Genomic DNA, 72,089 nt, shown 5'->3' on the forward strand with positions numbered 1-72,089 from the left:
ATAATTCTTTCATTTTGAATACAAAATATATGATATACGATATGTATTTTTTATATGTAAAAAAATTTTATAAAAATTACAATATTAATAAAATTCATTAAAAAATAAATTACTAAAGTAAAAAAGTTACAATTTGATCTAATAGTTGTAAAAATAGTTCTGATATCTTTGATAAAAATTTTAGTTATTCTTTTACATTTATAAATTTCAATAATATATATGAAAAAAGTTAAAGTTTATAAGTTAGAAAAAACGTATTCAAAGTTTAATGAACTTCCTTTTATACATAAAAATACATCTAAACTCAAGCAATAGTTAAAGATTTTAAAAAAACTATTAATAAATTGTGTTTGACTCAATTTGGCATTAAAAAAAATGTTGTACTAGATAAGGCATGACAAACAAAGATTATGGACTATGTGTCGTGGTAAATCATACTCTTAGCATTTGTGATCTTATCGTCACAACGCATTAAATAATAATATTGAGTTAGTACGGTCCATTAACACAGATTAATATTTAAATGAATTGTATCAATCGACATAACCTGTTTGACACATCTACACTTACGACAAAAAGGAAAATAAGTGAAAATGGCAAAGAATAGAAAGCAACTGAAAAAAAAAAAAAAAGGAATAAGAAAATAAAATAACAAAAGAATTTTTGAGAGAAAAAATAAAACTTTGTTTTTTGGACTTTTCCTAACTTTTTATTCTTTATTTAAAAAAAAAAACACTTCAAATAAAACAATATAAGTTAGCATGAGTTAATAAAAATATTATTAAATATTAACACTTTGTTATTGAATTTGTTTTGTAATTAAGCAAAAATATTTTGAATTCTTTTACGAAAAACAAGGAAAAGAAAAAAAAAAGACTATACATATTAAAAATAAAAAAGGTAATGAAAATATGAATTTATTATATTACTCTACTTGTTATCTCATGTTTCATTTTCACTTCTTTATGTTTTTTCTTATAGATATTTTTTCAAAAATATAATTTAAAAATATCAATTAAAAATGTTTTATAATAAATTTGGATATTTCAAAATTTAAAAAAAATTTACATATGTTTTGACATAATTCAGTTTTTTTTTTTCTAAAAATATTTATGGACATTTTTCTTTGTTGTTTTTCCTTTTTTTTTAGTTCTTAATTTTTAAATGTTAACTTGAGTAAAATATTTTATACCTTTTGTAAAAAATGGAGAAAGGAAAAAGAAGAAACAAGAAATTAATAAAAATTTACGAAAAATTTTCATCATTATATCCTTTTTTCTTTTATTTGGGTTTTTTTAAAATTTTTCTTAAATGCTTTCTTTAGAAAAGTTATAATTTAATTACTATTTGAACAAAAATCATATAATATAAAAATTTATCAATTTTTTAAATAAAAGAGCAACGTATGTTAATGCATGCATGAGAAAAACTATATTTGTTTAAAAAATAAATTATATCCGTAAAATTTTAAATCTATTCAATGAAATTATATTAAAGTTTACGGGACATGGGAATTTGGCTTCATGCAATTGACTTTTATTTATCTCACCTCTTTTTTTTTTTTGGTTTGTATTTACAATCTTTTAAAACAAGCTTTAAACTTATTATGTTTTAAAAATTATTTTTTATTTAAAATCTTGATATTATGAATTTATTATATTCATTTTTTAGACTTAACACGGTAGATGATCTGATTTACATGAGGAGAAGGCAAATCCAAATCCATTAGTACCCATTGGAGATAATCCCAATTAATCTGATCATAGGCTTTCTCCAGATCAATCTTGATGATAAACCCTCTGTTTTCTCTTTTTCATGCTGAACTGCTCCTTGAAAGATCACAATATTATCAGTACCATACCTTCCAAGAATAAAACTGCTCTGTGTGGCATAAATCATATCCTTAACAAATGACCGCAACCTATTTGCAGTAATCTTCGGGAGTAACTTAACCGGACATTGCAGATTTTGATAGATCATAACTGTGCTACTTTCTTTGTTTGCTCAGCTTTCGAAATGAGGACTGCAAAAACTTTGCTCAACTCCTTATCAAAACTGCCAGTTAAGAAAACCTCCATACAAAATGACGAATTGAATTCTTTACTATCTCCCAATTTGATTGATAGAAACCTGCTCGATAAACATTCAACCCCAGTGATTTGTAAGATGCCATTGCTGATGAAGCTCCAAAACTTTTCTCCTCTTGTGGAACAAGCATCAACACGTTTGAATTTCATCAAAACATGATAAAGCATATGGCACAATACATCAATATCATCATAAGCAAAACCGGCGTCATAGACATTTTGAAAAAAAAAAAAAAAAACTCAAGCACCAATCCTTTCATTTCTTTCTGATTATCAGTGCAGCAACCAGGGGCAGAGCTCTTAAGTGCCTGACGGGGGCTTCAGCCCCCAGCGGAAAAAAATTAAAAGGTTATGTGTGTCTTAAATTTAACTTAAAGAGTTTTTATTGGTCCAGTTTATTTAGTGTAGAGACTAGCATTGTTTCTATCAGTTACCACTGTGAGAGAGCATATCCAGCAATAAACATCTTGAAGGCTCGTTTGTGTAATCTAATGTAAGTTCAAGGGTGAATGATAGCTTAATTGTGTACATTGAATAAGAGTGTTCTAATGACAGTATGTAAGATCAAGGGTGACCCGCGCTAAGAGGGACACAAATGCAGTTGCTCATATTTTGGCAAAAAATGCGCTGACCTCGACAACTTCAACGGACTGGGTTGAGGTAATGATAACTTAGAAGGAATTAATCCTTCTTATTTTCAAAAAAAAAAACTCCACTTAAAAAACTTATAATCCTACACATAATAATATTATGATGACAAAAACTGACTGATTTTTTAAAATTTTAAATATAATGTAAAAATTATATATGATGGGAATACTCAAAGTTTTAATTTTAGTAATTTTTATTTACAATTCATTTTTATTTTTATATATTCAATAGATATAAGTCCCGAAAGTAACAACTAAAATAATAAATTTATCTAGCGAAACAAAGAAAATAATAAATTTAAGTTATAGGGAGTACCCAATTTATTATCATTATTCATTGCTAACGGGAGAAATTGGAAAACAAGGAAAAAGAATGGAGCTTCCGAGATTGACATTTGTTTCCAATATACGACTACATATAATTTCAAAACTCCATAGAAATTCAAAATTATTAGTAATAATTTACTGAAAAAAATTAAGAAAAACAAAGGCCTTAAAAGGCAAATAAGAGTACAACTGCCTTCCTTTTGGAAGTTCCCAAACTGTGTTGCTTGTGCATTTGCAGATTGCAGCTGCTTCATCTTTCTTCTCCTACCCTTCTAAACAATCACGAGGGCAAAATGCAGTTTTGAATTCACCCTAAATGACCATAATTGAATGACATCATTTACCTTCAAGTTATTTTCTTTTACCACCGAATTCCACTCTTTTAACAAGGCATAGATTGAGCAAGTTTTCCCCGATGGCTTCTTCATATCCCATCTCTTAAAAGTCATGTCCCTCGTTTGTAAAGATGGATCAATCACCAATGCTTCTATACCTTTTGAGTCCTTATTATTACTGCTTTCTTTCAGCACATCTTTCTCTTCATCTGTAAGAAACTCGGCCTTGATTTGGTTCATGGGTATCGACAGACGATTATGGTGCCTGCTCCTATCAGTTTTGAACAATGATTTTTGTATGATTAGCTTCTCATCAGCTCCTCCCATGTCTTTGATCATCTTCTTTAACCTTTCAGGCAAACCAGGCTGTGGTGGCTCATCACCAGGGCAAAAAATACCCATGCAGTTTTGCTTTTGCTTCCTCCTTTTCTGGTTCTTTACTCCACTGCTTGTTTCAGCCGACTCAAAGCAACGTTTAAGATTAACCCTTTGTTCCTCTATTGGCTTGTTTCGTTGAAAACTTTGTTTCTTTGGCGAAACGGAATCAGCGTGTTTTGATGAGATTTCTGTTGGGAAAAACAACAATACCTATGCGCAGCAACCACACACAAAATAACAAGCTCAAATCAAGAATAAGAACACAAATATATTTGGTTCAGCCCAACTCAAAATGGCCTACTCCAACTTAATCCACTATCAAATAAATCTTTACAATTGTGAGACTTTTAGAATGAGAAAAGTCTCCTAAAACTCCTTACTCAAAACTTAACCCAAAACCCAATTACACCCTTTAATAGCCTACTCACTTAGCTATTCTCTTGGTGTCTAACTCTCTGGGGTTACTAAACTAAAACCAAAACATCTTATTTATAGGGGTGAAACCCTTTATACCTTTACTAAACTCCCGATGTGGGATACAAGACAAATTCAAACTTACTTAACTTTCGATGTGGGATTCTGAGATTCAAGGCAAATCCCAACAAATCCTCCCTTGACTTGAATCTCCAAACACTTTAACAGTATCTGCAAAGCTAACATGTTTACCTTTATTCTTTTCTTTCATCACAGGCATTCCAGCAACTGAGCTTCCATCAAACATGTACAAGTGATTGACCATATTCCCTTGTAGAATCACACTACCATTCTTGTACACTTTCAACCAATCATTACTACCATAAAATGTGTACCCCCGAGAAGCTAACTCACCCAAAGCAATCAAATTGTAGTGACAATTTGGTACATACCTTACATGACGAAGCATCCTAATGACACCATTGTGAGATCTAAGGCGAACACTCCCAATGCCTTGAATCTGCACCTTTTCTTTGTTAGCAACCACAATATCCCCATACTTTTCATTCTCATTCAACTCCACAAAGCAGCTCTTATCATTGCAAACATGAACTGTAGCAGCTGAATCTAAAACCCAACCTTTATCACTTTTCAAAGTCTGGGTCTCATCCACACAAGTTGTCAAAACAACATCATCATCATCATCAGACACAACAGCAGCAGTATCACTCTTTTCTTCATCTGATTTCTTCTCATCATTCGCCCTTTTGAAAGCAGCCATATCCCTTCTCAGCTTCCTGCAGCGCACTTGGACATGTCCCTTCTCACCACAATAATAACATTCTACATCACTGTAATCTCTGTCTCTTGACTTGGATCTCCATCTTGATCCATCAATCCTCTTTTGAGTCCTCCCTCGATCAAAACCCTCTACAGCTAGTGTACTCCCCCCAGGTGATGAGTTCTGAGCTCCCATAAACCTTTCATTCTCACGCAACAGGGCAGTCACATCATCCAACTTCAAAGTAGACCTGCCTACCAACACAGTCTGAACTAAAGGCCTATAAGACTTGGGCAAAGATGACAGCAAAATTAAAGCCTTCTCTTCATCTTTTAACTCATCAACAAAAATCGCTAACAATTGAGAAACCAATTTATTAAATTCATTCAGGTGATTATGAAGACTCATACCTTCTTCCATCTTCAGAGAATACAGATCCATCTTCAAACATAATCTATTAGTCAACGACTTCGAAGCATAAATACCTTCAAGCTTATCCCACAAACTCTTCGGAGTACTCTCAGTCAACACACTGTACTTTACTTCTGGAGCTAACGCCAATCTAATAGTACTAACAGCCTTCTTCTGAATCCTATTCCAATTAGCATCAGACATTCCTTCAGGCTTACTACTCTCTAATGCCTGATCCAACCCTTGTTGTACTAACAGATCTTGAATCGTACTTTGCCATAACATAAAATTACTCTTTCCATCAAATAACGGAATCTCAAACTTAGGCATAGACATACCAGACATACCTTCTTCAAACATCTTCAAACACTGCTTCACGATCTCTTGGACCCACGAACCTCGAACCTTGAACCTCGCTCTGATACCACTTGTTGGGGAACACCACAGCTCTGATACCACTTGTTGGGAAAAACAACAATACCTATGCGCAGCAACCACACACAAAATAACAAGCTCAAATCAAGAATAAGAACACAAATATATTTGGTTCAGCCCAACTCAAAATGGCCTACTCCAACTTAATCCACTATCAAATAAATCTTTACAATTGTGAGACTTTTAGAATGAGAAAAGTCTCCTAAAACTCCTTACTCAAAACTTAACCCAAAACCCAATTACACCCTTTAATAGCCTACTCACTTAGCTATTCTCTTGGTGTCTAACTCTCTGGGGTTACTAAACTAAAACCAAAACATCTTATTTATAGGGGTGAAACCCTTTATACCTTTACTAAACTCCCGATGTGGGATACAAGACAAATTCAAACTTACTTAACTTTCGATGTGGGATTCTGAGATTCAAGGCAAATCCCAACAATTTCCTCAGTTTCCGATTCCTTAATGGAAATCTCAGTTCCAAATATTCTCACAGAAGTTCTACAGTTTTTGCTCTCATCCGCGACAAACCCTTGTTTCTCAAAGCTATCAGCGGTTAGGGTTTTGTGTTGGATAAATGTAAAAGGCTTGTCGTCAACACTCTTTTCTTTCGTAAGGGAAGGTTTCTGCGGATAGAGTACATACCTAGGAAAAGCGACAAGTTTATTCTCCTCGATTGTTTGGTGATTGAATTCTGAGGGCTTCTCGGAGAAATCAGGTGAGTTGTTGACGGTATTGTCAATCTTAAAACCTTCTCCGCGACTCATATTTTCCTTCATCAACCTCTCTTTCTCGTACTCTTCCCTAGCAGCCACTGCAACATCTACCAAGCAGTTGAAGGCAGTCCAATCTTTATCTTTTTCCCCATCCTTCCAATCCTTTAAACTCATATTCTTCTTCTTCGCTTCCATTTTTTTTGCAGGTTTTGTTTTGTTGAATAAAATCTTTAAGATTTTTTTAGCAACGTACAGTTTTATGTAAATAATGAAGGAACTGACATATAGAAGGTGGGAATACCTATTTCCTTTGAGTTTAATTACCTTTCTTTCCTTATATGTTAGGATTCAGAGTTTAATTTGGACTTGGAGATTGAGTTTTAATTAGCTTTTTTTTTTTAATAGGTTAAAATAAGAAAAGAGAAAATAACAGTTTTCACCTAATGTACCAGTTCAACAATATATGCTTTATATATATATATATATATATATATATATATATATAATACAACAATATATACTTTCGTTTTAGGTTAACCTAAAGAAAGACAAATTTGGAAGAAAAAAAATTTAGACAAAAATTTTCTTTTATCTTAGGTTTTTTCTATATATATATATATATATATAATACAACAATATATACTTTCGTTTTAGGTTAACCTAAAGAAAGACAAATTTGGAAGAAAAAAAATTTAGACAAAAATTTTCTTTTATCTTAGGTTTTTTCCTTTCTCTTTTCCAATTATATTTTAATTTTAAAGATAAGTACTCCTGTTTTATAATTTTAAACTTGCTAAAGGTAATGTCCTTTTCGAAAAGGTATAAATTTATGGATACATTTTAAGAAGCTGTGGATTAAATTTATTACTCATCTCTGAACAAGTATAATTGTATTACCAATACTTTTTAGTTTGATTAAAAATTTTAAAATTTTAAGATATTCCATAAAATATTTTTTAATTTCCTTAATAAATATTACTTTATGGTAACTTTTAATTAGCAATTCCATGAGGGGTGTTTATTCGATCTATTCGTTTAATTTTGAATTAAGTTACTTTAAGATCAAATTAACCAAATTATATTATTTCATTTTTGTTAACCAAATAGAGTATATTAATTTAAAAAATTAATCGACCGAATTAAGTTCAATCAATTCAATTAATTTTTTTAATTAACTAAATAATAAATATATTTAAGTTAAATTATATTTTAAAATTTTAATTTTTTATATTCGAAACAAATTAAATAAAATTATCCAACAAAATATTCAAATCAAATTATTAAGTTAAAAATTCTAATAATTTCTAAATTAAAATAATTTATTTCATGTATTTTTAATTTTATATTTGAATTATATTATATTTTAATTAAAATTTTTGTTAATTTTATTAATTTTATTTTTGAACTTAACTAATTAAAAACCAAATTTTCTTTACAATCATTTTCAATAATTAATCAAAATTAATTCAATAATGAACCAAGTAATTGAATTAAAACAATTCAATTGATTAATTGATTAATTTGATTCAAATCAAATTTTGAACACCTCTTACTCTACAAATAAGATCAAGCTAAGTTAAAGTGAATTGACACCTTTAAATTCAAACCTAAGCTCAACCGTCCATTTATATTAGTTAGGATTATTATTGTAAAATTTTGTACTTTTAAATAAATAAAAATTTACTTAAAATATATTATTTATTAATACAAAAAATTTTAAGTATAGATCTGAACCTACACCATCATATCAAGTACTTAAGATGAGTTGAGCCAAGCCTTGACTTGTGAACGCTTTTATTTCTTATAATTTTTTAACAAAATTAAAAGGTTTAGTGAGAAAATTGTATTTATAATTGATCTATCATTTTAAGAAAACTATTAAATTTAAATGTGTAGCCATTGTTGCATAGATTAATTAAGCAAAATCATAATGAATTTATAATAATAGCACTAAAAAACCTATTAAAGAAACATAGACTAAACCTATTATGTGTTTTTCTTTTTCTTTTTCTTTTTCAAAAATAAATTAGTAAAAAGTAAAAAAAAAAAGAAGAAAAAAAAAACTCACACTCACAAGAAAAATAACAAACATATCAATCAAATTAAGCTTAATTTATCACCAATTATTGAAACATAAACCATTAATCTTTGGGCAACTGAAGTCACCATTCTTTTTCAACACCACTGCCCTCATACCAAGTAGTTTTAAGAAAATTGCATCCATGATTCAGGGTTATTTGTGGTGAAAGGCAAATAAAAGATAAAGATGATTTTCAAAGTTAACGAAAATCTTGCTTCTGTGCAGCTGGCAGAAGAAGTTGCAGACTTCGCCATGGTTTATCATGACAGAGAGTTCCAATTATAAGGCAAAGGTTGATTCATGAACGCAGATCAGCTCTGCTTGAATAGAGTTCCAAGTCCCTTGGGAGAGACTGCAAAGTGCAAACACAGATTAGATCTTTCTATTCATTAACGTAAAGAACTGCTTTATGTTAATTTTCTATCTCATTCTCTTTCTCTTTTGTTTTGTACTATATCTATTTCTGTTCATTGGTACACACATTTCCCTAGAAAGAGTTCCAACCAATGACTGAAAATTCTTCCATGGACATCAAAATTCCGCAATTCAAGTCAATTCGCTACACAGAATCCCTACAAGCAGAGGTGCCGGTTTATGCCAACCGCATAAGCTCAAAATTGTCACCGCATCCTCAAGGTCATAAATGGCACACCACTTCTGAGATATGAAAGCTATGGTGACAAGTACGCTCCCTCTTGCATCTCGAGCAAAAAGGTTATAGGACAAAGTCAGTACCCGTATCGATCATTCGATGTAGTTCTCCCATTACCAGATTGCCCTGCAAGGAACATGATAAAATTGTAGTAAAATCAGTGCATTTCCAATGAATGGAATCGACTTGCAATCTATTCAACAGTACCCACTACAGATGCTATAGTTATACCCAAATTTCAGGCTCAGTGACATTAGGCAAAAACTAAAGGAGTACCTTCAGGAGGAACCCATGAATCATATTCTGGATCCGGATTGCTATTAAGAAATGAAGGCTTCGCAGGACCAAGCACTCGTTTTGGCTTTTTATCTTTCTTCTTGGACTGATTTCTGGCCAACATTTCAGGCGTTTCATAAATTCCTCATCCTCTGCATGGTACCCTTTAGTGTGCTTCAGTAATAGTGGCAGAACATTGCGTGCGATTTCTTCAGCTCCTGTAGAAGATGACGTAGATTGAACAGATGCTTTATCATTACCTTCAGATTTCTCAACCTGTTTTTGTTTCCTTATAATCAGACCGGAGGCAATAGTTTCAATTCCAGACTGCACTTTAATCTGTGTGTCATCAACACTCCCAAGTACTTTCTTCCTATCTTTGTAATCAACAAATTAGTCAACTTTATTTGTATCTACTTCTATTACTTGCCATGACTCTTTAATCTCCTTGTTCTCAACAGCTCGAAGCCAGTGGGGGCTTTGCAACAGTATAGATAGCCGTTTTCCCCTCAGCTGTATCACTAACAGTATTGACTTCTGGTTTCTTTATTGATTCCATAGACATCTGCAACTCCCTCTTTCTGCATGGGAGAATTTGCTGGGTCTGAGATGTACTGATTTTTTTGGGTTCCTTCAGAGGATGCTTCTTGACAGCAGCAGCAGGAGGCCTAGATTTGTCGGGTGCAGGAACTTGTCCCTTTCTATCCCTTTTTTTAACAGCTTCTCCTGTTGGATCAGCAATCTTCAACAGGTAGAAGACCCGATCCAACTCAGACCGAAGGGCAGACAGTTCCTCCTCAAGTTGCACTGCCCTATCAAGCATAGAAGAAGAAAGATAGGAAATCAGCCACTTTTGCTACTTGCATTCAATAGTACGATCTTTTTTAGATTGCTAAGAAAATAAAAAGCAAATTACAAAAAAGATGACCATATTTAAAAACGAGAAAATAGCTCAAATGTAACAAAACTTCAAACAGTGGCTGCATAGAGAACTAAAGTCTTGCTTCTTATTATCTATAAAACTCGTATGCTTATTTATTAGTTGTTGGAAAATATTTTTTATTTTGTAAGCTAAGGCTTCTTTTCTTGTTTTGATTTCAAAGGAAAAAGGAAGTGGCAAAAGGTTGTAACTAAAAGAAGCCTAAGAAAAAGAAAAGAAAGAAACAAAGGAAGTACCAAAATACCAATGCTGATCATATCAATACATGTAGTCTATGATTTGGAAATGAACAACAAGTTCAACTTTTTGCATCATCAGCATTCTGCATCTTTTATTTGCAGAATTTATCGGAATTTTTTTTAATTTAAAAATGTCTCACCTCGCTGGGATAAAAGCCCAGACATGTAAGCATCAAGTGCATCTCCAGCATCAGTTTCTAATGCAGTTTCTGGTGCCATTTTATTCTTCTCATTCAACAGCAAAACCTCGCTTGCCTTCAATTTCTTTCCTAATGGCATCTCTCTTATCAAGAAGACTATCAGCAGTTTCAATAGACAGGGTTTCACCAACTTGCTGCAAAGTAGGTTTCTTCTTTGTCTGGTCTTAGAATTCACCATCAATCATAACTCATTAATGATCATTAACCATCAATCTTGCTTCATAAGATAACCGATGAATAAACCAGATGCATAACCTTATTGTTGGGCTAAAAGCCTCCAATCCAATCACACCAGCAGAAGCGAAATCAAGCAATAAATCAAACACACAAGAGACAATAATTTAACGTGGTTCGGTTCAACTGACCTACATCCACGGATGAGAAACAAGATCCACTAGTTGTAGAGAATTACAAACATACATCAAATCATCAACCTCACTCAACAATCAATACTCATAAGACACTCTCAATCTCCTCTAGTCCTATGGAGTATTCTCAACCCAAATAAACACAAACCCAAACCCTTGTGTACTCTTTCAACATAACCAAACACATGCACATATGCTCTCATACATCATACCTATGTGGACCCTCTCAATCTCCTCTAGTCCACTCACAAACAAACATACACACCCATAAGACGTAGAGCCCCAATACTCCTATGAGGTGTCTATCCCACAAAACCCTATAACTCTCTTACATCTTTTTCTCATACCTAACCCTGTAGAGACTTCACCTATTTATAACCATACAAACTTGCCTATTAAGAATCCCACTCCTCTTAGAATTCTTCTCCTGTAAGTCAAACTTGCCTATTAAGAATCCCTTTCCTTTTAAAATTCTTCTCTTACAAGTCAAACTTACCTATTAAGAATCCTCTTTCTCTTAGAATTCTTCTTTTGCAAGTCTTCTTGTCCATCAAGCAATATCTGACAAATCTCAAACAAATCTCTAACAAATCTCTTATGGGATTTGAGTTAATATTCCCAACAATCTTCACCTTGACTCAAATTCCATCAATCATCTGTCTTCATGTCAGACATGCTTAGCTCCACTTGTAATGAAAGTCTCACAATCATCTTCTCTGCTCTTGTATCTTCACGCTTCATACAAACCAATCCTAAATCTTCAAAACTTAAACTCGAACTCTTCTCTTGAATCGAGCACTTCTGGACTTGCTTCTTTCATGTCTCAAATCATGCACTTCCCAAACCTTTAGCTCTTCTCACATCTCGAACTTTCAGCTCTTTCACATCTCGAACCTTCGGCTTTTTTCACATCTTGAATCTTCAACTCTTTTCACGTTTCGAACCTTCAGCTCTGATATCATTTGTTGAGCTAAAAGCCTCCAATCCAATCACACCAGCGGAAGCGAAATCAAGCAATAAATCAAACACACAAGAGACAACAATTTAACGTGGTTCGGTCCAACTGACCTACATCCACGGATGAGAAACAAGATCCACTAGTTGTAGAGAATTACAAACATACATCAAATCATCAACCTTACTCAACAATCAATACTCATAAGACACTCTCAATCTCCTCTAGTCCTATGGAGTATTCTCAACCCAAATAAACACAAACCCAACCCCTTGTGTACTCTTTCAACATAACCAAACACATGCACATATGCTCTCATACATCATACCTATGTGGACCCTCTCAATCTCCTCTAGTCCACTCACAAACAAACATACACACCCATAAGACGTAGAGCCCCAATACTCCTATGAGGTGTCTATCCCACAAAACCCTACAACTCTTTTACATCTTTTTCTCATACCTAACCCTGTAGAGACTTCACCTATTTATAACCATACAAACTTGCCTATTAAGAATCCCACTCCTCTTAGAATTCTTCTCCTGTAAGTCAAACTTGCCTATTAAGAATCCCTTTCCTTTTAAAATTCTTCTCTTACAAGTCAAACTTACCTATTAAGAATCCTCTTTCTCTTAGAATTCTTCTTTTGCAAGTCTTCTTGTCCATCAAGCAATATCTGACAAATCTCAAACAAATCTCTAACAAATCTCTTATGAGATTTGAGTTAATATTCCCAACACTTATGATATACTTGGAGAAGAAACTTAAATAAAATGCTTATAAAACTGAGAATAGTAAATGCAATCACTGCTAATTATACAAATATACTTTAGTAACTAAAGCAAATGATATCTAAAAGTTTTCAACAATTTTGGCAGCAGAGGCAAACATAAAATCTTTATTTTTGTTTTTTTTTTTTGTTTTGCTGTATCTTCAAAGATTTCTGTATCCACCAGGAATTTCCGAAAAGAACAATTACCTTGAAAAGTCTTCATCCTCATCCTCTGTCCCTCCTTTCCGCTTACCACGGGGTATCGTTCCACTACGTGCGCCTACGCTTTCACGAATACTGTCATTCAGAGTCTCTTCCAGGTTTTCAAGCTCTTCCATTATCTACCAAAATTGTAAGAAATATTGCATCAATAATTTTCTTTAATTTCTCTTCACAATCAAAGGGAAGAAAAGGGCCAATAAGAAATCTTTGGCCCAATCTCAAAGAATCAAACCATATGCTTCAATGAAAATACATCATACTCCTATCCACATAACTTTCAATATACCTGTAGATACTCCATTTTATTCGGGGTTTAAAATTTATTTTATTTTATTTTTCAATAAAAAAAAAATGACAGAGACTTGGTTGAAGAAAGATTGTTTGATTGGATAAAAGGTTTTTTAAAAATAAAATTCAGTCTTAATCTAACTATCAGATAAACTTTATAAAGAGTTTAATCCTAATTGAAACACTGTTTGGACTTGAATTCTCATTTATAAGTTGGTTCCAATATACACCGAAAGGGGGAGGCATTTAACACATAAGCTCTTGCCGTGGCAAGTCAGTAGAGGGAGAGGTGGTTGACGAAGCGGCGTCCAAGGCAGCATGATTTGGTTAGTTTTTGTGCCTTAGTTTGATTTTGTTTGAAGAAGAAAATATATAGAAAAAGTTGGGAGCAATGCATGGGCAATCATCTTTTTTGGTTGTGATGCCAATTGGTTAAGCAAAATTTCTTCCCCCACAGAGCCTTATCTCATCGACAAACAACCCTCCACCTTATCCTTCATCTTAGGGGTGGCGTGTGGATTTTTGTAAACTCTTGCAGGAAAGACTATTACCTTGGATTTGACGTGATAACAAGTCTAAATCCAAACCGATTTTAATAGTCAACAAAGTGAGTTAGGCTACCTTTATTCCAAGGGGACCATTTGCTTTGAATTGGTGCAGCTTTGGTATGTATTTTTGTTTATTTGCTTGTATTTTAGTGTTTATCTATTTTATCATGCACAATATTAGGTAATGTTTTAATTATTTAAACATAAATATACATAAAAATACAATAAAAATTCAAAATAGGTTTTGATAAAGTAAATTTGCAAATTTAATTCAATTAGTGCAAGTAAATATTTTATTATGAAAGTCAAATAATTTGATAACAAGTAATAATTATCCAATGGTAAAATTTTTAAAAATTACAAATGATTAATTTCTAAAAATTTTTAGGTGAGAAATTTTTTCTAAGTTTGACCAAAATAAAGGAAAAATTTAGATAAAATTTTAATAATAATAATTAATATTTATTTTCAATTCTAAAAAAATTAAAAAACCATAAATAAGTTTAACAAAATTTTGGGAATGAATTAAAAATTATTCAATGATGAGATTTTTAGAAATTGCAAATGGTAAATTTTTTTAGAAATCTTTAAGTGAAAAATTTCTCTAAATTTGACCCAAATGGTGAATTAATTTATATGAAATTTTCATAAAAGAAATTGTATTATTTTCCAAATTAAAAGTAAATATAACTTAAAAAATTTTGTAAAAATATTTTACAATCATCCAAAGATGAAATCTCAAGAAGAATCACAAACGATTGAACTTCTATGAGATTTTCAAGTAAAAAATTTTTTTCTAAATTCAACCCAAATGGCAAAAGGATTTAGATGAGACTTCAAAGAATAATTGTTATGTTATTTTTCTTTTTAAAAGCGTAAATGATGAAAAAATGAAGACTAAATTTTAGGAAAGATATTTCTAAATTTGGCCCAATTAATGGTGAAAAATTTAGAAATAAAACTTGTAAGATATTTCTAAATTAGGCCCAAATAGTAAAAAATTTAGAAATTAAACTTGTAAAATAAAAAATAAATCCCAATGATAAAATTCTTAGTAATTGCTAATGTATGATTATCTAAGACATTTCTAGGTGAAAAATATTTTTAATTTATGCCTAAATGATGAAAAATTTAGATATATTTTTAATAAAATAAAATTTTAACAAAAAAGGTAAATGATTAAATTTTTCTGACGATAGATCTTTTTCAAGAAGATAAATGGGATTCTTAAATACTCTTGAGGTGAGGAAGTCTTTTTAGGATTTTTGCTAGATTGATTCTAAGAAATTATTTTTAATATTTTAAATACTAAATTTTAATAAAAGACCATTATAAAAAAATTTTTAAGATAATTTAAAATCAAATGGTACCATCCTTTGGACGGGTGTGTGGAGGTGCTATATATGTAACCGAACTTTTGAATCTTACTATGATTAGTAGACCAAAACTTATTTCTTAGGAACCTTTAGTCAAGCTTAAGATATCTTTAAAAGGATAGATTCATTAGGTAGTCAATCACACTTTAATAAAAAATTGTTGGTGACTTCTCTTATTAAGTTTAGCTATAGATTTATGAATCTATATATTATGATAATAAGGATCTATACATTATGACATTAATCTTTGTTCATCCTAGCAATTTGAGTTTTTTGGCCTTGTATGAACCCACCTTGAGTAATGTCTTTGGCTCGTATTGCATATATCTCTTTCTTCATTTGAGCAATCTATACCTAGAACCAGTAGTAAATGATACATAACACACATTGACATGGATAAGATGAGAAAGTAACACTTCTATGTCAAATCTAAAGACCTAGAAAGAAAGTTTAGACAACTAAAAACAAGGAGCCTAAAAAAGGAAAATGGCTTACCCTTTTAGTCATTTTTATTATCTTATCACGAGTTTTTTCCTACTTCTCTGTAAACTATCCTTTGTAGGTGTCCAAGTCACTTCATCAGCATCATCCTAAATATCCCAATGACACTAGTAAGTAGAAGAGGAATTAACAAAATTATTTATTAGTATTACATCAAAACAATATGAAATTAGGGATTGAACATGAAAATGTACAATATATGAGGCCATCAAGTGAAAATGATAAGCTCTACAACCCTCCTTCCCCCCTTCCCCAAAAAGAAAAAAAAAAGAATGGTATCACAGCCTATAGTTAAATTCAAATGCATTAAGAAGGCATTCGAATAAACAATCAACAATAAAAAACCCACAACGAATGAAGTCACCAAATTCATATCTTTGTGTAACTGCTTGCTGATGGAAAGTACAACAATAGTTTCCTTGCACTCATCCAAATTTTGGGAGAAAGAGTTCATGTCTTTTTTTTAAAAAAAGAATATTGTTTTAATCACATAGAAAATCAACAAAAAGAAATCCAATAGCATAGAATGATCACAAAACAACCCTAAAATTTGCATCCAAGCTAATTATAATAGTTTCTAAGTATCTCAATCTGATTACACTTATGATAACAATAATACAAAACAACAAAAAAAAAACATTAGACAAATTACATCAATCAAACAAAATAAGGACAATTTTATAAAAAAAAAAATTTTAATGACTGAAACAATAAAATAGTTCTGCTATGTCTTTCTAATTCTTCTTCCAACAAAGGAATAGAATGCAACTAAATGTTAAAGCTAAAAAGTAGGTTATGATCTAGAACATATAACTCAATAAAGTATTTCCTCATAACATACCTTTGAAAAGATGTTGAGTAATCAAAGTATGTAATAATAACTTAGTGCTTTTTCTCTTTTGAGAAAGATACAACTAGATTTGTAATTGTTAGTTTGCTGGACTATTACTCTTTCCAACCATTACTTCATATTTAATTTTTTTTTTTTTTAGAAATTTAAAAAGAAAAATGATTGATTCCACAGGAGAAAGTGTAAAGAATTCATCAATGCATATGAAGCTTAGAGGTTTAAGAAAATTTAGTAGCCCACCCAAGCCATTGCTATCTACAGTATTCTGAAAAAGAGTTAAACTTAAAATATATTCAGGTTTTTGGATGTAGACTTATGATGATATAATTTCCCAGTAGTTAAAAATCAGATATTTGTTCATGTATTTATAAATAGACTAAAACAAACATATATAGAGCATGAAGAGAAATTTTACTACATGAATGCCATTGCACTAGTGTGTACATGATTTCATAAAATGGGAACCAACATCTGATTAAATATGATTATTGACAAGAGAGTTGCAAAAACTTTTTAAAAACTAAAAACTAGAAATTCTAAGAAAGAAAATATTTATACGAACAAACAAAAGAATTTAAACTCAAAAAGTAATCATACCTAACTAAGATTAAATGAAAGAATCAATAACCAAAATAGATTACATAAAAGTCTTACCAGTGGCATCAACTCAGAAGGGCCTTGAAAATATACAAACAAGATGAACTGCAAAATTAAAAAGTACAAAAAAATAATCACAACCTAATATAATATATTTTTTCTTTCCCTCTTTTCATTTTTCTTTCGTAAGTCAAACAAAAAATAAAAGCACGTAACATAGTAAAGAAGGTGAATGCAATGAAGTACTAAAATGTTTACAAAGTGTAAAGGAAACTAAAGCCCAAGCTATTAAACATAAGACATACAGAAACTTACACGCCTCATTTGTAAACTCTCCACCCACCAACCCATCCCACCCTTCTTCCTCTATATTTGCATGTTATAAAAAATAATTGACAAATTTACAAGTCAAGAAATTATGCCTTCAATAGAAAATAGTTATATCATTTTTTCCCACCATAACATCTTATAAAACAAAGAGATTATTGCATAGAAGAGCTAAACTACATAGTCCTTTTGTAGGGACAGGGGATAGATGGATATATGCACATCAACATAGCATGCAATGTTTAATCATTTGGCTCTAAAATGGATACTGCATTTTCCCTTTGCAAAGGATACCAGTCAAATGAGTAAGAAAAATAATCCAAAGGAATATCAAATAAATGAATGGAATCGAAAGAGATGAAGAAATAAAACTACGAGCAAATCAAGACAGGCAAACAAAAGTTTACTCACTGGCCAAACTGAATGACATCACCTAAGTCCACATAAGCTCTTTTGGTCACCTAATTGATTTGAAAAAAAATCAACTCAACATAAAATCACAAGTTCAACACATTATAATCAAGCAGCACATCCATTAAATTTTTCACATAAAAATATCAAACAAGCAACTTAGAGCAATTGCCAATCAAAAATCAAATGATTATGGTAACAGAGGTTCAATCGTGTTCACCCTCTATAAGAGATATACAGATATTGGACAAATTAAGAATATGTTGTCTACTCTTTGCTTAATTGATTCATTAAAAATGAAATTATTACTATCAATAACTTCCTAACTAATTAAAGTAAAAGTAATAGGATAAGAAAAGGTTCATGCCAAAAAAGTGAAAGCCTAGCTAGTACCTTTTAACATTGTAAGCATAGCTTTAAAATGTTTGATCATAATCACGTAAGGCTAAAATACAAATTATATATAAGATATCTTGCAACTTCTCCCAATACTTGAGATAAAAATTTCAAAAGCAGCACATAAGTGAAAGAATCAAAGATAAAAATTTCTAACATGGAATAGAAAGTTGGCCTTCTATACGTATTACCATTTTAGTTGAAAAATGCAAAACAAAAGCTGAAACATTTTAACATGGTAATATGCAACTCAAAACAAAAAAATGAATACAGTTGCATGGCAAAACCTAACTCTTGTTGATAAAAGTTGCATGTGTACTGCCAAGATCATAAAGATAGGCTTCCCCACTGCTTTTAAACTGAAGCACTAGTAAAGAGAAAAAAGTAATTAAAAATAACAAAAGAAATCCCATTAGCTCATTCCAATGATTAACTTTCATCTTAATACCAGAATTCTTGACATTAATAATTATGCATAAAACCATAGATATTACTTAATTATCATTCCTTTTTCAAAAATGGGTTATGGACCAAAAGACTAAGGAGGTAAAATGGTTGGGTCAAATTTGGGATGGATCTAAATTTTTTTTTCTTTACAAGGAAATACATGGAAAATATATAAATTACAAACATATAGTTGTATTTCATCGACAAATATATCAATAAATATATAAGAGTGTTGTTAAATGTACCCCAACTTTTTTTCTTTACACTTCAATCTTTTTTTTTTCAAAATTTTTTTATAAATGAAATTACTTAATTATCTTTTCCTTTTCACACAAATTTTTATAAATTAATTTTCTAAAAGTCAATTATCTTTTCCTTTTCACACAAATTTTATAAATTAATTTTCTAAAAGTCATAAATTTTTCAGAAAATGGATTTTTGAAAAGTAATATAACTTTTCAGAAATAAATTTTTGAAAAGTCAAATTTTCAAAAAGTTTAAAACTTTTGGAAAATATATTTTCGAAAAATTATATGATTTTTCATAAATTCATTTCAAAAAAACTATAAAACTTCATAAAATTATGAGGAGTAATTAAATAATTTCACTTACAAAAAATTTAAAAAAATTAGAGTGTGAAAAAAAAAATGATGGTGCATTTAGTGCCATTCAATATATAATTTTTTTAGTTATTTGTATATACCGAAAAACATATATATATACTAATAAATATATTTATTTATTTTTACATATTTATGTATGAGATTTTCAATCTCAGGTTTGATCATTTTTATAGATCAAATAAATTAATTGAAGCTATTGACCCTTGTATTAGATATGGTTTTTCAATAAAAATAGGCCTAAAATGTGCTTCATATTGAACTATTTGTGCATGCTAGTTTCAATTGCATTTAGACCATTAATGGCACAAGTTATCCAGAGATGCTAATTGGTAAATATTGTGAAATTTCTATTCCCAACCAACCTTTTTTTTTAAATGCTAGTGTGTTAGAACCAGCATGATCAATAAAGTTTTATAGCACATATACGTATGTTGTTGTCACTTGAATTGGAACCCCAGTATTAATACATATTAAAGTTTTTTTTATAAAAAAATTATATAAGTTAAAAATAAATGAATAATATTTTTTATTATTTAATAATTTATGTAAATAAATTAGTTTGCAAAAAGATTCTCATAGTTTTGCATTTAGGGCACAAATTATATCCACAATATAAATAATTATGTAAAATAATATAATTTTATGAAACAACATTTGTAATTTAATGATTAGTACATTTTTTTTATTACGAAAAAATTTAAACTGTATTTTTTTTCTTATTTTTAAGTTGTAATTGATAGAACTATATTTATATTAAAAAAATAAACTAATCTAAGATAAAACAATTTTTAAAATTTTTATCAAAAAATTCAAACTAATTATATAAAAATATTACTTAAAGTTACATAAAAAAGTACTTAAATTTTATATTGATAAATAAAACAGTCAAAAAATAATGAAATGTTTGAAAATTTTAATTTCAGAATAAAAATTTTGAGAAAATTAAAAGGCCAATGATTACTAAACAATTAAAGGAACACTTAACATGTTAAATGATAACATTTAAAATTATTGGCTCTATTTGGTTGATTTTTTTTTTTTTGTTATTGGTTATTTTTTTTTATTTCATCTTTTATTTTTTTATTCCTAGCTTGTTTTTAGTTTATCTTATATTTTTTGCTTTTATTTTTACTTTTAATTGATAAAAATAAAAAAGTAGAATGTAAAAATGTGAGAAGAAAAGATTAGAAAAAAAAAATTGCAAGAAGGAAAAAGGGGAGCTCATGAAAGAACAAAGAATAATAAGAGGAAGCAAGAAATGAAAGGTAGTTTTTTATTCTTTTTTTCTTAGTTGCCGTTTCTGCATGAGGTTAGTTTGTAAAAGCCTAAGGTTTCAATTTTGTTTTCATTTTTGTTGTTTCTTTTCTTCCATGCATGAACTATATTAGAAGCTTAAAGCTTTATCTCCACACCTTGCTTGCTAGTCTGCCTCATCTATGTATATTTGATTTAGAGAAAAAAATAGTTTATGCACGTTCTTTCTTCCTCTTTTCCCTTTGGCATGTGATTTATGTATATGAAGCTAAAGACCTAGCTGACAAGGTTATTGGTCTAATATTGTATGGGTTTTGCATATAAAATCCTAAAGCTTCATTGTTTTATTCATTTTCTCGTGTTTCATTCCTTTTTTACATGGCATCTTTCATCATCTTTCATGTTTATGATCGATTATTTTTCGTAAGGGATTGACTGTATGTTGTTAGACCATTTATTAAAGCTAAAAGCTTTCTCCATTTGCATAGTTTTACCACATTTTTCTGGTATATGTGTGTTGTAAAGGTAGGGGTTGGAAGATCTCATCTATATATTTGCACGGTTTGGTGGAAATGGAAAAGCTTAATACCAGTCTGTTTACATTTATTGTTTTAGATTAGGGACATGTATTTTGTAGGTCCAATTGTTTTTTGTATGTTTTCAATTTTAGGTAGAATAGGAATATAATAGATATTAAAAATAACAAACTTTAGTATGATATGGTTGTTATAATAGGTTTGATTAGTAAGCTTAATACTTAAAAATATATAATAAATAATAATAAGTAATAAATATGTAAAAATAAATAAAAATATAACAAAACTAAAATTTTTAAAACCCTGTCTAGATGTTGGAAGGATTCAAAATCAAATTTTAAAAGATTATTTTTGTCTAACTGTTAGGGAATTAAATCTTAGTAAAAGAAATTTGATTTTAAAAAAGACTTTAAAACATTATAAATATAAAATTAAATCATAAAAATAAATAATAAAAAAAAATTTATGAAAAGGAGAAAAGAAAAATAAATAATAAGAATAATAAAATTTTAATGAAAAAAATATAAAAATATAAAAGTTTAGTTTTTTAAAGAAATTCTAAAATGAGCTTGCTTTGAAAATCTATAAGATATTAAAGATTTTTAAAGAGATTCATAAATTCTTAAAACCTTAAATTCTAGGTAAAAAATTAAATTCTAAAGTAAAATCCCAAAGTGAAACCCTAAACTAAAACCCTAGAATGAGACCTTAAATGAAATCCTAGGAGAAATCCGAAATCCCAAGTGAAATCCTAAACCTAAGTAAAATCTTAAACCCTAAATGAAACCCGAAAGCCTTAGTTAAAACCAAAATAAAATCTTGAAACCTTAAATCTACCCAATACTCTAAAATATCTCAAAATTTAAGGATTTGTGTGAAAACTTCCCGTGAAGTAATTTGTTCCTGAATGTCACTTAGATGATAAGATATTTAGAAAATTTTATTTCATTAAGATTGTTTATATAATTCATTAATTAAAATAATAATAAAATTAAATGAAAAATTAAAAATGAGAATTTAAATATAAAAAGTCATACACAAACTTTACCTAGAAGTTGGAAAGTTCAAGTGATCTTTTTATATTTAAGGATTCGATCTTAAATTCGTATTTTTTCGTCACTTATGACATATATTTGCTTATATCCCATTTTAGAGTAATGTTTGCACTTATTATGCATAATAATATATATATATATATATTATTGATGTTTATGGTTAATTATAGTATTTTTATTTTTATTTTTTTGCATAAAAAGTTCTTTAAAAATTAATTTTAATTAAAATAAAATTACAATAACATTTTGATAAATATAATTTTTTTATATTTTGTCTAAGTGTTGGAGAGTTATCAACAATTATTATTTGCAAAGAATGTTATTTTTACTTTTAAAGGAATTTTTTTGTGAATCTTAAATGGGAAGGATTATATTTGGATTTTGTCTAGATGTTGGAGAATTATAAGATATTTTTTTAATCTAAAAATTTTCACAATATTCATAAATAAAGATTTTTAATTGAATTTCGTTCTTAAAAAAAGAGAATTATTATTAAATCTTAAATAAAAATCATTTTTATCCAAAACTATAAATAGTGCATGGTCAATAGGTATCAATTTTTATAGACACTGTTAAGGTGCAAATCTCTTCCTACGCATAATCGACACCAAATCCAATCCTGTTTTCATAGACCAAAATTATCTTTTTAATAAACTTTAAGCCAATTTTATTATTTTATTAAAAAGATAAAATTTTAATCACATCCTAAAAAAAATATTGGTGGTAACTTTCCCTTTTTTTTCTCAATTTTAAATGTTTATGTCTAATAATCGAGTTTTCGGACTAATACATTATAACAATTAGGTGTGTTTAGTGGGCAAATAGGAATTGCTCTATGGATATTTTGATATTCTAGAAGGACATATATAATGGCTAAAGTTCAATGCACATTAAAATTGCATTTCTTCCTTGTTAGATATACACATAAAAGTTAGTTTCAGTGGTTGTAAAGTTTTTTCATTTATGTTTTCCCAAATGTAAAAATTATGACTATGTAATGTTTGTTGAAATGTTTCAATGAAATTTTAGCACATTATTCTTATAAACTTTTTATTGTTTTTAGTTTTTTTTTTTATATAGATCAATGTAAATTACCTTATAATAATACTTAAAAAAAGTTTATTCCTCATAAGAGAATCATGCTTAAGTGCCTAAAAGCTTAAAAGAATAAAGAAACCACAATCATAAAACTATTATAAAAAATAAGATAGAATTTGTAATTTCACCATATTCTAATGCAACATTAGGCTTATAGGTGAACCTTAAAATAGAAAATAATGACCATAACTACCATTTTGCTAAGAAAACAGCAAGCTCAGTAATCTTAAGCTACAGGTGACTGTTAAGACCCACAAGGTTGATTTTTCAACCCTAAGCTCTATCAAACTATCCTTATCTTATATACCATTCATAAGACATATTTCACAAGTTAAAAAACAATAACCTCAAATGATCAACAATATAGTGACAAACAGCCCCCAAACCAAACTTTGCAGCATGTAAAACCAAATCTAAACATATTTCTAAACTCTACTTAAAATCAAAAATTGATGAAGAATTTAAAGGTAGACCTTGTATAGATGACGATTTAAAAGATCAAATATTTATATTAATATTCAAATTAAGTATTGTTATAGCATTGAAAATAAAAAAATAAAAACTTAACAAATCATAGGGAAAAACATGCATGCAACCTTATCCCTCATGGAAATGGGAAAACAAAAAACATATTGAAGACAAGGTAAAAAAAATACTATTAGTTTACTAATCAATTTCAAATGGGATACTAGATCACTTAGTCAAGACAACCATGAAATGGACTTCCTTGTGCTCGTGCAAAAATAGTCAAGCATGTACTAACTACACATTCAAAATCCAAGGAACAATACATTAAGTTTTCATTATTTGCTTTAAGAAGGCAACTAAAAGTTATAAAATCCTTTAGCATACAAAATATGAGAGAGATTTAAGTAATTGACTATCTAAATTGTGAAATACTTAATATTTGAATTCATTGTGTAGAAGTCTTTAATTATTTAGTTATACACATGTGCTTTCTATAATAACCTAAAACAAAAAGAATTACAAATGCATTCCTAAAGTGAAAAGTAGCAAGAAAGACAACAAATAGTAGATGTTGCTTAAAACACTTTAACTAAAATAATGAAGTAATATTCTATGTAAATCCTACTATATACATGTAATCAGTGAGAGTAACGATAGAAAACTGGCTTTTCCATTAAATGGATACTTTTGTTTTAGTTCCGTTTAAGCAGTAAAATTAGCTTGTGAAATCATCTAAATCCTAAATTAGTAAGTCAGCGAAGCGCATTAATTTTGAAATAGCAAGATTATTATAATTGTACAAAAAAAAATTCATTACACATTCTCTTAAAAAAAGAAAAAACTTGTAACTTGATAAGACAACTAATTAATCAAAAGATTATCCTTGATTGATAATAAGTGCTCAACCATTATAAAGGTCATGCCAGCACATGCTGTAATAGGAACCCAAGCCAATGTTTGCAAGTGTACAAATGGGTTGGTAGCTTCATATAAGGGAAGCATTTTGTCCAACTTTCATCTTTGGTGATTTTTATTTATAGCCATTTTTTAGCCATGAAAAAAACTTTATATCCTTTTTTCTTGAGTTTCTTTTAGAATGGAGAGTTTTCCACTACCTTCTTGCTCCACAAGTAATGCAACAAATGCCTTTTTTACCCTCTTCATTCTAGTGACATAGTCTTTTAAGTTTGTGATCTCATTACCACTTTTGGAACCTCTTTAATATAGCACATAGAAATATTTAAAAAAATTAGAAATGTTAAAGCAACATAAATTGAATTCATTCACAATCATTAATTAGAAAACACAAATAACCAATAATAAAGTAGTAAACAAAAAGTACATTAAAATCCATTAACGGCTTTAAAGACAACTTACAACCATTTGATTTTTCTTTAATCTTGGAAAAAAAATTCTTTAAGCTATGGAAAACAAAAGTTTACAAATGCCAAGGTTTTTAAGTTATAATCAACAAAAGTTTATAACCGCCTAAGTCTTCTAAACTTTGATTACAATTCCAATATAAACATTATAGCCAATCACAAAAGAAAAACAAAATGTTTGTGGTTTTTTATACAAACCCAAAAAACAAAAATTAAAATAAAGTTCAAGATAACTTTCATAAATTTTCCATTCATTCTTGTAGTTGATTCAATACTTCTTTTACAAGTTCACAATCACATTAAAGAGTCAAAGGCAAATTACTATACTTTTGCAACTATATTTCCCCATATGTGGCAACTAGTAGTTGTTTCCTCCACCAACTTTCATAAGTTCCACCATACAACCTTGTAAAGTTAAAAATATATTATTGAGACTATTTTCTAGAAATTAATTAAAAGATTTTTCAAAAGCATTGATTAGATCATCAATTGTGTTAAGAGCTTCTTGGTGTTGAAGAGAATGAATAGCTCTAAAAAATCCAAGATCTAAAATATTCAAATTTGGACGATTTGATGGTTGGCATAGCAGTCGAATATCAAAACCATCCTTAGTAGCAGCTTTCAAAAATTCAACATTATAAGATCATTATGTGGCTTTGTATTGTCTTGTTAAATATACATAGTCTCCATTGCATCACATTAAAGACATTTAGATTGAATTGTTGGTAGAAGCTTTTCAATCAAGCAAGCTCAAGTGACATGTTTTGTCACTAACAAAGTCAATTTCCTTTTCAATGTTCTTGCAATTCGATTCTTACTATTTCTCTTAACAGGCTCCTTATATATAAAAGGCAAAATACCAATTTTTCCTGAGAATTCTACATTACCTGTTGTATCAAATCTTAAACTAGTTACCACAGCGAGAAACATAATTTTTGTGATGAATTGCTTGCTTTTGTAAGTACATAGAGGCTCATTTTCTTTAGGGAATAAATAACACTTTTCTGATTCTTGAGACATATAAAACCACTTCTCATCAACATGCACAATATTAAACACATCATTAAAAGGTGTATTATTTTCACTGTTCGTAAGATTGAGCATTGATAAGCAAAATAGTAGCCTTGTCTTCCTATTTTCATCAAATAAGAATGGCTTCAATGCACTTGAATATGACCTGACAAATCCTTTTCTAACACGCCTATGAATTATTGATTTTGGCACATTCAACACATTTGCCAATGATCAAACATTGGTATAGTATGCAAAGGAACTTCAGATACTTTAATTGAATCAATTTGAATTCTTTCATGTCTAACATTTTCCAAAAGCCTAGAAGATACATCAACTGCCAATCCATTATTTGGAAAGTATTTTGCTTGTTTCCAAATTCTACCAGTTGTCCTTGAAGAAACAAAAAACATTGAAGCAAGAGTGTTAAAGAGCCATTTTGTAGCATTCCGTTATTGTTTTCCTTTAACAATGTCTCATAAATGGTTTGGTGTTGGTGGTTGGTTTAATTTCTTTTAGATTTAGATGGAACAAAGTCTATTTATAGTAAAGAATCCATGTGTCATTAGAGATAAAGAAAAGGATTAAAATTAAAAAAAAAAATGGTGCTTTTGACAACTGGAGATAAAGTGTGAACAAGATGGCTATTATAGATTTTGAACAAGACGGCTATTACATATTGCTTTGTTTTTTTTTTTTTTGTTTTAAAACAGAGGCTTTTGGTTGTCATGAAAAATGATGATGCACCCAAAGCTTTGCAAATGATGATTTTTATTAGTTTGGTGATGCGCTCAAAGCTTTACAAAAGTTTTGTCTAAAAGTAATTGGTGCCAAATGCCAAAATTTTAAATAAGTGAAAAGGGTAAGAATGAACTTCAATTTCCTTTTTTAAAATTTGTGCAAATTCTTAATAGACAAACAATATAGGATAGAAGGAGTATTAGTATTAGTATAAATTACGTTAAGATTTTTTTAAAAGATATATAAGTTAAAAATAAATTACTAATATTTCTATTATTTAATAATGTATGTATTTCAAAACAAATAAATTAGTTTAAAGTTTGTTTGAAAAAAATCTCTTGTATTTTTGTTTTTAATGTTATTCAAATTATATCCTTAACAAAATAATAATGTAAAATAATATACTTTTAAGAAACAATATGTTTAATTTAATGATTTGTACATTTTCCATTATAAAGAAATTTGAATTGTATTTTCTAATTTTTTTAGTTGTAATTGATAGAATAACTATATTTATATCCAAAAAAAAAAAAATCAAACAAGGAGAAATGAAAACAATGTTTAATTTTTTATGGAAAAAGCCAGATTATTTATATAAAAATATTACTTAAAGTAAGGGGAGGGATCAAGTAACACCAAAAGAGTTTTATATATTTTTACATCTTTTTTTAACTATTGATTTTAATAAATCTAAAAGATGAAAGAGACAAACAAAAAAAAAAAAATAGTTTAATCTCATTCCTTAAATCTATTGAAATTAATAGTTAATAAAAAGCGTAAAAATAACAAATTTTATGCTAATATAAGTTTATCTCTCCCTTTAAAGTAAAATGTATATTTTAATACATAAAAATGTACTACTTAAATTTTATTTTGATAAATAAAATTCTAAAGAACTTAATGAAAAGTTTGAAAATTTTAATTGCAAAATAAAAAATTTTAGAAAATTAAAAGGTCAAGTAAGGATTAGAGAACAATTAAAGTAACACTTAATGAGTACAATGATAATTTGTAAAATTATTCGTTGCATTTAGGTGATTCTTTTGCTTTTTACATTTTGTTATTAGTCTCTTATTTTAAGTTATCTTTTATTTTTTATTTGTCTCTTGTCTTTACTTATTTTTATTGAGTTAATTACATTTTTATCTATATTTCAAAAAATATATATAAATTAATATCTAAATAAATAAAAAGTACACTTTACATAATGAACTTTTAAATAATGTATTATTATTTTAATTCAAATTCTAATGTTGCTAACTTAACTAGTTTATATAGTATCTAATTAATCCGTATAATTTTGTTACATGCATATTATCCGTTAAATAAAAGCATTAAATATTTTGTAAAAGCTTTCATTTGTGGATATCACATAACAAAAAATGATTAGTCGATTTTAAACAACTTTATAATTCAAGTAGATATATATTTTTAATTTATATTAGAAAAAAGTTGTTAATATGTGTGCTAAACACATAATTTAATAGTATTAGTAAAACGTTGGATGTATATATTGATATGTTTTGTGGAATTAGAGTTTGAGTTAATATAATATATAATTTAAAAGTTATGGTGCAAATTATATATTTTACTTTTTTAAATATCAATTTGTAAATATTTTCAAAGCTCAAATGCAAAAAATGTAATTAACTTTTTTTTATTTGTGTTTTTTTTACTATATTAATAAAAGTAAACAGTAAAAAGTAAAAAGGGTCCAGGACCAATTTCATCGTAAACACTTAACACCTCGGCTCAAGATAATTGAGAAGTTTAGTAAAGAGTAATTAAACCTCCTATTCGTAGTGAATTGGCCAATGAAAAATTGACATTAACACAAATTTCAATTATCAAATCCAACTACAATCAGAAGTGAAAAACCGAGTTAAACTATTACTTGTTCGCCATATTTATACATATATCTTGAAGCTAAAACAAAATTAGCCTAAAGTTTCCAAAAAAAAGGGTTTGTTAAACCTTTCCTTCGTTTATTCGATTGATTTTACTTTCATAAAAAACCATGGAAGATTTTCATGTAGTAAAAGGAGTATCAAGGAATCGTTTAACTATGGAGTGGGTCAAACTTAAGACTCTTGGCCAGGATTCCTATGGAGTTGTTCACTTGGTGAAACCCACAAACTCTGTTTCTGATGATCAAGTTTTTGCTGTGAAAACTTGCCCTTACAAAGATTCTAGTTCACTCCAAAAGGAGCTACAAATCTTTAAACAATTTGTTGGTTGTGGTAACATTGTTCAACGTTATGGGGATATGGTGAGCATTGATCAAGGGATGCTGGTTTATAACTTGTTTCTTGAACATGCACCTGGTGGTCGTCTTTTGGACTTGATGATCAAGAAATATAGGGGCATGATACCCGAAGGTGATCCAAGTGCTACGCCAGAATACTGCTTGAAGGTGTTCGGCATATTCATCAGAATGGCTTTGTTCATTGTGATCTAAAGCCAGAAAATATCCTTGTTTTTCTTTCTTATCAGAATGGTTCCATTTGCAGACGGAAGATTGCTGGCGACCTAGAGAAAGACATCATATGCCAGATCATTAGATTCTAACTTTTTCAGGTATAGCAGGTTACATGTCACCAGAATCTGTTATTTATGGACACATCAGTACTGCCTTATATATATGGTCCATAGGGTGCATTGTTCTTGAGATGATTACTGGAAAACTACCATGAGAAGATCAGAACCCAACGGATGTGGCCATCAAGATTGGATTTTTGAGATATTCGCCAAAAATACTAGAAACCAAGTCAAGCACAGGGAAAATTTTCTTGATGAAGTGTCTTCAAAGGGATCCTAGTAAAAGGTGGACTGCTGATATGCTGTTAAGCCATCCATTTCTCCTTCTAAACCCATCTCCAATAAAATCTCTTCAACATGATGAAGACGATAGTTGTCTTCCTTCCATGGAACAACGTAAGGCAATGTGCCTAGAAATTTTAGATGATTGAATTATTATTATCCAAAAATGATAGCCTGGAGGGTACCATCAAGTGTTGGAGGATGCTTGGCTGCTTCAACTGATTAGTTATTACTCTAGTACTGTTCTAGTCAATTTTTCATTCTGCTGTAATACTAATTTTTTATTCAACTAATGTTTGTGGTCACTATGCCTTGTGATGAATGAATAATTATGTTATTGATAACTTCTTTTAGTTATTTCCTAAACAGACCTAGAGTCGTAGCAACATCATATTATTTCTTGATTATTGCGACAGACATGGAATTATATGTCAAACCAACATCATTTTTGCCTCTATTGGTAAGTTCTGGCTTTTGAGCTTTTTCATGGAGTAAGCTGCATGCTAAAGAATAAAACAACTTAGTTTTCAGAAGTTTAGAGACAAAGCATTGCAGCATAGTAATTAATATAATGAGCAATGTTCACACCGCTTATTGAATAGGCAGCAGTTAATGGTCATCCCACTGTGTGTTGTCAGATTTTGCAGTGCACAGACATATAGTCATCCCAATTAGGTGTTCTGTGTGTTATGTCTCAGTAGTGTTTTCTTCTTCTTCTTCTTCTTTTTCTTCTTTTTCTCCTCTCTCGTTGATAGGATTTCAATCAGTAGTGTTGAGACTTACAAATAAAGAGAAGTCTCACTGTTAAAAAACTCGAGAAAACACCTTTGAGGAAAGTTACCCCTACCCTTTCTTGTGCAGCTCAAACAGAATGAGGCTACATATTATGAGTAGCTTCTATTTCTTAACCAAAAAAGTTTTTTGCTTATTACTAGAGGTTTTGCATTACTAAACTAATTATGTATATGGTAAATTTAAAATAGAAAGTGCAAAATTGAAAGGCCTAGGTGTTTTTCTTCCTGACGGCAAATTTTGAGGTTTGGAGGAAGAGCGAAGCTATGAGTAACACCAGCTCATGCAATTTCGCTTAGTGAACAATGAAGACCGCAGAAAGTGCAATCAGGACAACCTCCAGCAACTAACCCCAAAATTTCAAGGTTTAGGCAAGTTCATGATCCCAAAATCAACTATGGTGCATGTCAAGTTAAACACAGATCCATTGAAAGAATTGCTCTTCCAATTTTATTGACCTTGCTTACTTCATCTTGGACCTTGGTTTCTTGGTAGTAAATGGGCTTTCACAACAATTTGTTCATGCTCTTTCGGAGTGTTTCAAAATCATTAAGTCATTTTGTTCTGACTAAAAGCTGCACAGAAGATGTGTAGTTACCAGCGATACTTTAGAAGCTCACATATGGTAGCATAATATGGACCTTGAAGAACTTGAAACCAGATTTCGCAACCTGTTTTTGTTTCCTTATAATCAGACCAGAGGCAGTCGTTCCTTTTCCTGACTGCCCTTTAACCTGTGTATCATCAAAACTCCCAAGTACTTTCTTCCAATCTTTGTAATCAACAAGTTCATCAACTTTATTTGTATCCATTTCTATTACCTGCTTTGACTCTTTAATCTCCTTTTTCTCAACAGCACCAGGCTACTGGGCTTTGCAACAGTATACATAACCATCTTCCTAGTATCTATCGAACTCAGATGTTTATTTATTAATTGCTGGAAAATAATTTTGATTTTCTAAGCTACGGCTTCTTTTTCTTGTTTTGCTTTCAAAGGAAAAAGGAAGTAGCAACAGGTTGCAACTAAAAGAAGCCTAGAAAAAGAAGAGAAAGAAACGAAGGAAGTACCAGAATACCAACCAATGCTAATCATATCAAAACATGTAGTCTATGATTTGGAAACCAACAACTAGTTCAACTATTTGCATCATCAGCATTCTGCATCTTTTCTTTCCAGAACTTGTTGGAATATATATCTTTTTAAATTTAAAAATGTTTCACCTATCTGGGATGAAAGCCCAGACATGTAAGCATCAAAGGCATCTCCAGCTTCAGTTTCTAACGCAGTTTCTGATGCCATTTTATTCTTCTCACTCAACAATAACTCTTTCTTGCCTTCAATTTCTTTCCTAATGGCATCTCTCTTATGAAGAAGACCGTCAGCAGTTTCAATAGACTGGGTTTCACCAACTTTGTGCATGGTAGGTTTCTTCTTTGTCCAGTCGGAGTATTCATCATCATCATCACTGAAGAATCAAAAATCATTAATGATCATTAACTATTAATCTTGCTTCATAATACAACTGAAGAATAAACCAGATATATATCCTTATGATATGCTTGGATAAGAATGTTAAAGAAAATGCTTAGAAAATTTAGAATAGTAAATGCAATAACTGCTAATTATACAAATATATTTTAGATGAGTAACTAAAGCAAAAGAGTATCTAAAAGTTTGCACACATTTCAACAATTTTGGCAGCAGAGGCAAACATAAAATCTTTATTTCTTTTTTGTTTTGCAATATCTTCAAATATTTCTGCATCCACCAGGAATTTCCCAAAACAACAATTACCTTGAAAAGTCTTCATCTTCATCCTCTGGCCCTCCTTTCTGCTTACCAAGAGATATCGATCCACAACGTGCACCTATGCTTTTAGAATACTTTCATTTAGCGTCTCTTCTAAGTTTTCAAGCTCTTCCATTATCTACCAAAATTGTAAGAAATAGTGCATCAATAATTTTCTTTAATTTATTTTCACAATCAAAGGAAAGGAGAGGGCCAATAACAAACCTTTGGCTCAATCTCAAAGAATCAAACCATATACTCCAATGAAAATACATCTGACTCCTATCCACATAACTTTGAACATACCTGTGTTATTCTTTGTTCATTCCTAGCAATCCGAGTTTGCTAGCCTTGTGTCAACCCACCTTGAGCAATGTCTTTGGCTCGTATTGCATCTCTCTTTCTTTATATGAGCAATCTATAACCAGAATGAGTAGTAAATGACACATAACAAGCACTGACATGGATAAGATGAGAAAGTTACACCTCTAAGCCGAAGCTAAAGACCTAGAAAGAAAGTTTAGACAACCACGAACAAGGAGCCTAAATGACGAAAAGGGCTTACCTTTCCAGTCCTTTTTATTATCCTATCACAGGTTTTTCCCTGCTTCTCGGTAAGTTGTCCTTTGTAGATTTGCCAAGTCACTTCATCAGCATCATCCTAAATATCCCAATGACATCAGTAAGTAGAAAAGAAATTAACAAAATTATCTGTTAGCCTTATATCAAAACAATATGAAATTTGGGATTGTACACGGAAACGTACAACATATGAGGCCATCAAGTGAAAGTGATTAGCTCTAACCCCCCCCCCCCCAAAAAAAAAAAAAAAGAGAATGATAAGACAGCCTATAATAAAATTCATATGCATCAATAAGGCATTCAAATAAACAATCAGCACTAAAAAACCAGCAAGGAATGAAGTCACCAAATTCATTATATTGGTTCGATTGCTTGCTGATGGTATGATGTGGATCCTCAAAGAAGCACAACAATTGTGCCATTGCACTTATCCAAATTTTGGGAGATAATTTTAAGGTCTTTTTCTTTATATATATATATATATATATATGTTTTAATCACATAGAAAATCAACAAAAAAAAAAAAAAAAACTCCAAGAGCATAGAATAGATGTTGATCACAAACAGCCATGCAAAATTGCATCGAACCTAATTATATTAGTTTCGAAGTATTTCAATCTGATTCTTGGCCAAAAAAAAGTATTTCAATCTCATTACACTAATGATAAAAGTAATACAAACCTCTGCTTCTTCAATAGCATCCTCTCCCATGCCTCTCAGCTGTATCACTAACAATATTCTCTTCTGGTTTTTTGATTGATTCCATAGAGACATCTGCATTGCCCTCTTTCTGCATGGAAGAATTTGCTGGTTCTGTAGATGTACTAATTTATTTGGGTTCCTTTGGAGGCTGCTTCTTGACAGCAGCAGCAGGAGGCCTAGATTTGTCCAGTGCAGGAGCTTGTGCCTTTGTATCCCTTTTCTTAGCAGCTTCTCCTGTTGGATCAGCAATCTTCAACAGGTGCAAGACCCGATCCAACTCAGACTGAAGGGCAGACAGTTCTTTCTCAAGTTGCACTGCCCTACGAAGCACTGACGAAGAAAGATAGGAAATCAACCACTTTTGCTACTTGCTTTTGACTATTTACTATCTTTTTTAGATTGCCAAGAAAGTAAAAACAAATAGAAAAAAGGTTACCACAATTAAAGATGAAAAAATAGCTCAAATGTAATAAAACTTCAAACATAATGGCTGCATAGAGAAGTAAATTCTTCCTTCTTATTATCTATAGAACTCAGATGTTTATTTATTAATTGCCAAAAAATAGTTTTGATTTTGTAAGCTAAGGCTTCTTTTCTTGTTTTGCTTTCAAAGGAAAAAGGAAATAACAAGGCAGCGACTAAAAGAAGCCTAAGAAAAAGAAAAGAAAAAAATGAAGTACCAGAATACCAGTGCTGATCATATCAAAACATGTAGTCTATGATTTGGAAATGAACAACGAGTTCAACTTTTTGCATCATCAGCATTCTGCATCTTTTCTATGCAGAACTTGTTAGAATGTATATCTTTTTTAAATTTAAAAACTGTCTCACCTAGATGGGATTAAAGCCCAGACATGTAAGCATCAAGTGCATCTCCAACTTCAGTTTCTAATGCAGTTTCTGATGCCAATTTATTCTTCTTACTCAACAGCAACTCTTTCTTGCCTTCAATTTCTTTCCTAATGGCATCTCTCTTTTCTAATGCAGTTTCTGATGCCAATCTCTCTTATCTTCTTACTCAACAGTAAGTTTCTTCTTTGTCCGGTTGTAGAATTCATCATCATCACTGAAGAATCAAAAATCATTAATGATCATTAACTATTGATCTTGCATCACAAGACAATTGAAGAATAAACCAGACACATATCCTTATGATATACTTGGATAAGAAAGTTGAAGAAAATGCTTAGAAAATTTAGAATAGTAAATGCAATAACTGCTAATTATACAAATATATTTTAGATGAGTAACTAAAGCAAAAGAGTATCTAAAAGTTTGCACGCATTTCAACAATTTTGGCAGCAGAGGCAAACATGAAATCTTTATTTCTTTTTTGTTTTGCAGTATCTTCAAATATTTCTGTATCCATCAGGAATTTCCCAAAACAACAATTACCTTGAAAAGTCTTCATCTTCATCCTCTGGCCCTTCTTTCCACTTAACATGAGATATCAGTCCACAACGTGCACCTATGCTTTCAGAATACTGTCATTTAACATCTCTTCCAAGTTTTCAAGCTCTTCTATTGTCCACCAAAATTGTAAGAAGTAGCACATCAATAATTTTCTTTAATTTCTCTTCACAATCAAAGGGAAGAAGAGGGCCAACAAGAAACCTTTGGCTCAATCTCAAAGAATCAAACCATATACTCCAATGAAAATACATCACACTCCTATCCACATAACTTTGACCATACCTGTATTATTCTTTGTTCATTCCTAGCAATCTATGTTTGCTGGCCTTGTGTCAACTCACCTTGAGCAATGTCTTTGGCTTGTATTGTATCTATCTCTTTCTTCATATGGGCAATCTATATCCAGAACAAGTAGTAAATGATACATAACAAGCACTGGCATGGAAAAGATGAGAAAGTTACACCTCTAAGTCGAAGCTAAAAACCTAGAAAGAAAGTTTAGACAACTAAAAACAAGGAGCCTAAATGAGGAAAAGGGCTTACCTTCTCAGTTCTTTTTATTATCACGGGTTTTTTCCTGCTTCTCCGTAAGCTGTCCTTTGTAGGTTTGCCAAGTCACTTCATCAGTATCATCATAAATATCCCAATGACATCACTAAGTAGAAAAGAAATTAATAAAATTATCTGTTAGCCTTACATCAAAACAATATGAAATTAGGGATTGATCATGAAAATGTACAACATATGAGGCCATCAAGTGAAAATGATAAGCTCTACCCCCTCTAAAAACAAAAAACAGAGAATGATAAGACAGCCTATAATTAAATTCATACGCATGAATAAGGCATTCAAATAAGTAATCAGCACTAAAAAACCAGCAGGGAATGAAGTCACCAAATTCATTATATTTATTTGATTGCTTGCTAATGGAATGATATGGATCCTCAAAGAAGCACAACAATTGTGCCATTGCACTCATCCAAATTTTGGGAAATAATGTTGAGGTCTTTTTTAAAAAAAAAAAAAAAGAAAAACAAAATGTGTTTTAATGACATAGAAAATCAACACAAAAAAAAAAAAAAAAAAAACTCCAAGTGCATAGAATGGATGTTGATCACAAAACAATCATACAAAATTGCATCGAAGCTAATTATATTAGTTTCTAAGTATTCCAATCTGATTCTTAGCCAAAAAAAAGTATTTCAACCTCATTACACATATGATAAAAGTAATACAAACCTCTGCTTCTTCAATAGCATCCTCTCCAATGCCCCATGAGACACCATCAGAAAGAGATGCTTCTGCCCTTGCTCGTCTAAGTGAAGCTTCTCGATCTAACATCTCTTCCTGCATCTTATCTTCTCTAATGACATTCAAGTCTTTTTCCTACAACACAAAAACATTAGACATATTACATCAATCAAACAAAAAAAAAAAAAAAGGACAAGTGCATAAAAAAAAATGAAGTAAAATTTTAATGACTGAAACAATAAAATAGTTCTGCAGTCTTTCTAATTCTTTTTCCAGTAGAAGAATTGAATGCAACTAAATGTTAAAGTGGAAGAGAAGGTTATCATCCAGAACATAACTCAACCAAGTACTTCCTCATAACATATTCTCGAAAAGATGTCAAGTAAACAAAGTATATATAATAACTTGGTGCTTTTTTCTCCTTCAGAGAAGATACAACTGGATTTGCAAGTGTTAGTTTGCTGGACTATTACTCCTTCCAACGATTGCTTTGTATCTTTTTTAGAAATTTAAAATTAAAAATGACTGATTCCCTAGGAAAAGGTGGCAAGAATTCATCAATCCACAGGAAATTCAAACGTTTAAGAAAATATAGTAACCCACTCTAGCCACTGCTATCTACAGTATTCTAAAAAAGAATTCCACTTAAAATGTATTTAGGTTGTTGGATGCAGACACATGATGTTATAATTTCCCAGTAGTTAAAAATCAGATATTTGTTCATGTATTAACGAATAAACTAAAATGAACATATATGGAACACAAAGAGGATCTTTTACCATAAGAATGGCACTGCACAGGTATGTACATGATTTCATAAAATGGGACACTGACATCTGATTGAATATGATAATTGACAAGAGTTGTAAAAATTTTGTAGAAACTGAAAACTGGAAATTCTAAGAAAGAAAAGATTTGTGGAAACAAACAAAAGAATTTAAGTGAAAAAAGTAATTGTACTTGGCCCTAAATTGAAAAACTATGATCAAATGAAAGAATCAATGACCAAAATAGGTTGCATAAAAGTCTTATCGGTGGTATCAACTCAGAAGGCCCTTGAAAAATATACAAACGAGATGAACTGCACAATAAAAAAGTAAAAAAAAAAACCCACAACCTAATATAACATCTTTTTTCTCTCCCTCTGCTCCTTTTTCTTCCATAAGTAAAACAAAAAATAAAAATATGCAACATAGTAAAAAAGGTAATTGCAATGAAGCACTAAAAGGTTTAGAAAGTATAGAGGAAACTGAAACCCAAGCTATTAAACATAAGATTTACAGAAACTTATGCGCCTCATCAGCAAGCTCTCCACCCATCAATACCGCATGTTATAAAAATAACTGATGAATTTACAAGTGAAGAAACTATGTCTTTTATAGCAAATACTTGTATCATTTTTTCCCACTATAATATCTACTAGGCCCAATACATTACTGCTTAAAGAAGCTACGCTAAATAGTCCTTTTGTAGGGAAAGAGAACAGATGGATATATATGCACAACAGAATAGCATGCAATGCTTAATCATTTGGCTCTAAAACTGATATTACATTTTCCCTTTGCAAAGGATACCAGTCAAATAAGTAAGAAAAATAATCCAAACAAAAATCAAATAAATGAATGTCATTGAAAGAAGACGGAGAAACAAAATATGAGCAAGACAGACAAGCAAAAGTCTACTTACTAGCCAAACCAAATGACATCACCTACATGTAAGTTCACATAAGTTCTTTCGGTTACCTAATTAATTTGGAAAGAAAATCAACTTAGCATAATATCACAAGCACAAGACATTATAATCTAGCAGCACATCCATAAAATTTTCCACATAAAAATATAAAACAAGCAACTTCGAGCAATTGGCAATCAAAAATCAAATGATTATGGTAACAGAGGTTGAGTCGTGTTCACCATCTACAAGAGATATACAAATCCTGGACAAATAAAGAATATGTTATCTACTCTTTGCTTAATTGATTCATTAAAAGAGAAATTATTAGTATCAATAACTTCCTAACTGATTGAAGCAAAAGTAATAGGATAAGAAAAAATTTATGCCAGGAAGGCGAAAGCCCAGCCAATACTTTTGAACATTGTAAGCATAGCTCTAAAACATATAATCGTAATCACCTAAGGCTAGTAACCATAATGAAATTGAAATATGTTATGCCCATAGCTATAACATTGATGAGTAAACCTCTTACTTATTTGAGTAAACATCAAAAAGAGGACAAAATCTAAAAAAAAAAAAGTTTGTTTCCTGGGCATCCAAGTCATTTGCCATTTAAAACCATAAAGTTTCTTACTTAGCTAATTGAATCTACTTTAGAATCCCAACAAAATAAACTATTTTAGTCCTTATTTTATTCTACAGACTTCACCAACCAAATTTAAGCCATTTAATTCCTACCTTAATGCGCATAGAATGTTAACATAGTCAAATAAAAAAAGATTTAACCGCCCAAACATATAAGCTCCCTTCTCATACCTTTACAAACAAATTTCAAAATTATTCAACAATCCCAAAAAAAAAAAAAATTTGAACGCTTAAAAATGGTAAAAATAATTACACTTTAAACTTGTCAACGACACAGCCATCTTTAAGGACCTCAAGGAAAAAATCGTGAGAAGGTGGTCCACTCCACAGAGGGATTGTGTAAGGCACAGAAGATTGTTTTGAATTTGATGGATTTTCAATCGAATTTGGTTCTGAATTTGAATTTTGATTGTTTCTCTTCGTCTTGGGGATTTTGGGGCTTAGGGTTTTTGGGAGGAGGTGGCGGAGGACCCATCAAGGTTTTGCTTTCGTGGATTCGGATTCTTCTCTGCTAATGGGTTCGGGTTCGGGTTCGGGTTCGGACAGGGTTTAGGGTATCGGGGAGGCGGTGGACCCATCGTGGCAGTCATGGTTACGGAGAGAGAGAGGCGGAGAGACACCACAGAATTTGGGAAGAATAATCCGCCACAGCTGGCAATGTTAAGCGGATCTAAAAATGGGTTATGGACCAAAGGACGAAGGAGGGAAAATGGCCGGGTCAGGTTTTAGGTGGATCCAAAGTTTTTTTCTATGCAGGAAAATACACGGAGTACATAAATTACAAACATATAGGTATATTTCACCTACAAATATACCAATAAATATGTAAACCTTTAGATATTTGTATATGCCAATAAACATATTTTTTTATATATATTTATGTATTTGTATACCAATAAACATTTATATATTTATTTTAATATATTTATATATGAGATTTTTAATCTTAGATTTGGTCACTTTTACGGATCAAATAAATTAATTGAAGTTGATGATTAGGATATGAATGATACATCAATATTCGTAGGTTCAATCATTATCAAGTTGGGTTTGAACTTAAATAATTTAATTTATCGAAGAAGTTGAGTTTAAATATTTTAATATCCGAATCAAATAGTTCATGAATCTAATTAAATTTTTAAATTTTAATATATTATTATTATTTTAATTAAAATTTTATTATTTTACTTTTATATATCTGAGCTCAAATTCAAATACATAATCGAACTTAAAATCGAAAATGAGAATCGAAGTCATTTTTTATCAAAAAAATCTAATCAAGTAAATTCAAATAACTCAATTTTTATTTCGAATCAAATTTGAATTTAAAAATTAAAATTCGATTGAGTTTGAATTCAAATTTAAATAGAATTTAAAATAACAAATTTTAAATTAAAATAAAATTTGAATATTTTATTATACCTATTTCGATTCAATTAGACTTGTATCGTGGACACTTGTATTCAAAGCAACTTTTCAACAAAAAAAGGCCCTAAATGTGCTTCATATTTTGCTTCAGTTGCATTTAGACCACCAATGCCACAAGTTGATCACATGGACAAAGATTGTGAAATTTCTATTCCTAACTAGCCCCTTTTCCTAAATACCGGTGTGCTAGAACCAGTAAGAGCAATAAGGTCTTATAGCACATATAATTGTGTTGATGTCACTTGAATTGAGACCCAGTATTAATATAAATTAAGGTTTAAAGAAAAAATTATTTAAGTTTAAAATAAAATAATAATATTTTTTAATAATTTAATAATTTATGTAAATAGATTAGTTTATATAAAGATTCTCATATTTTGGCATTTAGTGTACAAATTATATCCACAATATAAATAATTATGTAAAATAATATAATTTTATGAAACAAGATTTTTAATTTAATGATTAGTACATTTTTTTCTATTATGATGAAATTTAAACTGTATTTTTTTATTTCTTATTTTTTAGTTGTAATTGATAGAACCATACTTATATTAAAAAAATAAAAAATATAAGGTAAAACAATGTCTAAAATTTTTATTGAAAAATTCAAACTAATTATATAACAATATTACTTAAAGTAAAATTAATGTATATTCGAATACATAGAAAAATATTTAACTTTTATATTGATAAATAAAACACTCACAAAATAAATGAAAAGTTTGAAAATTTTAATGTCAAAATAAAATTTTGAAAAAATTAACAAGCCAAAGATTAATAAACAATTAAAGTAATACTTAATAAGTTAAATGATAACTTTTTAAATTATTGGCTCTATTTGGTTGATACTTTTATTTATTTATTTATTTATTGTTATTGGTTATTTGTTTTTATTTCATCTTTTATTTTTTTTTTTTGTTATTCTTTACTTGTTTTTTATTTATTCTTTTTTTACTTTTAATTACTAAAAATAGAAAGATAAAAATAAAAAGATAAAAACCCGTATAAAACAAGACAAGGTTATGATTAAAAAAACAATTACGTAATAGTCACCATGGCATCCCTTGGCTCTTTTTGATTAAGAAAATCAATAATTAAAAAAAATTAAATCGCAAGATATAACACAAATTATCAATTACCATTATTATCAAATTCAAGTACAACTGAGTTAAGTGAAAAATCGACTAAGCCCTTATTCCCCCATCTTTATACATATATCTTTAACCTCAAACAAAATTAGCCTAAAGTTTCAAAAAAAAAAAAAAAAGAAATCAAGTCGTTAAACCCTTCATTCATTTCTTCTATTGACTTTCACAAAAAAACCATAAATGATTTTCTTGTAGTAAAAGGAGTATCAAGGAATGGTTTAACCATGGTGTGGGTCAAACTTAAGACTTCTGGCAAGGGTTCCTATGGAGTTGTTCACTTTGTGAAACCCACAAACCCCGTTTCTGATTATCAAGTTTCTGCTGTGAAAATTTGTCCTTACTAATATTCTACTTCACTTTAGAAAGAGCTACAAAGTTTTAAATAATTTGTTGGTTGTGGTAACATCGTTCAATGTTATGGTGATACATTGAGCATTGATCAAGGTCAAGGGATGTTGGTTTACAACTTGTTTCTTGAATACGCTTCTGGTGGTAGTCTTTGGGACTTGATAATCAAAAAATATGGGGGCATGATACCTGAAGGTGATGCCAAGTGCTACGTTAGAATATTGCTTGAAGGGGTTTAGGATATTCATCGAAAAGGCTTTGCTCATTGTGATCTAAAGCTAGAAAATATCCTTGTGATCTTCAATTAGTAGATGAAGATTGCTAATTTTGGCTTGACTAGGCAACCTAGAGAAAGACATCATATGCCAAATCCTTGGATGCCAACTTTTCTAGGTACAACAGTTTACATGTCAACAAAATCTTTTATTTATGGACACATCAATACTGCCTTAGATATATTGTCCATAGGGTGCATTGTTCTTGAAATGATCACTAAAAAAATACCATGGGAATATCATGACTTGATGGACTTGGGATCAAGATTTGATTTCAATATATTCGCCAGAAATACTAGAAACCATGTCAAGCACAGGGAGAGATTTCTTGATAAAGTATTTTCAATGGGATCATGGTAAAAGGTGGACTGCTAATATGCTGTTAAGCTATCCATTTCTCCTTCCAGACCCATCTCTAATAAAATGTCTTCAACATGATGAAGTTTATAGTTGTCTTCGTTCTATGGAACAACTGAAGGCAATGTGCCTAGAAATTTTAGATGATTGAATTATTATTATCCAAAAACGATAGCCTAAAGTGTACCATTAAGTATTGAAGGATGCTTGGCTGTTTCAACTAATTAGTTATTACTCTAGTACTGTTCTAATCAACTTTTCATTCTACTGTAATACTAATTTTTTGTTCAACTAATGTTTGTGGTCACTATGCCTTATGATGAATGAATAATTATGTTTCAAATATAACTTATGGTCTCTATATTTTTCAAATATAGACAAGAAATAATATGTCAAACTGACATCATTTTTGCCTCTATTGGCATGCTCTGACTTTTGGGCTTTTTCATGTAGTAAACTATACCTTACCTTCCTATGAAACAATAAGGATGTGATCTTGTCATTATTATGTCATGTTAGCATGCTAATGAATAACAGATCTTAGTTCGTTGAAGTTTGGAGATAGAGATTGTAACTTAGTAATTAATATAATGAATAGGCAAAAGCAGTTAATGGTGATTGTTCTATGTGTTACATGTGAGATTTGGTAGTGATTAGAAATAAGAATAAGTGTTTTTGTAGTGCACAAAGATATATTCATCCCAATTGGGTGTTCTATGTGTTATGTCTCAGTAGTGTTTTCTTCTTCTTCTTTTTCTCTCTCTTTGATGGGATTTCAATCTTTAGTGTTAAGACTTACAAAATAAAGAGAAGTCTCACTGTTAAAAAACTCAAGAGAAAATACCTTTAAAGAAAGTTACCGTTACCCTTTCTTTTGTGGCTAAAACAAAATGCATCTGCATTTTATGAATAGCTTTTATTTAGTAACCAAAAAAGTGTTCTGCTTATTGGTAAGTTCTATGTATTGAAGGGTTTGTATTACTAAACTAATTATGTATGTGGTAAATTTAAAATAGAAAATGCAAAATTGAAAGGCCTAGGTGTTTTTCTTCCTAATTGCACATTTTGAGGTTTAGAGGAAGAGTGAGGTTATAAGTAACACCAGTTCATGTTGTTTTGCTTAGTGAAGAGTGCAAAAGGTACAATCAGGACAACCTTCAAGAACTAACCTCAAAATTTCAAGGTTTAGGCAAGCTCATAATCCCATAATCGACTATGGTGCATGTTAAGTTAAACACAGATCCATGGAAAGAATTGCTCTTCCAATTTCATTGACCTTGCTTACTTCATCTTGGTTTTTTGGTAGTAAATGGGCTTTCACAACAATTTGTTCATGCTCTTTTGGAGTGTTCTCAAAATTATTGATAGTCATTTTGTTTTGACTAAAAATTGTAGAGCAAATATGAAGTTACCACCAAATACTTTAAAATCTCACATATCAAAGTAATATGGACCTTGAAAAACTTGAAACCAAAATGCTTTAAAATGATATTTCAAAACTTGAAACCAATAGCAACAGAAAAAGGAATACAAATTTTGGCCTAGAATTTAAGTCATTGAGTTTTCGAACTGGAATGTGATTAAACAAAGAAAATAGAAGAAGAAGTTTATAAAAATAAAAAATTAAAAAAAACAAAAGAAAAAAATTAATTAATAAAATTGGGCCTAAAAGGAAAGAAGAAAAAAAATGAAGATACAAATCAAGACTACAGAAAAAAAAAAAAATGTCGTACTTGCATAATAAAGTATTAAATGCACCAAATTTAAACTTTAGCTTCATCTATAAATTGCCATTCAAATATAGTAATGTACATCTAGTTAAAGTCCTGATACATACTAGGTGATTGATTATTGATGTTTTCAGTGCAAAAACACTATAACGTCTCAATTAAGGTAAATATTTAACTGAGAATGGAATTTTAGTCATAAATTGCCTTCACAGCAAAAACATCACACCAATTTTTATCACAACTCATATCAATGCCGATGCAATTGTCCAAAACTGCTCATACTGAAAAATAGAACACTTGTTTTATTTTGGACTAGGCAAATATATAAGACAGTTTCAGAGAAACGAAGGTGGTCATGCCTCCAGAAAGGGCTAGAAGTTCATCTTTACTGTAAAGATAGGTAGGCAGAATTATCAAGCAATGACAACCACTAGTTTGTTACAACCTGAATATACATATTTGAAATTTTACATAATGTCTACATAACATGATTCAAAATAGAGCATGAAGCTGTACGATATTGCTTTATTATTTTTTTTTTGTGGGATGGCGTATAACAGTCTATATGTCACGGGTTGAGACTTAAGCTCTGAACTCGCGTGACTTCGGGATCCGGGCATTCATCCTTCCGGCGTCCTAGATCAGCCTTCCGCCACGGTTCACACCCTTGTGAGGTATTATCCGTTCTGGCCCTCCTGACTTCACGGTTTTGTCTTACAAAAGGCGCCTCACAAGGCGGAGGTGGTGTGAACCCTTTTATACCCCAGTGACCTTCCTATTATGTTCGATGTGGGATTCAGGACTCATCCTTAGGTCCGTGACATTCTCCCTCACCCAACCTCGTGACGCCCTCGTCACGGAGGTTGGCCACCCTGCCTACCTCCCTCGAGGTGCTTGGCGTGGATCGAACGGTTTAGGGCTGGCTCTGATACCACTTGTCACGGGTCGAGACTTAAGCTCCGAACCCGCGCGGCTCCGGGACCCGGGCATTCACCCTTCCGGCGTCCCAGATCAGCCTTCCGCCACGGTTCACACCCTTGTGAGGTATTGTCCGCTCTGGCCCTCCTGGCCTCACGGTTTTGTCCTACAAAAGGCGCCTCACAAGGCGGAGGTGGTGTGAACCCTTTTATACCCCAGTGACCTTCCTATTATGTTCGATGTGGGATTCAGGACTCATCTTTAGGTCCGTGACACATACACTTCCCTAACAATCTAACTTTTCAACACTGAAAGAAAAGTTCATCTCATTAAATAGATTATGAAACCTCCTTTGAAAACCCAAAATTTTGAATGTGATATCAAATGATTCTATAAAGTAGGTCTCTTCAATGAAAACGTGACCATAAATCTCCTTCCCTACTATCAAGGGAAACATCCAGATAGATTATGCCTTGGGTCTTGTTCCAGAATTTTTCTTTAAAAGAGCATAGGCATCACTATATATAGCAACCAAGTTTGAAAATACAGCAAGGACAATCATGAAAGTGCTAAGATCTTATCCTTCTTCGTTACTATAAAGTGTCGATCCCTGAAATACCAATGGAAAATGATTTAATGTAAATTTATGATTATTATTGGATTAAAAACTAATAAGTCTACTGAAAACAATCAAGACAAAATAAGAACTTAAATCAAGTAATATCTAAACAAATGAATAGGCCAAATAAGGTGGAAGTAACAATTCTTAATAAAAATTTCCATTTTTAAACCAAAGATAAACCTAAGAGAGTTCCTTTTTTATACTCACAATCAGTTATACCAATAATGAAAATTAAAAAAGCCTAGCAGTGGTAACATCTCATCATTCTGGACAATTGACAGCAATAATAAACTTTTCAAGCTATCTAACATTAAAACCGAGTCCCATATGCAGTTTAACCTTATTTTCTTATTAACATTTCTGAGCCGATGCCAACCATGTTTAAGTTTTAATTTTTTATTCCCAAGCGTATAAACCTTGTTGTAACAAATAAATATCTAGGCTCATCAACAGTCTACTCTAATGTATGATATAAGAAAGTTGATCACCAATGTGAAGGAAAGGTTAGCTGATATCTAATCGAATTGAAAGACCAAAAACTCACCTAAGAGTAATAGTAGTAGGAAAATGAACCCAAGACAAACTGTAGCAGTTACTCCAGTGAATTGGAAAGCTTCCCAAATGCTGGGTATAAAATTTACACCCAAGAAGATAATTGTGATGAGTCCAGCAATAATAAAAGCAAACCTCATATTAGACAAAGCTAAAGGCCTTGCAGAAGGGAAGAGGAGGCCATCCATGTTGAGTCGCAATTGATAGAAGACAATAAGGAATACACACATGAGGTAAGCAGCATAGCTAACACGAACAACGTCATTAAGAAGGGAACTATTGGGAATGCCAAGGTCAGTATCAAAGTTGGCAAGCACATTATCCAATGTTGCATCATCGAATAAAAGGAATCCAAAAAGGCTTGTTATTATGTAAATGGTTAAGCATAAAATGGGTGTTGTTCGCAATACTGGTTTTATCTGTGTAAAGTCTTCCGATTTATTACCTATGCTGTGAATTGCAAATTTAAGCACATAAGAAAATTAGTCACTTTTAAAATCCTGCACCAAAATAAAATATGAAAAATACATTGTTTAAATCAAAGAATCTAATGGCTGAATCAAATTGCATACCATTATGTGGTAGATATTGTTGGGAAATACCACAGCTCTGATACCATTTGTTGGGGAACACCATAGCTCTAATACTATTTATTGGGCTAAAAGTCTCCAATCCAATCACATCAGCAGAAGTAAAATCAAACAATAAATCAAACACACATGAGACAACAATTTAACGTGGTTTGGTCCAATTAACCTACATCCACGGATAAGAAATAAAATATATTAGTTGTAAAGAATTACAAACATACATCAAATCATTAACCTTACTCAACAATCAATACTCATAAGACATTCTCAATCTCTTCTAATCCTATGGAGTATTCTCAACCCAAATAAATACAAACCCAAACCCTTATGCACCCTTTCAATATAACCAAACACATACTCATATGCTCTCATACATTATACTTATGTGGACCCTCTCAGTCTCCTCTAGTCCACTCACAAACAAACATACAAACCTATAAGACGTAGAGCCTCAATACTCTTATGGGGTGTCTATCTCACAAAATTTTATAGCTCTCTTACATCTTTTTCTCATACTTAATCCTATAAATACTTCACTTATTTATAACCATACAAACTTGCCCTTTAAGAATCCCTTTCCTCTTAGAATTCTTCTCTTGTAAATTAAATTTATGTATTAAGAATCCCTTTCCTTTTAGAATTCTTCTCTTGTAAGTTAAACTTACCTATTAAGAATCTTCTTTCTCTTAAAATTCTTATTTTGTAAGTCTTCTTGTCCATCAAGCAATATCTGACAAATCTCAAACAAATCTCTAATAAATTTCAAACAAATCTCTTATGAGATTTGAGTCATTATTTCTAACAGATATATGCAAGTGACTAAAACAGGGATTACAGTGAGGAGTTTCCAGAGTAGCACTTATTTTCAAATTCAATTTATGGTTAAAAATAGGATAAAGAAAATCTTGGTTGGTCATTTGCTCTGAATTTTTTAAAATGTAATCATTGCTCAAATAAGTTTTAATTTCACCTGGAACCAAGTCACGATCATAACAATTAATCAAATCGACACTTTTATTTTAGGGAGTGACAATCACCTTTTGTTTTAGATACAAGGGTTGGTATAATTTCACTAGAAATCATCATACACCACAGACACTAGTGCAACAAACTAATAAATCTAGTGAGATTTTTATCCAAGTTGTTTCTTTTTCATTTTCAATCATTGTACATCCTATTTTTCATCACCTATGTCCAACAACAATTGAGCAAATTATGTAACTTCAACTTTGGTTTTCTCATCTAGACTTTGTCTATGAAGCCACATTCACATTGTGTAATGGTTAAAAAACATATTACATAAAAAATACGACAAGACTAAAACAACAAATCTTCAATTCTATACTAACCTCAAATTTAATTAACCAAGACCCTTCAACAGAGCCTAGAAAAGAAAAACAATAATTAATAATAAAAATAAACTCTATTCAAACAATGGGCAAAGCAAAAGAAATTTTCCATTCAAAGCATTTTTCAATATCATAAAAAGAATGCAAATTGATTGAGCAACATAAAAGCAACCATAAATTATCCACGAAAAACTAATTTTCCATAAAAAATGACAACATGAATAAAACAAAACATTGGAAACGTAACCCAACAATTTAAAAGCTTTTTTACCAAACAAAAGAACAATATTATGAAGTGATTTCAAACTAAAATCAAGGAACACGCAAATCTCAAAAAACAAAAGATAATTCAAAAATTATTACAACACAACAAAACAAAACATCGAAAAAAAAATGTTCAAGATCTATTAAGTCATCAGTCGTAAAGAAACTTTGAAGTACAACACACCAATTGAAGAAATTGCAAAGAAGAAAAACAAATGCGTACTTTATATAGACCCAATCCTTCCCAAGAAATCAAACTATAATAAAGAATTCAAGGCTTCGGACATAAAATATTGAAATTAACAACCAGGAAATGAGACGACTTGAAAAAACTCAAGGAAAAGAAACCTTTAATCGAGAAAGAGAAAGATAAAATAAAAAGAAATAACAAAAGGAGGTCCTTAAGCTTTCGATTTAACGATTAAAAGCATTTGAAAGGACAATAAAAATTTAATTTCGAATTAAATCTCTCACTTTCTTTTATTTATATTAAAATTTTATCCCCTATTATAACAAAAAATAAAAAATAAAACAAAGAAAACTCCACGAAACAAAATCTAAGAATGAGAAAAGAAACGAATTAATCATAACTTGACAGCAACATGCAGACGTATAAAGACTTGACACCACTATTATTGTGTTTCGTGCCAGACTCTTTTTTTTTTTTTTTTTATCTCAATTAATACTAACAATCTATTAATTTGATATGAAACTGCAAAAAAGAAATAGTTTTTCTAACTGTGTAAAAAATAATAAAGCTTCCTATAAACAGAAGTCAACACTGAAAGATAGACGGTAGACCCAAAGAACTAAGCAACACAAAAGACAATCCAACCTAAAAAATTTACCCATAAAAATGCTAGATGTCAAGTCCCTTACTTTTGGGATCCTTTTAATCTAGGGATTAATAGATTAAGCAGCCATTGAATCAAAAGAAATGAAAGCAGTACCACTGCTTTAATCCAATATCTCAACCGTTGGTTCCTTAATTTCTCTCATCATTTAAAGCTGAAAATTTTGCTGGATTTGAAAGCAGAGCCAGGAGTACATCTTTCTGCATCCACATAGAACACATGTACACCACATTTCTCCACCTTGATATATTCTAGAGTGTTCCCACAACATTCATCTGTTATGTAGAATTCAAACGAGGCTTCCTCGTAATGCTTGTCTTCTTGAAGCATACTGCCATGAAACCAAATGATCATGTGATTCGACTCAAAGCATTTAGGCCCATAATTATACATCCGAGAAACCCATTCACTTTCGAAATTATGGTAATCGCCCCATTTGGTTTTTAACCGAAATTTACAGAAAATTCGAGTGTCCATGTTTTCATGATTGTTGTCGCAATCAACCACAACACATGGAGCAAAACCCAAGATTCTATCGCTCTTGCAATCTGGAGACAGCTTGATAGTTATTGAAGAATTCGTGCTTTGATACTCGAACCTTTCCGAAGTTTTAGACCAAGCAACAACTATATCCAGATAATGATGAATTGCTCCTTCGTAGCATCCCTTTGCCCGTTCCTTGGCCATGCAGTGAATTTTGAGCAGTGCGTTAGCCAGAATGTTGTCGACTGCATCTCGGTACAAGTTGAAGCAATTAGCGAATCGCATTTTGTCGAAGCGAACGTTGTCTTCACAAAATGTGTGTCGAAACTGTTGTGTGATCGATACCCTTTCTAATGAAGTGCAGCCATGTGCATCTAATTGTAGCAGAAGAGGTGGAAGCTCTATCAACGATTTAAGACACTTGCAATCCCTTAAATAAAGATAATAGAGATTATAAAGTTGTTTGATGCTCACAGGAATTTCCATTATATTTGACTCACTTACATCTAGAGTTGTCAAGGAGCCCAAATTGCAAAAGCCGCTACGGACACTCAGGTTCCTTATATCATCCACTGATATAATATAGTCATCCAACAGGGGAACTTGGTTTCTTTGAAATTGTCCAGATTTGAACAACCCGAAAGATCAAGTTTATGAAGAGACTTCAATGTACAAATGCTAGCTGAGAAGTTTTTCAGCCTTTTGCAGTTTGTCATTCTCAACTCGTGAAGATTTTTAAGCCTTTCAGCTGATGATGGCACTTCTTCTATTGGAATGTTGGCCAAATATAAGTATTTTATGTTCTCTGGAACGTTTGGAAACCTGGTGATATTTGGGCAATAAGAGAGGTAGATAGTTTCCAGGGCATCAGACTTAAGAATGGTGCTCGGAAGATTTTGAATCCTTGTTCCACTCATGTTTAAATAAGCAAGTTTATTGAGACTGCTCCAAATAGTGCTGGGAAGATGTTTAACCTGTGAGAAACTTAAATCCAAATGCACAAGTTGGTCAAGATACTTGGTGGTCTCAGGCAGTTCCTCGATGGCTGTCGTAGCTAAAACCAAGCATGTCATATGCAGTGGGAGCTCAGGGAATTTCTTGAGATTAGCAGAACAACTAGCAAATAGGTTGCAGTGAAGAGATTTCATGTGAGTCATGAACGGAAGTTGAACCAAGCGTTTGCAGTAACTTACACTCAACCTTTTGACATTTATGGCTCGAGAAAGATCAGGGATTGTGAGCAAATTCTTGCATCCATTGAGGTCAATTACTCTTAAATTCACAAGATTCTGTGCAAAGAAAGTGAAAAATAAGTTGATTATTAACATCTCCAAAGTTTGGCTACATAAAAATAGGAAAAGTTTTTGAAAATTCTAAATAATTACTATAAGTAAAGCATACCTGCATTCCATTCCAAAGTTGTTCAATGTTGCTACCAGGTAATCTTAGTTCAACAAGGTGCTCTGGCCTAAATTTGATGGCCAAAACGCCAATGGACAGCTCTTCCAATAAAGATACATTAAACGATCCGAAATACATTTAAGACCACCCCGAGGAAGCTTAAGCACTCCCTTTCGAGAATTATGGAACTTCAGAAATCTTAGATTGGAAATCCTTGAAAAGACCTTTGGAGATAACTGTACCTTACAAATTTGGGACAAATCTAAGAATATGCCTGTAGTTGCATCAGTTCCCCACAATGATCAATAGCAAAATTAGTAAAAAAAAAAAACAATACTGAGTTGTTTGATTTGAGGTTTTAGGCCATAAATTTTTTTCAGCCATGACATAGGGATAGAAAAATGGGAAAAGTTTTAATGTACTATGCTCCTCACTGTGTTATAATTTAATTCATAATAAACATCCTCAGGCTTCCACAGTCTACTACGTCTTTCAATAGGGTCCTCGCAAACGATTTTCCAACCCATCTCCTGTAGCAAATCATGCACCCACTGTCTATTGTCTTCTGTAATATTTAAGAGGGACTTGTCGATGAGGTTGTTTATTCCACAAAGAGCAGCGTGATGATAACAACCGTCAAGTATATCTACCATTGCTTCTTTATCAAATCCTTTAAAGAAGCATGCAATATCAAGAAATATATTTTTCTCATCATAATCTAATCCATCAAAACTAATCTTCAGCACACTATGGACTTTTTCGTTGGGAACTTGCTTTAGTTTATTTAGATGACTCAGCCAGTGCTCTATGTTCTTCTTATACAGTGCCTGGGCCAAGACTTTAAGGGCAAGTGGAATGCCATTCACATGTTCCACAATCTTTTTTGATAGATGCCCAAAACCATCAATAGGATGGGTTAGCTTAAATGCGTATTGAGAAAATAGTCGAAGAGAGTCATGGTAATTCAATTCCTTAACCTCATAAATTACATTAATCACATTTTCAAGGACTTGTTTATCTCTAGATGTCACGATGATCCTACTTCCGAAACCCAAGTGATCAGAACAGACGATTAAACTTTCTAGTTGGTCTAAATCACTGACATAATCAAGAAAAACAAGAACTCTTTTACGGCAAACTCTGTCCATGGTGAATTTGGATGTTCCTATTCTAGGACTGCTTATATGGAGGTTTTCTTCCTCTAATATTTTGGAAAGAAGTTGATTTCTTAGAGTGATTGCACCATATTTCTGCCACTCTTCACTAACATTTGCAAGGAAGCAGCAACTTTCGAACTGAGCAGAGACTTCATTGTAAATAGCTTCGGCAAGAACAGTTTTGCCTACCCCCCATTCGCCATATTCCTATCCTGAGAGTATGATGTTGCACACCAATGCACAACAGCGATTTAATATGCTCCAACTTGGGACCAATTCCAACTAGTCCCGTGCAAACACTTTTTGACATGCAATTCAACTTGTTTAAAATATCGTGAACAATTTCCTTGACGAATAGGTGCTCAGGCCTAGCAAATGAGCAACAATAATATTGGTAATAATTTAGAATAATGATTCACAAATTATTTAAGGCTATCATATGAAATTTACGCTTCTTTTCCATCAAGGGACCTTTATATATATATATATATATATAAACATTTAAAGTGACAAAATTTTGGTAAGTAGAAAAAATGAATAAGTTATCCTTTTAGTTATTTAACTTTTCAAAAATATTTTGTTCTAATTATTCGACTTTGAAAAATAATGTTTTACTTTTTACCGTTTGAGTTTATATTTAAAATATTATTGATTATAAATTTTAATGCCATGCTAGGGATAGTTAAATAAGGTGCAACTTAAACATTTGTTGTATTAATGAATCTAATCATAATAGCTTAAAAAACTGGCAATTTATAAAATTAAAACTGGTAATTGTTGGTAATAAATGTTTAACTTTTTTAATTTTTTTTTAAATTGCATAATTTATTATTCATAGAAAAAAAAAAAGAAACTGGCCCAAGCATTTACCACTTTTTCATATGATAGCATGATGTACTTCTTTATATAAGTAGGTATTGAAAGACAATTGCATAAGCAATTGTTTCTAGTTATGCTCGATCCTTTAATATACATTATACTATACATGCTATAATTATTTTATGTATTTAAACTTGATTCAATTACCTCTCACATTAAAATTGTTATTTGTTAACTTTTTAATGTTTTTATTTAAATTTAACAATTGTAATTTATAAAGAATTAAAATCACATTATTATTTGTCTATTTATTATATCCACAATCATTATGTATGAACTCTTAAAAATAATAAATTTGTAATAAATATTCAGTGACATTCATGTAAACTTAAAAAAAAAAGAAAACAAATTAACTTTTTAGTTTTCCCAACAAGATTATACTTTTTCAATCAAATACCAAAGGTTTATTATTTTTTTGCCAGCACTTATTTTCTCATATCTTTGTGACCTTTTTTATTTTTTTTATATGTAACAAATTTTCAAATAAATTATGTTAGTTGATCAAAATTTTAATTGGCCCCTTCAAGATCAGATGTCATGATCTATCACTGCTTCATCAATGATTAAGCATAATTTTTTACTAGCCCTTAAGATAAATAGATAAAAATTTAATTTAAAAAAAATTATTAATGAAATATTATCAATTGATTTACTAATAGTCTATAAAATCTATAAATTGACAATATATAATATATAATTTTTTAACATACATAAGTGTTATTGTTTTGACCATTCACTTTTAAAAAGATAATGGACCTATCACCATATGTATATAGCGTAATAAGACATTCAAGTTAAAATTAATAAAAATGTTATCTCTTAGATGAGAAAACAAAAAATTTCAAAAACTTAGATAATCAAAAAGAGAATTTATTCTTAAATTTTATCTAACAATGAATTACTCTCAATTCAAGTAAAAATTAATATTTTCATCTATCTAGAATCTTGATTATAAGTTTTACTTATTCTTTAAAAAGGAGTTTCTATTTTTTATTTATTAAAAAAAAACTTGAATAATCATATATTTAGCAGAAATTATATATCAAGTTTTACAATTTCCTCTTGCCTAGAATCTTATCTGGAAATAATTTTAGTTGTCTATAGTTATGTCGTCTAAATTCTCTTAAAATTTTAGATCACACCATGATTGAGAAATATCCTCTCCTATTTCTTAAACATGATTGAGAAATACATATGTATGTATGTATGTATTTGATGTAGGACAAATAATTTTACTTATTTCCGGTTAAATGCCACCCACTTAAGTTGCCTGCTTCAGTCAAGGCAAGTCTCCATCTCTAAACCTTCTCTATGCCATTCTTTTCATGTTCAAGAAAAGCTTTTTCAAAGCTCCCAGCTTGTTTCCGCACGTCGGATGGGTTAAAATGGTAGAAAATGGGAACCAGAAGCTGTCCCCTTGAATGCCTCAATTCCATTATCTGGGAGAGTTCTTCCAAGCACCACGATGAAGTAGCGTAGTTTTGGGAGAAAATTATTGCTGAAATCATTGAGTCTTTGATTGCTTTTGATAAGGCCTCAGAAATTTCCTCTCCCCTTTGCAGTTCTTTGAAATCAGCGTACGTTCCAATTCTTTTTTCTCGCAAAGCATCATAAAGGTGACAAGTAAAGCTATTGCGAGTGTCTTCACCTCTAAAACTTAAAAACACCTCATGCTTTGGTTGCCCGATGGAATTATCAGAAGGAGTCATGATTAAGCTTATAAAAGATCGTAACCCAAAAACATATAATCAAAGTAAAAAGAAAAAGAAGAGAAAAGTAGATCGCGTAGTTCACCCCGAGACAGCAAAACTGATATGTGATTAAGGTCGATCGCCTTGATCTTTTATATTAATTCTCTGCTCCTTTGGAACAAAAAGATGTTCGAGGAAATATCCATTTTTTAGACTTTTTGTAGTTGAAAATTAGTAGAGAGTTACTACTTGGTTAATAGGATGTTGGTGAGCGGTCTTTTTCAATGAATTAAAAGAATTAATGAATTAAAATGATATTACCGTCTTTTTCAATTTACTTTTAGATTTTGAATTTTTTATAAGAGAGAACTGCTAGTCTAAGTAGCAATGTGAAATGGGTTAAGCGACCCATAATATGATAGAGTTCGACATATATTAGGCGTATTTGGCGCGATTCGTTATTAAGTAATTAGATTGGGTTAAACACAATATAAATATTTGTACTGTGCTAATTAAAGGATTTTTGACCTATGAGTTGGAACGGCACATCACATTAGGAGCCAATGACAGCAAGTGAGCTAGTATGGCATCCAAATGTTTTTTTCTTTTTTTTTTTTTTTTAATCTTGCGATGAAATTATCTTTGCTTTTGATATTTTGTTGACAATTTATAAAAATAAAATTATATCAAATAAATATACTTATGAAATAGTTAAACTATTAGTTTGTATATAGTTTGTGACATATACAATACAGAAATTGTATGTACATATAGTTATTATATCCATTTATTTAATCACACATTTTCATTAATGTTTAACTTTAAACTCTTAAAAAATTTCATGGTATGGTAATCTTTATGATTTTAGAAGCATATCAAAATAATTATAGAGGTAATTATTGCATAACAGAGACATCAAATGAGTCGTATTAGGCCAATATAGCTCATTTAAATATTAGCCCATAAGTTAATGAATCATGTTGGCCTAATATTATTTTTTAACGTGTTTTGTTAGCATGGCCCATGACAGTTAAGGCTATGGTCTAACACAATACATGACTCGTAATCTTCATAGTCGTGTAGTGTTAGGCATAGAACTCTTTTTTGTCCTGAGTTGGTCCAAGCATAGTCCATTAATACTTTTTCATAATTTTAATTATTTTTAAGAAAAATTTTCATCTCTTATTGTTAAAAATAATATGTAGGAGATAACAAATATAAAATGAAATAAAAAGAACATATAATTTACGTAGTTTGACAAAATGTCTAAATTCATAGAGATGGATAACAAAATAACTAAATAAAAATATTGAAATTATAATCTTAATATTTAAAAAAAAAAAAGTTCATACATACCATCTATCCAATGCCTAATAATACACATATAACTAAAGTTTTATCTACTAGTCCAATATCACAAATAAGTGAAATTTTAGAGAAATTTTTTTATAAACTAGATATTAAATTATATTTATAAGAAAAAAAATTTTAAAAGCATATGATCTAACAGTATTTCTTGAAACTATTTAATAATTGGATAGTACACAATTTCTAATTAAATCATTAAAGCATTCATCATCTACAAAAACAAAATGGTTGCTTAAACTGCATTATATATTTAACTAGTTGATTACACTAATTATCTTATGAAAAATAAAAGGCACCCAAAGACCCATTAGGATGCCGACTAAATGTAGTTTGTGTGGGATCATTAGAAACGGCAGATGTAATCTTGTGTTTTTCTTATGACTTTTTAGATTACCAATTTCCTTATGACTTTTCAGATGATCAATCATTTCTTTTATTTTACAACTAAATTTTTTTTATATATTGTTATAAATTTAAAGATTTTGATCATATAACTTTGAAAAGAATGTTAATTTGTTTTTACACACAAATTTAAACAAAAAAATTTGTATATCAAACAATTCGCAAACTAGTTAGATATAGTTTAGCTATCAATAATTTAAATATTTAATAAATAAATTTATTTAATATAATTTTTTATAAATTACCAAAAAAATAAATATAATTTCATTAGAATATAAAAATAATATAAATATACTCAAAGGTAAGAAACCTATTTATAGGGCTAATGTGACACAGCACATTTGGGCTTGTATATCATGCCATGTTAACTCATGTGCTATATGTTGCCACTGGCCCTTAACGAGCCATATTGTGCCAACCCATGAGCTTAAATCCTTCAAGCTGAACACAGTACACATATCTATATCATACTTAACCCAATTATTTAATAATGAGCCATATTGAATCATTATTATATTATGGATCACCCATCCCATTTGACACATCTATGCATATATATATATCAAATATAGAACATTGTTTCCAAAACCCCTTTTTTTTTTTTGGTGGCCACAGACCATGGGTTACACTTTTTCAATTTTCATTGCTCATCTTTTGAATCTAATAATAATACGTTTTAAGGGGCAGCTGATTGGCTACTTACATTGACTATTTCAATATTAAAAAGTTGTGAATTTATTAATATTCATGACCTGAATGACCTTCTAAATTGTAAATTCAGTCACTCCAATCTCAGTTACGGTTGCGATCTCTGGTGAGTTTTGTTTTTAGACCAATTTACTCCGACCCCCAACCCATCACACCTATGATTATGATAATAATATCTTACTACTAAAGAAAAGTAGAAATGATACTATTATTAGAGCTGAATTCCGAATTATAGTATGAAGGATAAAATGTCTAGTGTTTGGAAGAATATAGTGAATATGAATAAAGTGGAGACAGGCAAAAATCTATCAAGTACAAATGGATGTAGATGGATTGTAGGCAATGAGTCCGATGTCTTATTCCTCGAGTTGTTTGCATTAGCGGAAGATAAAGAAGGGAAGATAGGAGACGTATGGGACACGACAGTAAGGGAATGGAAGGTAAACTTAAGAAGGCCGTTATTCGAATGGGAGAAAGGCCTCATGGAAAACTTGATAGAAATGATCAAACAAGTGGTGGTAAGACCAAGTACAAGTGATAAACTAGTTTGGGAAGCATATAGAAAAGGGAAGTTCATGGTTAAGCAGTGCATATCCATTTTGACTAGCAAACCAGTGTGATGGAGAGCAACAGGTATGCTTCAAAAACATTTGGTAACTTAAGTGCCTCTTAAAGTTCAACTTTTTCTGGTTTGGCTATGTTAAATGCAATTCTGTCGAAAAGTTTCCTTACAGCTAAAGTAGTGAATTTAGGGGACGTGGAATGCTATTGCCGTTGGTGTAAAAGGGTACAAAAGGATAGTACTCATATTTTACTACCGTGTCAATTTTCTTGGATTGTGTGGAATTCGGTCTTTAACTGGTGGGAACTAACATTGGTTATACCAGGGGGAGTTGAGGATATGATAATGCATTGTGCAGGGGCCCAGTTTGATGGCACAATGAAAAGAGGTGACTGGCTGTATGTGGAGCCACTCTCTGGTCAATTTGGTTAGCTACAAATGAGTTAGTTTTTCAGAATAAGATTTGGAAAGGGGATGAGGTGGTGTTCCTTATTAAACTTAGATCGTTATTTTGGATCAAGGCAATCAACAAAGAAGAAGGGATTTGCAGAATGGTGGGTGAATCCAAAAACAAGCAACCCAGGTGCTCAGGATTCAAAGAAGAGAATGGGTGTTCAATGGGAAAAGCGTGTTGAAATTTAATGCGGATAGTTCGGCAAAAAGTAAGCCAGGACCAGCAAGATGTGAAAGAGTTTTTAAGGAATGATAATGGTAAGATAAAGTGTATGTTTTACGGTCCCTTAGGAGTACAAGAGGCAATGTGGGCTGAAATTCTAGCTATTCAAACAGCAATGAAAATTTTTTACACATCTCCATGGAAGGGATAATGAGCTTTGATTATTGAGTCAGACTCAAAACAAGCTCTTAATGCTATGCTAAATAGGAAAAACATACAGTGGGAGCTACGAAAAGAGTTAGAGAAAATTGATCAGTTGAAAGAAAAAATAGGACAGGTGGACTTTGTGCATGTTTTTAGAGAGGCTAATGTTTTTGCAGACTCACTGGCTAAAATGGGTGTGGATTCTTCAACTCTGTTTTATGCTTGGTTATAGGAAAATGTATTTGTATTCGTTGATTGTAATCTGATGTCAGGTGTAGACTGATCCCAGTAAATGCAATATGGTTAATCTATTATATGTACCTTTGATCCCTATAAATAAAATACGTTTTTGCTGAGAAAAAAAAAATTAGAGGTGAATTCAGTCATCTTTCTTAAAAAGTAAATTCTCATATGACAATTAGATTAATTATTTTTGACATTTTGTTTATAATTTATAAAAATAAAATTATATTAAATAAATATACTTATAAAATATTTAAATTATTAATTTGTGACATGTGCAATCTAAAAATTAATTTTGTTAAATTAAATTTTATATACATAAAAATCAGCACTTTTCACATAATTATATCTAAGTCTTAAAAATTTATTATATATAAAAATACATAAGTCCAACTTTCATTTCATAAAAAAATTAAGTATTTTGAAAAAAAAAAGTTGTCAAAAAGTTTTAAAAATATAATAAACTATATTATTGAGCAATAAAGAAATGATAAAATAAACAAAATTAAGTTTTTACATAATCTAATTAATTTTTTTCAATTTGCATCATCTTTATCTTCTAGAATAATACACACACATATATATAAATTTATATAAAGATAAATTATATATATTTATAGCACACTTAATTAAAAGAATTTCCTAAAGGTTCTTTATGTGACACTTTCCAATATTATTAAATTATTATTATAAACTTATTCATCATTTATATTATAATATAACCCATGAGACATCTATCTAATTTTGCAAAATATCCATTTTACTTAACCATAATCTTTCATCTATTACATGCCTAATATTTTAAATGATTATTATATGCTTAGTCTATAATTAACAATAAAAAAAATATAGCATTTAATAATTGTTAAGGCTATTTTTTTACTTTTGACCAACTCCCGTTGGAGGTTACTCTCACAGTTAAAACCCAAAACATTGATCAATACTTTAAGGCTGCCGAGATAAAAAATAAATAATAACAAATTGATCCAGAAATAAAAAGAGAAAAAACAGTTTGACTTTTTTTTTTTTTTAAATTCAAACATATCTAGACTAAATAGGACGTTTAAAACCATCTTTAAATCAAAAAATTATTTTACACGAAAATCACAACCAAAATAATATCAAAAATAAACTCAAACTGATCAAAAACAAAATAAATAAACCTAAAATAACAAAAAAAACTAGATCTAAAAAATTTTTTCTACTTAAAAATCACAACCAAAATAATACCAAAAAATAAATTCAGCCAAAAACAAAAAATCTACAATCCATGTAAAATAGCAAAAAATGCAGGTAATCTTAGGTAAAGAGGATTTTAAAGAGATTTAGGGTTGTTTGAAAGGATAAAAACATAAAGTATAGAGGAACAAGACAAAGGCGATTTTGGGATTTTAGATCTGGGCCTTTAAGAGATGATTCCAAAAAAACTGAGTCGAGGAAAGGAATGATGAGACTGAAACGGATCAGAATTTTTTGGGTTTTTGTCACCTGCGAGATGATGTTGGTGACCGATATGGTTGAATTTTTACAGAGAGAAAGATGAGAGATAAAGAATGAGTGAAAAATGAAATTTTATAAGTAGAGTTTAGATAGGTTATTGAAAGGGTTAAAACGAGTGATTTTTGGGTATTTGAAAACAAACAAAAAAAAATGTCGAAAAAAAAAAGGCATCAGGCTTCTTGGATCCGACCATTGGATAAGTCTTGAGCCTAACAAATTTGGGCTAAAAACAATCATTTAAATTTAAATATTTGCTAAACCATTTTTATTTTTTTATTTATTTCATGTTTAATTTTGAGTTTAAATTAAATTTATAAAATAAATAATTTCTAAAAGGGGTAATATTAAAAAATAACTTACATAATAAAATTAATCATTTAAGAAATAGAGCAAAATAGTTTTTAAAAATTAAACAATATAATAAAAAACTATTAAACAAATTTTCATTTTAAATAATTAAAATAATTGAGAAATTATAGACATGCTATCCATTAATTATTATACTTTTATTAAAAAGAATCAAATTAAAATCCTCAAACGAGTTAAATAAATATATTTTTATTAAAAGAAAAAATATTTTATCCTGGACGTAGTCCAGGTCACACACTTGTATCCATTAAATGTAACTATAAATTGATTAATTTATATAAAAAAAAATGGTACATGCTTAACATCTTTTCTTGAAAGTATAATGTGCTGTTGGTCGCACTTCATTTAAAGTTCTCAGCAATCCAAAATCATGAGCGTCTTGAAAGGCTGAAACCACAAATTTCTAAATATTATAGCCATTGAAAGGAAAATAACTATAAATAAAAATGGATGAAGGTGACAATGTCACAATCTCTACGGATAGAATGAACTTCAAAGCAATAGCTATGGAAATAGAAGATTAGATTGCTTATTCATCACAAAGTTCTGCACTTTTGCTAAATATTACCAAAACTCAAAATCCGCGGGATGCTAACTTGGCCTTCTTGCATCAAGTGGTATACATAAATTATCTTAATCATAACTAATAGAATTTACAAGCCAAAATCCTTCGTAATATAGTTGGAAAAATCTGGAAACTCGAAACATCGGTTGGAAGTAACATTTGGAAACGATTAGCCTCGAAAGTTGAGATCTTTCTTTGGAAAGCAATGAAAGGATGTATTACTGTGATGGAAGTACTCCAAGCAAGAAGCTGTTTGGGGAATAATGAGAATAAATGTGTTTTCTGTGATGAAGTGGAATCTGTAAACCACTTAATTCTGCTTTGGCCATTCTATTGGAAGGTTTGGTGCAAATGTGTACTACAAGGTGACATTAACTGGGTCATACCTGGTTCTTTAAATATACTATTCTTATCTTGGACCTGACTGATGAGCAACAAGGATCAAAAACTTATATAGGAGCGTAGTTATTTTATTTTGTCCCAAGTTATTTGGGTTTTTGACTTGACTCATTTGATTTTGATATTATTATCTGAGTTTATATTTTCGACCCAATGCAAGCCTATTTATTTTTAGTGATTGATTTATTATTATTATTATTCTATAAATGAAAAAAAAATATAGATCAAGTGATAAGATTTTGTGTTTGAATTTTCGAGTTTGGATTAAATTTTTGAAATCCAATGTTTCATGACATCAAAATTCAAATTGAAAGTGATAGGATGCTCGATTTTTTTAATTAAAATCTCGTCTTTATCTCTATATAACTGTTGTTCAAAACAAAAAGAAAATCAGAAAAAAACATAAGGAAAAAAGAAAAAGCGATCAACAAAATTGTTCTCAACCATATCCAGTAGCCGTTTCACCACATACATAACTACCTACCATTCTTTACAACCTTCATCATCTATACCCCGATCTTACCAATCAGAGGCACATTACCACAACACAACCCCATACCTAAGGCCACACATACCAACACAAACACAGAAAAAAAATACAGAAAACACAAACAGAAATCAATCTTCAACGACACAACCAAGAGCCTCCTTACTACTACCACAAACCCAGAAGCAAATACAAGCAATCCAAAGCCATAGTCTTGCAAACAATTTCATAATCACCTAGCAAGCTAGCAATACATGGACATTGAGCCCAGAAAACTCAAAACCCAATACCATTAACCAAAATCCTTAATCAGGTCCCAAAACAAAGAAACATCCAACAACCCATTCATTGTCATAATTGAGACCGATCAAGCTGCTCCCAAACTGATCCTTTTCACCATAAATTTCCCACCAAAGTCCACTGTCAATAAGCCATAAAAAGGAGGCAAAAGTCAAAAATGAGAAAAACACGAAAAAAGAAAAAGATTTTTTTTTAGGTTTTGATTTAACCCACTTCTAATAGGTTTCAATTCACTGTATAAATTGGGAAAATAGCCCATAGCAAGGAAAATGACATACCTTTGGCAACGGTGACGTTAGTGACGGTCTATGGTGGAGAGTGTTGTTTAGAAATCAAAACGGTAAAGGGAGAAAGTGAAGGATAGAGAATAACATATCCAAAAATCAGCCTAATCAAACGTAGGAAAGACACTAAAACAGTGAAGAAAAACATGGCTTGTAGCTTTAGATCTAGGGCATTTGAGTAGGATTCTAAAAAATCAAAGCCCAATTCCTAGATGAGGAAGCCAAAAGGAAGTGAAGATGAAATTTGGGCTTCAATAGTGGTCGCCCGATGGCAGAGCATGGCAACTAGCATTGGTGCAAAAACCAGTAACAATGACCAGGAATCCTAGAGAGAGAAGTTCTCTAGAGAAACTTTGAAGAGAGAGAGAAAAGAGAAGAAGAAATGAAGAAATTCTATTTTTTGAGACTATTTATCCCTTAAGCAAAACTACGCCATTTTGTTTTATAAACCAGTTTTAGCCACTACCAAGTTAATTAATTGAGCCATTTAAGCTGATTTCTTTAGTGAGCCAAGACACATTTTTTTTTTTGTAAACTTTGTTTTTTTATTATTTTTCTTATTTGTCTAATATTTCTTTCATGTCAGTTTTATTTTTAAAATAAAAATAATTAAAAAAAAGAAAAGGTTAAATTATTCATTTTCCTTTAAACAAAAGAAATAATTAAAAAAAAAGTTGAATTGTTAATTTTTCCTTAACCAAATAAAAAATTTCAAAAAAATGTTTTAAGAAAAAGTTGAAGTATCAATTTTTCTTAAATAAAAAATTTTTTTTAAATGTTTTGAAGAAAAGTTAAAATATCAATTTCCTTAAAGAAAAAAATATTTTCAAAATACTTAAAGAAAATGTTGAAAGTATCAATTTTTCCTTAAATAAGACATTAATCTTTTCCTAAAATAAAATAAAAATTTGTTAGGAAAACTTTTTCCTTGGAATTTAAATTTTTTTAAATTTTCATTAAATAAATGTTAATTAATCCAACGCAGAGCCTCTATAAGAGAAACAATAGTTTTTTTATATACTCCAAAGGTAAGAGAATACTTTTAATTTTTTGTCAAAAGTATTATAGTCAATTAAAAACAATTCTCAATAATTAACTATCTGGTAAGATTTTTTAAAACTCAATGGTTAACATGAAATCAATCTAGTACCGTCATTTGATGGGCGTTGTGAGGGTGCTATAACCTTTCTCACACATAAACGTACTCTTAGACCTACTTCTAATTTTGTAGACATTGAATCTACCTTTTAAATATACTTGAGTTAAGCTTAGAAATTCTTTTTAAAATGAGACAGATTCAGTTAGGTAGCAAATCGTACCTATACAAAAAATAGTGGTGGCAACTCCTAAAGCTATGTCTAGTGATAGGTTCAAATTTAGATGTTATGATAGTTTGGTGACTCAACTGGGGATAAACCAATAGTCAGGCCAGCAAATAAATTTGTGTTATCCAAAAGCCTAATAAAATTTATTTTTTTATATATTTATTTATTTATTTATTTATTTTTCTTATTATGTCATTCATATGCATATGCATAATATGAGCTTTATACTCGAGCTTTGTCCTTTTAAGAGGGAGTAAAGTCATTATACTTTCATGAGGTTTTAATGCCTCCACAGTGGCTAGCAAAATAATTTCACTTAAGTTGAACTCTTTCCATTTGTCGCTTCTAATCAATGAGGATTTAGGTGCCTCACCAGTCTATGATAGATAAGAATGTGAGAAATAATTTGAAAACCTTTAGATTACCAACCTTAAACCATATATAGTGACCATAAGGAACCTAACCTATAGCTAGAGCCTTATATTCCCCTTTATAGAAAAAAATCCAATAATTAAGTTACATTTTTGCAATGATTGATTTTCTTGCATGGGAATTAACTCTTTGTACACATCATGTTGAATGAATTATCATTTTAAAGTGTATGATAAAGTGTATGATAGTTGAATTTCTTCTTTCATCTGTTTTTCTTTATTTAACGCAAAATAACATTACACTACATATATTTTTGCATTCGTTTCACATGTGTTGATTGAAAATTTTGGTGGTTGCATATTAAGATGATTTTTATAATCCTTTATTCATGATATAAGCATGTAGTAATGTAAGCACCTTAACTTATGGTGATAAAAAATTCAAGGATAGTTTAACCATTAAAGATTTCAGTCTGACCAACCCTTCATTCATATAATACTCAGCCACAAACAAAACAAATGGAACAAGAGCAAAATAGTTGCATGGATAAGATCGAGAAAGCTTAGAAAGAGTTAAAAGGGGAGTTAACGAAGATGATAAAGATGCTAAATAAGTTAGATAAAGGCAAGACATTAGAATAGACCTCTAATTCAAATAAGAAACAAGATATTGTGGATCCTCTACACTCTCTTGGGTTTGGCCCAAATCAGGGCCAAATTTCAAAAAATGCACAAGCCCCACAGATGCCATTTTCTAGGGTATATGCTTATATATATCTTGAAGTGTCATTTCTAACTACATTAACCCTACCTTTGAGGCAAAAAAATATGATCCATTTGAAGTTCCTGATTTTGATGATCTTAAAGAGAATGAGAGATTAAAGATGAATATTTTCAATGTGATGAAGGATTTAAGCACTCAACAAATGAACCTTTTAGAAGAAAGAGTGCCAACTATTGAAGGAATAGATTATTTTGGCTCTATAGATGCAACTAAACTCTGTTTAGTCTCGAATGTGGTCATTTCACTAAAATTTAAAGTTCCTAAGTTTGAAAAATATGATAGGACAAGATGTCTGATAATTCATGTTACCATGTATTGTCGTAAAATGACTGTTTTGCTCAAAATAAGAAGCTATTGATGTATGTATTTTAAAACAGCCTTATTGGCTCAGTTGTGAGGTGGTATGTCTAATTAGACAAAACCCATATCAATTCCTGGAGTGAGTTGGTAAAGGCTTTCATTGCCCAATATAAACACGTTATAGACTTAGTTCCAGATCATTTATCTCTACAAAGTATGAAAATGAAACTTTTTGAAAACTTTAAGGAGTATGTATAAAGTTGGAAAGATGTTGCTATTTAAGTTTAACCACCTTTTAATAAAAAAAAAACAATAGTTTTATTTATGAATACTTTAAATGCTTTGTATTATGAGAAAATGATCGAGAATGGCATCAATAATTTTACCGATATAATGATCTCTGAGAAAATGATAAAGAACACCATTAAAATTGGCAAGCTTGAAAAGGAAAAACCTTCAGCACAAAAAAAGGTAGGATGTCCCAAAAAAAATGAAGTTCAAGTTGTGAGTTTTGAAGGACTGTAATTTATAAGTTATGCCCCATACCCACATCCAGTATATCTTACCTATTATCCAACCATTAGTCATGTTTCACCACTTTTTTACCATAATGTTTCACAACCAATTTACTGACCAACCTTTCAAACATCTGTATATGAGCCTAGTCCTATTACTACACCAGCTTTAAGACCTAATAACCAAGTGAGTGGTTTGACAAGATTTATGAACAACCAAAAAAGATCTTCCATTGATCATATCCTTATAACTTACACTAAGTTATTCTTAAAATTAGTTAAAAACAACTTGGTATCTCTAGTTATTCTAGAACCATTGAGGCCACCCTATTTCAAATGATATGATGCTAATGTCACATCTAATTACCATAATAAAAATGTGGGTCATTCTATAGAAACTTACCATGTTTTTAAGCACAAAATGCAAAATTGATCTAAAAAGGCTTAGCGAGTTTCTACAAGTCAGAGGGACCAGGTGTCAATAAAACCTTTAATCTGATCACTTAAGGGGATAATTTTTTATAAAGACAAAAACGTTAATGCTGATTGAAAGTTGCTTGTTATTTTATCATTTCTTTTAGAGTAATGTTAGGATTTCTTTTATTTAATAAGATTTCAATTTTTATCATTTTAATAAAAGGCAATTTGATGCATTTCATTACATTTTCTTTTTCATCTGAACCACTATTCTATGCTTTGTAATTTTCCATATCCTTTTTGTTCGCATTCTCAAATTTCAAATGATGAATGTTTGGACATTGATAAACAATAATACTAGGATTTAATTTTGAAAACTCATTTATATTGATCTGTGAAGATTATTTAAACAAAAGAAGTAATCTATGAGCAGATATCATTTATGAAAAAATAAAATTAACATGTCTTGGAAGCATCAATTAGTCTGTCTTTGTTCAAAATATAGTCTTCAAACAAAGAATTCACATTTGAAATGAAAAATGGTTATCTTTCTTTTACCGTTCATAAAAATAAAATTATCCATTGCTACCTATTTTGAACCTATTATGATTTTTTTTTCTAAAGAACCTGAACAAAGGATCACCATTCACACTATGGGGTAAATTTTGGAAAGAAACCTACTTGAAAAAAGAAAAAAAAAGTAAAAAATCATAAAAGGTTTCAAGGATTATGAGTGAAAAAAAGAAAAACACTTTTAACAAAAAAAACAAAAAACAAAAAAAAGTAAACGCCACAAATGACCTAGGATAAAATAAAAAGAATTCTTTTATGGGAAATAAGATGAATGAAAAAAAAAGTGTGAAAATGATGTTGAATGGGGTAAAGTGCCAAGTTGCATTACATGACGAAAAATGATCCTTTGGTTTGAGTCAAACATATGTTTTGATCCTATTTTATCCATTTTTTTCATGACCCTTCGCATAGCCTACGTTACAATCCTTAAAAGTCTATTTTTATCAAATACAAATACTAGAATTGAATGATCATATATTAAGCTAAAGCATGCTTGTAACGGAGAAATGGATTCGTGATTTGTTCTCATGTTTTAGAGATTAATGTGTGAGAGATGTCAATAATGGATGACATGGAAAAAAAATGAAAAAAATGAAAAAAATAAAAAGGCAAAAAAATGAAGAAAATGAAAATGTGAAAAAATAAAAAATGAAAAAGAAGACTCAAATTGAAAACCCTAAAAAGTGATTTAGGTAGAAAAATATCTGAGCTGAAAATTGGATGGGTAGCTAAATATACGGAAGATCATGTCATTTGAAGATCTTTTGAAACTGAGACAAAATTTGATGAGGTCAAAATAATTCTAAAAGTTAATGGAATGAAATTTTGAAAAAGAATTCTAGATTAATGTGTGGGAAAAATTGATACTTTCAACTTTTCCCCAAAATATTTTTTTGGAAATTTATTTTTTTAAGGAAAATTGATACTTTCAACTTTTCCTCAAAAATCCCTTTTTTGAAAATTTATTTTTAAGGAAAATTGATACTTTCAACTTTTCCCTAAAAATATTTTTTTGGAAATTTTGATTTTCAAGGAAAATTGATACTTTCAACTTTTCCCCAAAAATCCCTTTTTTTCGAAATTTTATTTTTAAGGAAAATTAATACTTTCAACTTTTCCCTAAAAATATTTTTTTGGAAATTTTGATTTTCAAGAAAAATTGATACTGTCAACTTTTCCCCAAAAATCTTTTTTTTTTAAATTTATTTTTAAGGAAAATTGATACTTTCAACTTTTCCCTAAAAATATTTTTTTGGAAATTTTGATTTTTCTTTAAAGAAAATAGAATAATAAAAAAAAGTGAAAATAAATAAAAATAAAAAAATTAAAGAAAAGTAAAACAAAAATAAAAATAAGATAAAGAAAAAATATTAAATAAATCTAATCTAATAAATAAAAATAAATAAAGAATTCAAAAAAAAAAAAACTCGGGGGGGCTGGCACGCGCGGGTCAGGAAGCGGGTCGATGCTCGGGTCGGGTCGGGTTTCGGTAAAACGCGCGGATCTTCTAGTTACTTAAAGCCAAAACGACGTCGTTTTAAGCGGGTATAAAAGGCACTTCTCTCTGTTTTTCGGCAGAACCCTTCTCCCCTCTCTCTCTCTTCTTTCTTTTTTCTCTGCCTTCTCTCTAAAAGTTGAAGAACACCGATGCCGGATTCTGGAAAATGTCGTCGGAATCTGGAAATTTCATCGGATGTTCGCCGGAAGTTGGCCGGAAAGTTGGTCGATTTCTGGATTCCTTACCGAAAACTGGGCACTTCGCTAGAAACTTCAAATTTGCTGGAAATTTGGCCGAAAAATTCAACTCTCGTCGGAATTTTCGTCGGAATCTGAAAATTTCCCAAAAATTTCCAGAAAAATTTTTCGCCAAAAATTTCTAAAAAATTTTTCTCACTCCCAGAACACTCCTAAACTTTTCTTAGCTTCCTATACGCCTCATTTTCTCTCAAATCAGTAGCTTTGCTTACTATTTTCTCTGTTTTTCAGTCTACCCCAGGGGTCCTTTATATAGGGATTGATCAGGAGTTTCTGATCAATCCCAATTCCCCTTTGGACGGGAATTCAATCTTTGAATCCAGTCTGGACTCTTCTGATTGAATTCCTATTCCCAGTGGGATTCTTCAACTTTCAATCCCAGCCCTCCAAAATCAAATAAATAAAATAAAATAAATAGATAATTTAGAAAAGATAGGATAAATAAAAAAAATAATAATCAGATAATCAAAAAGAATCAGATAAAATTAACAGATAATTTAAAAAAATAAAATAAGATAAACCCAAAAATATATTAAAAAAAAAATAATAATAATATAATAATATATAACTATATACATATAAATATATTCTAAATAAAATAAATAAATACAGATATACAAAAAAGAAAAAAGAGAAAAAAAGAAAAAAAATACAGGATAAAAATTCAATTGGGCCTTACCCATTTGGGCCAGGCCCAATTGATCTGGGCCTGGACCCAATTGGGTGTCTACAATTTGGGCATTATTATACCTTTCAAATACTTATCCTAGTGACATGCTTTTAATTTGTTCCTTTGCCTATTTATTTTTATACCAAACTCATTCTTGTATTGATTATCTTTTCTCTCAATTCACCTTGTCTTCTCTCATTTTTTTGTATCCCCAGAATAAATCAAGGAAATATATGATTGCATTATATTTGTAATGAATTGAAATGATAATGAATGAATGATAAGGTCCATAAAAGATTCATGCATTCCTTTGAAAAGAAATCCAAGATGATAGGTGCAAAAGGAAAATGAAAAAGATGAAAGAGCTAGATGATTTGAAGAGGCAAATATGGTGCCCAAGTGGTGAATATGGTGATGGATCAACCACTATGATATGTAAGTCATGACCAAATGTTAGAAATAACTTGGATAAAATTTGTAAATTAATTCTAAAATTGTTAGTGTTGGAAGTTAAAATGGAAATGTGAGGCGGTAGAGTCTTGAGAACCTTATTACCATAATTAATTAGAATTTCATGACATTGATTCGATGAATATTTGAATATTTGTTTTTATAATTGCATTTACATCATGCGTTGGTCATGCATTTGCATCATATAGTGAACATGTAAATCATGTTTTAAAGTCTGGCATCTATATTATTGTGAAAATTTGGGTTGTTGCATTTGCATCATTAAAAAGCATTTGCATTATTATCATACAAAATTTTGACTTTGGTAGGAAATTTTTGAACTTTTAAATCCTCGAATAAGGAAAATTTTTCATGGTGAGATATTTTGATGAGGAAAACAATCTAAAATTTAAAAGTTGTGAAGCCTTTTGAAGAAGAACTTTTAATGTTAAGGATAATTTGTAAGACCTTCGATCATAATCTATAAGAATTTTCAAATGAAAATCTTTAAGTTTTAAATGAGAATTTTGAAAAAATTTTAATGTGAAATACTAAAATTTTTTGAATAAGAATCTTTGAAATATTGGATGTGAATCAGTAAAATTTCTCTAATAAGATTCTTTGAAATTTTGAATAGGAATCTTTGAATTTTGGATGTGAATCTCTTAAATGCAAATCTTTGAATTTTATGAATCTTTAATTCTTTTGAACCAAAAACTCTTACGAATCTACAATTCTTGTGAATCTGAGTCATTGCAAATCTTCAAGTTTTTGCAAATCTTAATTCTAGTGAATTTCAAAATCTTGTGAATTTTTAATTTTTGTGAATTTGAAAATTTTTGCAAAACTAAAAAATCTTGTGAATCTGAAAATTCTTGCGCACCTAAAATTTTAATGAATCTAAAATTTTGAAAATCTAAAAATCTTGCAAATCTTCAACTCTTACGAATCGAAAGTTTTTGCAAATCTAAGTTCTTGCTAATTTAAAAGTTATTGGGAATCTGAAAACCTTACAAATCTTGAAAATCATGTGAATTTAAATTTTGTGAATCTTCTAAAACTTTACAAATCTTTAAATTGCAAATCTTTAATTTTCAAAACCACGATTCTTTGAATCAAGTTATGAATCTTTAAGTTTCAACTTGCATTATGAATTGTCAATTTGTGATATGCTTGAATACTATAAATTGTGAATCTTTGAAGTTTTGAAATTTTGTAATTGTTGTGGAGCCGAACATATTGGGTGTCTATATCTTTGCGTAATTCTGATTTCATAGAATTTGTGCAAAAATGGGCAACTATAGATGCTTTATTTCATCCTAGGTTATTTGGGCTTTAGACTTCATTTGATTTTGAATTTATCATCTGAGTTTTATATTTTGAACTCAATGCAAGCCCACTTGTTTTTATTGATTTATTTATTATTATTATTATTCTAGAAATGAAAAAAAAAATAAATCAAGTGATAAGATTTGGTGTTTGAAATTTAGAGTTTGGATTAAATTCTTGAAATCCAATGTTTCTTGAAATCAAAATTCAAATTATAAGTGATAGGATGCTCGATTTTTTGAATAGAAATCCCATCTTCATCTCTATATAACTATTGTTTAGAACACGGAGAAAATCAGAGGAAAACAAAAAAAAAAAAGAGAAGAGCGATCAATAAAATAGTTCTTAACCATATCTAGTAGCTGTTTCACCTCATACATAACTATTTACCATTCCCTACAACTTTCATCATCTATACCCTAATCCTACCAATTAGAGGCATATTACCACAACACAACCCCATACCTGAGGCCACACATACCAGCATAAACACAAAAAAAAAAATACAAAAAACACAAACAAAAATCAATCTTCAACAACACAACTAGGAGTCTCCTTACAACTACCACAAACCTAGAAGTAGGTACAAGCAATCCAAAGCCACAATCTTGCAAATAATTTCACAATCACCCAATAAGCCAACAATACATGGACACTAAACTCAAAAAACTCAAAATCCAATACCATTAATCAAAATCCTTAATCAGGTCCCAAAACAAAGAAATATCC

The 72,089-nt window shown here is 30.3% G+C and overlaps 2 protein-coding genes, 1 long non-coding RNA gene and 4 pseudogenes across 5 annotated transcripts; all 7 read right to left on the minus strand.

Annotated features, from left to right (window-relative positions):
* Nucleotides 1-3,313: 3,313 nt before the first annotated feature.
* Nucleotides 3,314-3,747, minus strand: LOC111306565 (putative B3 domain-containing protein At3g24850). Its single transcript, XM_089750952.1, has one exon. The coding sequence runs from the start codon at nucleotides 3,736-3,738 to the stop codon at nucleotides 3,337-3,339; it is 402 nt and encodes a 133-aa protein (XP_089607078.1). The 5' UTR covers nucleotides 3,739-3,747; the 3' UTR covers nucleotides 3,314-3,336.
* Nucleotides 3,748-8,577: 4,830 nt separating this feature from the next.
* Nucleotides 8,578-10,939, minus strand: LOC111306566 (uncharacterized; annotated as a pseudogene). The gene is made up of 3 exons (XR_016331754.1): nucleotides 10,861-10,939; nucleotides 9,542-10,348; nucleotides 8,578-9,391 (listed from the first exon to the last, which is right to left on the minus strand). The product of XR_016331754.1 is annotated as an uncharacterized LOC111306566 (transcript).
* A 20,727-nt stretch (nucleotides 10,940-31,666) lies between these two features.
* On the minus strand, nucleotides 31,667-39,652 carry LOC149512944 (uncharacterized; annotated as a pseudogene). The gene is made up of 10 exons (XR_016331652.1): nucleotides 39,069-39,652; nucleotides 36,485-36,631; nucleotides 35,789-35,900; nucleotides 35,228-35,641; nucleotides 34,664-34,898; nucleotides 33,812-34,162; nucleotides 33,114-33,209; nucleotides 32,855-32,966; nucleotides 32,555-32,687; nucleotides 31,667-32,225 (listed from the first exon to the last, which is right to left on the minus strand). The product of XR_016331652.1 is annotated as an uncharacterized LOC149512944 (transcript).
* A 5,772-nt stretch (nucleotides 39,653-45,424) lies between these two features.
* LOC149512945 (amino acid transporter AVT6A pseudogene) lies at nucleotides 45,425-46,672 on the minus strand (annotated as a pseudogene).
* A 2,481-nt stretch (nucleotides 46,673-49,153) lies between these two features.
* Nucleotides 49,154-50,874, minus strand: LOC111306567 (disease resistance protein RPP2B-like). The gene has a single exon (XM_089750951.1). The coding sequence runs from the start codon at nucleotides 50,220-50,222 to the stop codon at nucleotides 49,398-49,400; it is 825 nt and encodes a 274-aa protein (XP_089607077.1). The 5' UTR covers nucleotides 50,223-50,874; the 3' UTR covers nucleotides 49,154-49,397.
* Nucleotides 50,875-51,550: 676 nt separating this feature from the next.
* On the minus strand, nucleotides 51,551-54,882 carry LOC111306568 (disease resistance protein RUN1 pseudogene; annotated as a pseudogene).
* Nucleotides 54,883-62,226: 7,344 nt separating this feature from the next.
* LOC149512946 (uncharacterized) lies at nucleotides 62,227-63,288 on the minus strand. The gene is made up of 2 exons (XR_016331407.1): nucleotides 62,866-63,288; nucleotides 62,227-62,707 (listed from the first exon to the last, which is right to left on the minus strand). It is a non-coding gene; the product is annotated as an uncharacterized LOC149512946 (long non-coding RNA).
* Between the last annotated feature and the right edge of the window lie 8,801 nt (nucleotides 63,289-72,089).

Source organism: Durio zibethinus, chromosome 21, assembly GCF_047325235.1.
Source record: "Durio zibethinus cultivar Kanyao isolate XHJ-2024 chromosome 21, ASM4732523v1, whole genome shotgun sequence".
In the NCBI taxonomy this organism is placed as follows: Eukaryota; Viridiplantae; Streptophyta; class Magnoliopsida; order Malvales; family Malvaceae; genus Durio; species Durio zibethinus.

What these genes read in the sequence shown, in the direction of transcription:
- LOC111306565 (XM_089750952.1), bottom strand. Translation starts at nt 3,738, where the DNA reads ATGATCAAAGACATGGGAGGAGCTGATGAGAAGCTAATCATACAAAAA.
- LOC111306567 (XM_089750951.1), bottom strand. Translation starts at nt 50,222, where the DNA reads ATGGAAATTCCTGTGAGCATCAAACAACTTTATAATCTCTATTATCTT.